The sequence below is a fragment of the Vipera berus genome (assembly GCF_964194415.1).
Source record: "Vipera berus genome assembly, chromosome: 2".
NCBI classification, from domain to species: Eukaryota; Metazoa; Chordata; class Lepidosauria; order Squamata; family Viperidae; genus Vipera; species Vipera berus.
Window position 1 is genome coordinate 279,483,768 of NC_138203.1, and position 71,182 is coordinate 279,554,949.

Genomic DNA, 71,182 nt, shown 5'->3' on the forward strand with positions numbered 1-71,182 from the left:
GAAAGAAAGAAAGAAAGAAAGAAAGAAAGAAAGAAAGAAAGAAAGAAAGAAAGAAAGAAAGAAAGAAAGAAAGAAAGAAAGAAAGAAAGAAAGAAAGAAAGAAAGAAAGCGGAGTCTGCCCATTGGCTGTGGCTGGAGGGTAAGACTCAAACTCAGAGCCCCCGCGGAAGCCCTGCCGGCTGTTCTCCGACGCCCGTCGACTCGCGGCCCTCCGCCTCCGCCGCCTCGTCGCGGGGGTTTCCCGGAGGGATCTTGGAGGTCCAGCGATTTCCCACCCCCCCCACACACACACACACGGGACAAACCGCCAGTCGCCCCTTAGCAGCCTCAGCTCCTCCTCCTCCTCCCCCTCCCTTCCCCTTCCCCTCCTCGTTCCTCCGCTGGGCGTCCGCCTCCCGGGTTCCTCTGCCCATGCGAAGAGTGCCCTGCTGTGCCCGGGCGGGGCTGCCTCCTGCTCCGGCCTCTGGGTGGAAACGGAAGCTCCGCGATGGCTTTTTTTTTGGGGGGGGAGCCAGGAGCGACAGGAATAACCTTAAACCAACCCCCCCCCCCCGGCTGGGTGTTTGCGGAGCCCGACTGGGGATGGAGAGGGAGGGGCTGGCCCGGGGTCCCTTCCCGGGGGAGGGAGCCTCCCTGCTCAGGGAGGGGGGATGGAGAAGCCGAGTCCCAAAACACCTTTACCCGCCCCCCCCTCCGTCCCCCCCCCATTGTGAATGCTCCAACACTGGAAGTTTTTAAGAAGAGACTGGACAGCCATTTGTCTGAAATGGTATAGGGTTTCCTGCCTTAGCAGGGGGGTGGACTAGATGACCTCCAAGGTCCCTTCCAACTTCTTCTTCTTCTTCTTCTTCTTCTTCTTCTTCTTCTTCTTCTTCTTCTTCTTCTTCTTCTTCTTCTTCTTCTTCTTCTTCTTATTATTATTATTATTATTATTATTATTATTATTATTATTATTATTATTATGGCTTCTGGAGAAGCCCCGTCAAAGGAAGCTTCTCTGCTGGTGTCTAAATCTTATCCTGGCTCTATCCGGTCCCTTCAGCTCCCCTCCAGGATCTCCCCCCCCAATCTCTCCCCAAGGGTCCTCCGGAGTGGTCAGGAGGGATGGAGAGAGACCGAGCAGGGAGATCCTCGCAGTACAAAGGGGTTACAGATCCCCCTCCCCGTGGGCGCTGTCACGTTTAAGCAAACGTAGTTTCCAAGTTTCTTCTCATCTGTCAACTTGTTCTTCCTCTCTTCTCCTCCTAACTCAAGTCAGACTTTCACCTTCCTTCCGGAATTCCTTCTGGTTCCTGCCTCATTAAAGCTTCTGCCCAAAACATTTCATCCCTTTTGGCTTACGGAACAAGGATAACTGCAAAACCACAGGCAATCCTCGACTTAAGTCTCATTCGGCGACCGTTCAAAGTTACATCGGCAACGAAGAAAGAGGCTTCTGACCGTTTTTTTCACAGTGAATCACATCATCCCCATGATCGTGTGGTCAAGTTTCGGATGCTTGCCAACTGGTTCGTACTGATGACCGTTGCTGTGTCCCTTTTGCGACCTCCCAACAAGCGAAGCCAATGGGCAAAGCTCCATTAGCAAATTTCTCACGTAGCAACATAAATTTTGGGCTCAGTTGTGGTCATAAGTGAAGGACTGTAGTGTTGTAGAAAAATGGTATTTACTTCAGGTTTAGGGCAAATCCCCCCCCCACAAACACAACGAACCATGGATTCAGTTAATGACTGCAGTATTTGCTTAACAACCGCCATGAAAAAAGTTGTAAAATTGGGTCCAGTTACCTGGAAACCCCAGTCTCTCGTCCACGGACAGCTGCAGTTTATGTCCATTTCCCAATGTTTATTGTGTCTTTGCTCCCAGATGCTGTTGCTAAGGGGGATCTGCCCAGATCCCTTCCGGCACCAATCTTCTCCACCGAGAGAGGCTCTGAGTAGCTGTAAGGATTTGGCCTTCTATCAATTCTCTGGAAAGCAATGAGGATGGAGATGTGGCTGAACTTTTTCCCAGACGTATTTATAAGGTCTGCCTCCCCTGTGAATTCTCTGCTGAGCAGGAAGAATTAGCTTCTCACAAGATTCTCACTGCAATCCAAGCCATCATCCAGCTTCTCCACCGTGTGCAACCTCTGATGGCTTGTTCTTCGAGAGAAGGTCTTTTCAATCTCTGGGTGTGCTGCCACCATGTGGCTGTTTTGGGAAATTATACATTATGCTAATGAGGTCAGCCAATCCCTCCCCCTTTGTGATGTATTTCCCCTTTTTCTGAGCTAACTTCCTCCTTGTTGGCTCCGTGCCTGATCTCCTCCATAACCAGAGACACGTGCTCCTCCATAACCAGCAGACAAACGTGCAGATGCTGTAATTACCGTCTTTTGACCTTAGGAATACCGACCAAATATCTCTTAACGCACCTCAACTGCTGTGGTCTACTCTGCATGCAAATAAAGGCATTTCTAGATGATAAAAGGTGTTTCCACGAGTTCTGCTATCTGGAAAGAGCTGTTAACAGTGATAGCATTCACTTATACAGACCAAGCGCAGAGGTCTTAACAAGAGGATCAATCACAACACATCAGCTTGATTCAGAATAGTCAAAAGACGGTAATTACAGCATCTGCACGTTTGTCTGCTGGTTATGGAGGAGCACGTGTCTCCGGTTATGGAGATCAGGCACGGAGCCAACAAGAAGGATGAAGTTAGCTCAGAAAAGGGGAAATACATCACAAAGGGGGAGGGATTGGCTGACCTCTTTAGCATAATGTATAATTTCCCAAAACAGCCACGTGGTGGCAGCACACTGGGCATTGACAGGATGCTTTCCCCCCACCAAAGCTCTGTATTGCCAAGACAAACCCCCCCCAACAAACACACCCACTGCTTCTCCAGGCGCAGATTCCAACACAGGTAGAAAAGCAGAGAAGGTTAGCATCCATTAATTAACCAGGATCGAAGTCTGTAAAAGGAAGGAGTTGTTGCAAAGAGATTTAAAGTTGCTTGCCTGTTTTTAGAAAGGAAAGAAAAAAATGCTACCTTAAAGGTGGATCGCGGCTAAATCAGGAAACAAAACCCAGAAGAATTCTAGAACTCCCTTTTATTGATGGAGGCTAGCTAGAGGAATATAAACCTAAGATCAGAATATTCAGATATTCCCTGTGACCTTCTAGGGAAGCGAAAATTGGACTCTGAAGAAGCAGGATAGGAAGAGGGTTGACAGGTCTTGAACTTTGGTGTTGGGGAAAACTCCTGAGATTATCATGGACAGCCAAGGAAACAGACAAATGGATCACACAAGAAACCAACCAGAATCCTCACTCCAGGCATAAACAGGCCAGGCTCAAACTGTCATCAATCAGAGATAGGCTGCAACAATGGTCGCTTTAAGGAGAAGGCTCTGATGCTGAGAAAGATGGAGGGAACGAGAAGAGGGCAACCAGGGGGCGGATCCAGGCAAAATGGCGATAGGGGAACCATTGGGGGACCTGAAGAATCCGGTTGGGGATAGAGATCATTTTGGAGAAGACTTATCATGCAGTTGCCAAGAGTCGACACAGACTTGATGGCACAGAATAACCAAAACCTTTGGCCCATTTCGTCATACAGGGGGTCCTTGACGTACGACCACAATAGAGCCCAAAATTTCTATTGCCAGGCAAGGGAGTAAAAAATTAGCTTTGCCCCGTTTTAGGACCTTTCTTGCCAAAGTTCTTAAGTGAATCACTGCACTTGTTACATGAATCTGGCTTCCCCCTTGACTTGGCTTGTCAGAAAGTCGCAAAAAGTGACTTTCTGACAAGCTTTTCACACTCTGCACACTTGTAAGGCGACTCCCCTGTGTGACTTCTGGTGTGCTTGCAAAGTGATGAAGTTCGGACAAAACATTTCACACACACCAGACATTTATATGTTTATTCTCCAGTGTGGGTTCGCTGATGTCTCACAAGAGTATTTTTTAGAGTAAAGCATTTACCGCACTCTGAGCATTTATGGGACTTCTCACCTGTATGGATTTGGCTGTGGTTTCTAAGGGTATATGAATGAGCAAATGTTCTCCCACAGTCTAAACATTTGTAGTTTCTTTCCCCTGTGTGAATTTTTACATGACTTCTAAGGTTTGATGTGGTAGAATAAAATTGTCCACATTCGAAGCATTGATATGGCTTCTCCCCTGTGTGGGTTTTATGATGTTTGCAAAGGTTTCCCTGTTGAGCAAAACATTTTCCACATTCGAAGCATTTGTATGGCTTCTCCCCTGTGTGGATTTTGTGATGTTTCCAAAGGTTTCCATGTTCAGCAAAACATTTCCCACATTCTAGGCATCTGTACGGCTTTTCCCCTGTGTGGATCCTCTGATGCCTTCCAAGGTTTTGTTTTAGGGTAAAACATTTCCCACACTCCCCACATTGGTATGGTTTTTCCCCTGTGTGGATTCTCTCATGAATCTGAAGCCCACTTTGTGTAAGGAAATCTTTCCCACATTCCCCACATTGATAGGGTTTCTCCCCTTTGAGCTCCTTCTGGTGCATCTGAAGCGTTGACAAAAACATAAATTGTCTCTTTTTTCCCCCTCTGTGCATTTTCTCATGACTCCGAAGAGCTGAACTCAGGATGAAACATTTCCCACACTCAAAACATTTGTAAGCTTTTATTCCTGCATGGATCTTCTCATGGGCCCAAAGACTTGCGTTCTGAGAAAAGCTCTTCCCACACTCCCAACACTTGTAAGGTTTCTCCCCTGTGTGAATTCTCTGATGGACTCTGAGGGTGGCTTTTTCACGGAAAAATTCCCCACATTCCAGACACTGATAAGGTTTCTCTCCAGTGTGGATTTTCTGATGTCTAAGAAGACTTGACTTTTGACCAAAGCATAAGTCACATTCCTCACATATATAGGGTTTTGATCTAGGGGGGCGTTGGAGATCTTTGGCGTCTTTTCCAGAAAAGGATTTCTCATCATTCAAACTTTGGCTGGATCCACTTCCCACATGGACCTTCCTGTGGGTCAAAAGGAGGGACCTGTGAGCAAAGGATTTCCCACACTCTGAGTATTCATGGGGTCTTTCGTGGTTTTCTGGAGTGCTGCCTGTGTCTGACGGGGGATCCAAGGGTTTCCCAGCCTCCATGCTTTCTGGCGCTTGCTGCCTTGGGACGAATTTCTACTAACTGTTGATAGTTGGCTTGCAAATAATTTTTTTTGTCACAATCTTTTATCTGCTGCTAGAAAGAAAAAGATATGGAGAATAATATTTCCTTTTGAGAAATCACAAAATCTTAGCCTTGGGAGGGACCATGTAGGTCTTCCAGTCCCACCCTCTGCCCGGGGATGGTCCCGCGTACACCTGAGACAAAATCTCCCACACCTCTAGGAGGGATGTCTTCAACTTCTGACCACAGTTGGGATTGGAATTTCGGTCGTTCAGTGAAGCAGTGGCTAGGTGACCACTTTGATCCACAACCGTAATCCCACACTCCTGGTTGCAATCCTGAAGTGACCTTGAGAGTTCTTAAGTAGAGGGAGGCTCAGACAATTGTTCTTGGGGTGTCTCAGGGGTGGGGGAGGCTCTGGAGACCAGGCACAGGCCACCAATGAGTTTGGGGGGGGCTACTGAAGTGGGATGGAAAGCTGCCACCCCCACTGGAAGCCTGGCACACCCCAATCAGCCCTGATTGACAGCAATGCTGCGACTGTGTCTTAAGTGGAGGCCTGGGCCATTTCAGCCATCTGCCACTGACCCCAGGACTGGACTTTGAGCCCAGTGTCACTGCTGATACTTAGAAATGCAGCTTCAAAGCCCAGACTGGAGGCCTTTGCAGCACTGCGCCATTCTCCAAGCCGCACGATCCATACCGTTTCCAAGCAAGGTGTCCCAAAGCATCTCTAAGCTTCTTCACGAGCCCCTCAACTCGCACATGCCCTGTGCCAGCACTCACATGGCCTCTCCTACCCACTTCAGGCAATCCCAGATTCCTTACCTGAGACTTTGTCTGCATAATAACTTGTGAAATTGCTCAACAACCAGGCGCACGAGAGCAGGATTGCCACGTTTGAGCAAAGCAGCTAAGTCACATCTCAATGACCGCTTCACGCAACGACCATGATTCCGGTCTGAATTGTAGTAAGTCCAGAATGAACTATAGGAATCAGGGAAAAATTAAGACATCACATACGAGAAGGAAAGAGACTTCAGGCTAGTGTAACCAAGCCACCCATTTCCGATTCCTTTTCTTCCTTCCTTCCTCCGATTTTGCACTTATGAGCTCCATCCCATCATGACTACTTGATCCTGACTTCCTCGTGAAATGTTTTGTGCATTTTATAAAATACTACATAAAGGGGGGAAAAAGGGATCAGGGAAACTACAGACCAATTGGGCTGACATCAGTAACTGGGAATATCCTGGAAAAGATAATCTAACAACGGATCTGAGAAAGCCTAGAAACAAACAAAGCTATCACTGGAAGCCAACATGGGTTTGTCAAAAACAGATCAGAAGAGAAAAAACTTATTACATTCTTTGACCAAGTGACAGGATTAGTGGAACAGCAATTTTACGTGGATCCCGTGTACCTGGACTTCAGTAAGGCGTGTGGCAAAGTAGACCACAGGCGACTTCTTGGCAAGATAGAAAAATGTGGCATAAATAGCATCACCCCCAGGTGGATCCATAACTGGCTAATGAAACACACTCAACGTGACTTCCTGTTTGGCAGCCATCGGGATAACTGGGAAAAGCCGGTGCTCGGCTTTCCAGCTCAGTTTTTCTTTGTCTGACGACCCTTAAAGGGTCGGAAAGTTGCCCTGGAGGGGCAATGAAGGAGGAGGGATACTTCAGGAGTTCAGATCAGGGGGCACCCGATCGGAGCGGACTGTAGGACCCTCTGGAAAAACGAAGAAAAAGGCTTGTTTTAAATCTATCAGTCATAGGCGGCTCTGACAGGAAGCAAAAAGGACCATAAATCAGCGAAATTTCAACTGCGTGCTGAAGCTGGGTGAGCAAGATTTTCTCTTTCCTTCTCCTTGAGGATTATAAATGTTGAGCCCCTGATGGGAGAGGGCTGGAAAGTACCAAGACCCCCAGAAGGTTTAAAAGCGGCGAGTAATTATAAAGGGGGGAAAGACTCTTTGTTAAAAATATCGGACATTGATAAATAAGCCAAGGAGGACACCTAGTGGCGAAAGAAGAACGAAATTTCTGATATACTGTTGTTGACTGAAGTTAACCTTGACAAAAGACACCTGCAAATGATAAGACTGCCTTGTTGTGAGATTGAGATTCAAAGCTACTTTTATTGAATTTGGCTAAATTGAAACAGACGTTGTTTTGGCTTTAGATTATAAGTTGTAAAATGACTTCATAAAATATTACTAGACTCATGAAGAAAACTTCTTCTGCACCTTCAGTAGGACAATCCAGTCCTACAACCCAGGGATCTATTGAAGCTATGTTGCAACATGAAAAGATACGCACTGCTCAAAGTGAAACACAGACCTCATTAAAATTTCTTCAAGATCTTCTGTTAAAGAATCAAGAGACTTTGGAGAGAAACCACCTAGAAATGCAGGGAAATCACAGAAGTACACAAAGTAAACTGGAGAAATTAAATGAAGAAAGTTTGGATATAAAGGGAAAATTTCAAACTCAGAATCAAATGAGAATAAAAAACCAACAGAAGATAAACAAAATTGAAGAAAAAACAGATGAGAATGATAAAAAGATAGAAACGTTACTACAAGAAAATGAAAAATTAGAGAATGCAATCAAGATCTTAAGAGATGGAAAAAGCGGAATATTATTTAAGATTTCAAAACATTCCTGAGGATAGAGAAGAAAACATAGCGGAGGTGATTATTGACATCCTGGAGGAGACTTTGAAGGCAGATCGAGGAGAAATTCAGCTTGAGTTAGATGACATATTTCACTTCAATTCAAGCTATGCAAGAAGAAATAAAGTGCCAAGAGAAGTACAGGCAGGGTTTACAAAGAAGACAACAAGAGATGAAGTACTACGGAAAGTTAGAGATGAACCAATACAATATAAAAATAAAGAAATTGTGACCTTAAAGCAGACACCTAAGAGAGCTAGAGATACACGAAGACAGTAACATTTTTTGACCACGAAATTGATTGCCAATGGCATAGATTTTAGATGGTTGATGCCGGAAGGTATCTTAATAAACTGGAGTCTAGTCTAGTCTATAGACTAGACTCAATGTGGAAAGCAGATGATTTTGAAGTGAAGAATAGGTCAATATTAGATGAAGGAGTGAAACTAAGTCAAGGGAAGAGTAAGGAGCAGAAACAAACAGAAGAGAGAACCCAAGGAACAACTGCACAAAGAGAAGAACAGAAAGAGGAAGATGACCAAAAGGGCGAGGATGAAAGACTTGCCAGAGAACAAAGGACTACTAGATCTACTAGACCGAAATATAAATAAATGGAAATGGATAAAGAAAATGGAATCTCCTCAGTAAACATAAATGGACTGAATTCCCCAATTAAAAGAAATAAGATCTTTAGGAAATTACGGAAACTGAATTTGGATATAATTTGTTTGCAAGAAACACACATAAAAGTACAGCATCATAAATTATTGGAATATCCAAAAATTGGAAAACTTTATTATGCATCAGCACAACAGGAAAAAAAGAGGAGTCGCTTTATATATTACAGAGACAATAGATTCTAAAATGGTATATTCAGATGAAGAAGGAAGAATTTTAATGGTGGAAATTTATCTGCATCAAAAGCAAATATTATTAGTGGCAATTTATGCACCGAATAATAATCAAGAAAAATTTTACAAACACTTACATAGAAAAATAATAGAAATGGAGTATCAAAATATTTGCCTACTCTGAGATTTCAATGCAATAATAGATAGAAAAATTGACTATACAAGTAACAAAACAGGGAAAAATGGAAGAGGAAGATTACCTAAGACATTTTTTGATATGGTGGAGGAAATTGGAATTCAAGATGTTTGGAGGGAAGTGAATCCACAAAAATTGCAATATACTTTTTTATTCAAATAGCCAGAAATCCTGGTCAAGGATTGATATGATTTGGATGACTGCCGATGTGAGAATGAATGTTCAGGACATTGAAATAGAAACAGGCATACGGGCAGATCATAATCCCTTGAAAATGACCTGGAAAGGAATACAAAAAGGGCCAAAATGGATTTTAAATTGTTCCATATTAAAAGAATTTATAGAGTTAACAAAAAAAGAAATGGAATTCTTCTTCAAAGAAAATAAAAAAGAAGATACTACAGCACAAAGTCTATGGGACACAGCTAAAGCGTATTTTAGAGGTATAGCTATAACGTATATGGCAAAGAAAAATAAACAGAGAAAACAGCAATATGTATTATTAAAAGAAGAATTTGGAAAGTTAGAATCAGAACTGCAAAGAAATCCACAAAAAAAGACTTTAAAAAGAGAAATGGACATAATAAAACATAAATTAAATTTGTTAAGACTCAGAAAAAGTGGCAGAGCAGATAAAAAGAACGAAGCAAATTTTTTTGAAAATGCCAACAAACCGGGAAGATGGCTAGCTTATAAACTTAAAAAACAGAAAGAGAAAAAAAGATACATAATTTACTTGATGGGAAAGGTTATTTACAATATAAAAATGAAGAAATGAAAAAGATCGTTAAAGAATTCTATAAGGAACTGTATGATAAGGAGGAGACTTCAAGAGAGAAAACTATAAAATACTTGGAAGAAAGTAATCTTCCAAAGATTTCAGAGACATTTAAAAATATGTTAGACGAAGGGGGTTACAATGATGGAAATAACAGAGGCCATAAAGAGACAAAAAAAAATGGGAAAAACTCCTGGTCCAGATGGACTTCCGGCAGAGTTATATAAGAATTTACAAGAGATATTAAGCGAACCGTTGAAAGATGTTTGTAATGGACTTTTATTAGAAGCTAAAATGCCAACGACATGGACTGAAGCAAAATATTACCTTAATACCAAAAGAAGATTCGGATTTGACCCAGATTAAGAACTATAGACCGATTTCATTGCTTAATGTGGATTATAAAAATTTTACTTCAATAATGGCGGAGAGATTAAAAAAATATTTGGTGAATTTATACACCTGGATCAAAATGGCTTTTTACCAAAGAGACAAATTAAAAATAACTTAAGAGTGATAATAGATGTATTGGAATACTATGAGCTACATCCAAATGGCATTAATATTTTCAGACGCTCAAAAGGCATTTGATAATCTTTCATGGCAATTTATGATTCATCAATTACAAACAATGGACTTTGGACAGAATTTTATAAATATGGTAAAAACAATATATAATAAACAAAAAGCCAAAGTGATTGTGAATGGAGAATGCACTGAGAGCTATCCCCTTTGTTATTCATTTTCACTTTGGAAGTTTTAAATCGAAATGTAAGACAAGATACAGAAATTAGAGGGTTGGGGATAAAGGGTGAAACATATCCCTGAGTCCTTCGGGAGAAGGGCGGTATAAAAATTTAATAAATAAATAAATAAATAAAAATAAGCTGCAAGCATTTGCTGATAATTTAGTATTTATTTTGGAAGAACCCTTGGAGATGATCCCAAAATTGTGGGGGAAAATACAACAATATGGAGAAATAGTGGGACTAAAAATAAATAAAGAAAAAACTAAGATAATAGTTAAGAATCTTACGGATAAGCAAAAAAACTGATTGTCAGAAGTAAACAGAGGTACAGAGAGTGAAAAAGGTAAAATATTTGGGTATATATTTATCAGCTAAGTGCTCAACAATAAAAGAAGATAATTATAGAAGGTTATTGAAACAAATACAGCTAGACTTGGAAAAGTGGAAGAATTTAAAACTGTCATTATTAGGAAGAATTGCTACAGTTAAAATTTTGAAGTTTGTATGGCAAGGAAAGAAAGCTACAATAAAGATGAAAACCTTGCAAGATACCAAGGAAAATGGAGGCTTTGGCCTACCTGAGTGGGTTTTGTATTATCAAGCATCTGTATTAACATGGGTGAAAGAATAGATAATGCTTACGAATAAAAGGTTGTTATATCTGGAGGGATATGACTTACAATTGGGTTGGGAAAAACAAAATCCATAAGTATTTTCAAAATCACTGTATTAGAAATGCTTTGATAACAGTATGGGGAAAAATTAAAACGAAAATATATGTAAAAATTCCAGGGTGGTTATCAGCGACTGAAGCTTTCTCACACAGAAATTTGTTAGATTTTGAAAAAACTTGGACATATAGAGATATTTTGAATACTGATGGGACATTAAAATCGAAACAAGAGCTGGAAAATCAGGGCATCAACATGTCATGGTGGGTACACTTACAAATACAAAATAGATATGAAAAAGATATGAAACTGTATGGATTTTATAAAGAACAAACTATATTTGAGATTATTAACTTCTGACGAGAAATTAATTAAGAAAATGTATAATTTTTTGTTAATTTTAGAGATGGAAAGTGAACAAACTAAAGAGACAATGATACGGTGGGCGAAAAACTTTGGTTATAATACAGAATTAGAAAAATGGCAAAAATTATGGGAGAGAAATTATAAATTGACAATGTCAACTGTGTATAAAGAAAATCTGTATAAAATGTTTTATAGATGGCACTTGCCTCCAGCAAGATTAGCAAAAGTGTTTAAAAATGTATCAGGTAAATGTTGGAAATGTAAACATAATTTAGGTATGTATTATCATATCTGGTGGACATGTGACAAAGGCCTATTGGAAAAAAATATATGCTTGGCTAGAAAAAATATTAGGAGAACATGTAGTATTTAATCCAGAATTTTTTTAATTAGGTATAGTACCAGAAAAGATTAATAAGCAAAACTTATATTTGGTTCTAAGGGACGCGGTGGCTCAGTGGGTTAGGACACTGAGCTTGTCGATCAGAAGGTCGGCAGTTTGGCGGGTTGAATCCCGAGTGCCGCGTAACAGAGTGAGCACCTGTTACTCGTCCTAGCTTCTGCCAACCTAGTTCAAAAGCACGTAAAAATGCAAGTAGAAAAATAGGGACCACTACGGTGGGAAGGTAACAGCGTTCCGTGCGCCTTTGGCGTCTAGTCATGCCGGCCACATGACCACGGAGACGTCCTCGGACAAGCGCTGGCTCTTCGGCTTTGAAATGGAGATGAGCACCGGCCTCTAGAGTCGGAAACGACTAGCACGCATGTGCGGGGGAACCTTTACCTTTTATATTTGGTTCTACATATTATAACCACAGCAAGAATAAGCTATGCGCACTGTTGGAAGAATGAACAAATACTTTCAGAGGAAGAAGTAATAAAAAAAATACTAGAATGCGCAGAGATGGACAGATTAACTATGAGGCTGAAAGACAAAGAAGAAACAGAATATTACCAAAGTTGGAATCTATTCTACAAATGGCTAGAGGAGAGAACCAAAGAGCAGGACTTGATTATGTATTAGCGTTTTATGAACCCAGATCACACGCTGTTTGAAAAACTAACATATGTATGCAGTGCTTTTTTTGTAAAAGAAAAAGGTGCCGGAACTCACACATGCCATACAACCTGCCTTGCCTACCCTACAAGGTTCCATTCAAAAAAGGTGCCGGAACTCCGTTCTGAGCGTTCTATGAGAAAAAAAGCCCTGTATGTATGTAGAGGGGAAAAATAAAAAAAAATATTTATTTTATTTATTTATTTAATTGGATTTGTATACTGCCCTTTCCCGAAGGAATAAATAAAAAGCTTATAACAAAAAAAAAGGAAAAAAAAGAAACACACTCAACGTAAAGTCCTTAACCGAACTAAGTTATGCCTTCACCCAGCACCATGGAAGCAAACCCATTTTCTCTGCATTACTGTTCTGTCAAATAAACATTTTTTTTTTAAAAAAAATGCTTATTCTCCAAACCAAGAGTTAACCAAGATTTGTTACTCACCTTTAAAGTTGCAGCTAACAGGTCTCTGGGTCACCTGTTCCCCCTCTGAGTCCAGGCCAGGGATGACCGTCACCACTGACCGGTTTCTCTCTCCACACCGATTGGCACTTTGTGCAGAAAGCTGCTTCTCCAACTGGGCCACGATTTCCAAATTCTCTATTACGGAGTCCCGGCCAAAGATTGGAGGGTCCCGATTCAAGAACACTTCTCCTCTGTGGAGCTCACAGCCACATCCTCACTGGGCTCCTGCAAAGAGAAGTGAGAAAGGCCCAGATTCCAAGAATAACGCTGAACATAATCTGGAGAATTATTGGAATTATTAGCTGAGGCTACAAAATAATGGAGATGGAGTCTTTGATTCAAGAAGATCTTGATGAGCCCAAATGGTAGAAACCAGCAAGGTGAAGTCCAACCGGGACCAAGGCAGAGTTGTGAGTAAGAAAACTCAAAGGGAGATGAGAGAGATCGAATGGGGCAGAACAAGTGTGGAAATTGCTGCACTTTCCTGCTCTTTTTAGAGGCTGGGAGGCCACAAAGATTCCGGGCAGGTGTTTCAAAAAATATTTTCAATTACGCAAGGCAGCCTTTTGGCCATCAGCTTGTTTTTATTACCTGCTCACAAGACCAGCCTGAAAACTTCCTTGGTCGTGCTTTGAAAAACAACATGTGATAAGGTAAAGGCCTATTGGGGGGGAAAAAAATACATGCTTGGCTAGAAAAAATATTAGGAGAACATGTAAGTATTTAATCCCGAATTTTTTTTAATTAGGTACAGTATCAGAAAAGATCAATAAGCAAAATTTATACTTGGTTTTACATATTGTAACTGCAGCAAGACTACGTTATGCGCAACGTTGGAAAAATGAACAAATACCGTCAGAAAAAGAGGTAATAAAGAAGATATTGGAATGCGCAGAGATGGACAGATTTAAACTATGAGACCTAAAGACGTGGTTATTCCAACAAGCGGGCCTGGACCGATCATGGTTTTTAAATTTGGTTCTTTATGGGTTCAAATTGTTCTTAGTTCTTATATTGTTTAATCCTCTTTTAATTTTTGTATTTGTATCTTTTTTAACTTTTTATTGTTGTGAGCCGCCCTGAGTCCTCAGGGAGAAGGGCGGCATATAAATTTAATAAACCTTTAATAAACCTTTAAAAGACAAAGAAGAAGCAGAATATTCCCAAAGCTGGAATTTATTCTTACAAATGGTTAGAAGAGAGAACCAAAGAATAGGACTTGATTTATGTATTAGCGTTTTATGAATCCAGATCGCAGGCTGTTGGAAAAACTAAACATTTGTGTGTAGAGGTGAAAAAATAATAATAAAAAAAACTTTATAAGAAGAAAAACAACCCCCCAAGAAGGGGCTGCCACATCACAGCCTCTTCTGGGTAAAACAAGAAAAATCATAAAGTTTAGAAATTCTCCTCAGCTTTTCAAAGCGGAAGCAAAGTAAATATTACCGAACAAAGGAAATTGGGTTTTTTTAGCCTTTTACAACTATGCTGAGCTCAAAGAAAGAGGCTCTTTTTTGTGGCTTAAAACGATTCCATTCAGTAAATTTAAACCTTTAAACCTTTGATTTCCCTCCAAAAACTCCCCTCGCTGTCGCAACGAGCTCAGCCCGTTTTAATGTTGTTGTTAGCTGCGAAGTCTACGGCGACCCTATGGACAACGTTCCTCCAGGCCAGGAGTAGACAACCGTGGCTCTTTCATGACTCGTGGACCTCAACTCCCAGAATTCCTCAGCCAGCCACGCTGAGGGGAAAGGGAGAGGTTTCCAAGCTGAGTCGTGCTGGCTCAGGAATTCTGGGAGTTGAAGTCCACGAGTCAAAAAAGAGCCAAGGTTGCCTACCCCTGGCCTAGGCCGCTTTATGACTCGTGGACTTCAACTCCCAGAATTCCTAAGCCAGCCACGCTGAGGGGAAAGGGAGAGGTTTCCAAGCTGAGCCATGCTGGCTCAGGAATTCTGGGAGTTGAAGTCCACGAGTCAAAAAAGAGCCAAGGTTGCCTACCCCTGGCCTAGGCTGCTTTATGACTCGTGGACTTCAACTCCCAGAATTCCTGAGCCGGCCACGCTGAGGGGAAAGGGAGAGGTTTCCAAGCTGAGCCATGCTGGCTCAGGAATTCTGGGAGTTGAAGTCCACGAGTCAAAAAAGAGCCAAGGTGGCCTACCCCTGGCCTAGGCCGCTTTATGACTCGTGGACTTCAACTCCCAGAATTCCTGAGCCAGCCATGCTGAGGGGAAAGGGAGAGGTTTCCAAGCTGAGCCATGCTGGCTCAGGAATTCTGGGAGTTGAAGTCCACGAGTCAAAAAAGAGCCAAGGTGGCCTACCCCCGGCCTAGGCTGCTTTATGACTCGTGGACTTCAACTCCCAGAATTCCTGAGCCGGCCACGCTGAGGGGAAAGGGAGAGGTTTCCAAGCTGAGCCATGCTGGCTCAGGAATTCTGGGAGTTGAAGTCCAGGAGTCATAAAAGAGCCAAGGTGGCCTACCCCTGGCCTAGGCCGCTTTATGACTCGTGGACTTCAACTCCCAGAATTCCTGAGCCAGCCATGCTGAGGGGAAAGGGAGAGGTTTCCCAGCTGAGCCATGCTGGCTCAGGAATTCTGGGAGTTGAAGTCCAGGAGTCATAAAAGAGCCAAGGTGGCCTACCCCTGGCCTAGGCCGCTTTATGACTCGTGGACTTCAACTCCCAGAATTCCTGAGCCAGACACGCTGAGGGGAAAGGGAGAGGTTTCCAAGCTGAGCCATGTTGGCTCAGGAATTCTGGGAGTTGAAGTCCACGAGTCATAAAAGAGCCAAGGTTGCCTACCCCTGGCCTAGGCCTTCCTGTCCTCTACCATCTTCTGGATTCCCTTTAAGCTCACGCCTCCTGCTTCAGAGACTCCATTCAGCCGCCTCCTTCTCTGTCGTCCCCTTCTTCTCTTGCCCTCAACCTTTCCCAGCATGAGGCTCTTCTCCAGCGAGTCCTTCCTTCTCAGACCGTTTTAGTACCGCCTTACAAATCTCAATAAATCTTTTAAAGCTCCGTTTTTGGAGCTGCTCTTGAGGAAAAGGGAAGCTGTTCAAACGGACCAGAGAGAGACCTTCTGAAAGCTCCTTCCCGGATCCACCCGGAGCCCCACCCGGAGCCTCGGCCGGGCGAGGAGAGGGCAGATCCAGCCCGGGGAGGGATCCCCCTTTGCCCCCCTGGAGGGAAGGGAAGGATCCGCTCCCTGCAGGTGACGCCAGAGCCGAATCTCCCCAAGGAAATCCCTGCAGGACGAAGAGGCGGATCCGCAGCTACCTTTCTGCTGGCGGGGAAAAGCTCTCCCGGTGGGAGGGGCGCCCCGAAGGCCGGAGGGAGGAGAGCAGCCAGGACTGCCCGGGATCGGGATCCAGAAGCCTCTCCCGAGGGATCCGGCGCCGATCCTCCCGGGGAGAAACGAGGCACCCGGAAGAAAATCCAGCGAGTGGGAGGGTCGAGGGGGGCGGGGCTTCTCTCCTCCTCTTAGGCTCCGCCTCCGCCTTGCAGCCCCGCCCCTTGGCCGCCCCCTCTCCTCCCCCTCCCTCCCGGGCTCCCCTCCGCGGCCGAGACGGGAGGGGAGGGGAAGCGGGGCAGGGTCCTCCGTGCAGCCGAGGTTGGGGGAGCGCCTGGGGGAGGAAGGGGAAGAAGCCCCGAGCGGATCCCTTCTGGATCCCGAAGATCTCCAACTCAAGCTGCGCAGGAGAGAACAGACGGGGGGGGGAAGGAGAGTCCACCCAGGGCCCCCCCTCTGCCTTCCCCTCCCTTCTGCCCGGAATCGGAGAGGCGCTGGGGATGCTGGGTCCCTGCTTCCCTCCCAAGGATAAAAACACTTGAGCCACTGCTGGGCTTCGGGGTCTCCCGTTTTACACAGTGACTTATAAACTGTTTGTAGGGCCCTGAGGAGACCCCTTCTTATTATTCTCTACCCCACCCTTCCCTTGACACTCAGTGTCGATTTGGGTCTCTTAAGGATATTTCAACTTTTGAATATATATTAAGCTTATGTGGACTGTTCACAAGCTCCAAACATTATCAAATGTAACCTTTAGATGCCTTAAGAGCAGCTCACCTGCCTGGAGGATGCAGAGTTGGTGGATCACAACTCCCATCAAATCCAGCAGGCAAGACGTTATGGGAGTAGAAACCCAGCCTAGGTCACATCTGGAGGATTCCATTGAGTGAATGCTAGCAAGCCTCCTTGTGGTGAGACAATCACTGGACCCACAACCCAAGAAACACAAGGTTAACCTGCTGTGTGTAGAATGACATTTTCTTTACTCTGCAGTCAGAAATATTTCTCTTTCTGAGATACAAAAACAATTAGGACCTTAGAGCAGCACCCGGGTTTAAGAAAGAAGCAGGAGTTAAGCAGGTCAGTCCAATGAGAGCCGGGAGACCCCTCTGGCCACCTTGCCCCAGCTGCTGCCTTCCAGATGTTTGGGATTTCAACTCAACATCTGCAGAACACCTTCTGGGGCATAACCACCCACAATCAATTGGTGGCTGCAACTGATCCTTCTTGTTCTGGCTGTTTGTGATCAATATCTGAGTGCTTTTGCAAGCTGTAGGCAGGTACCACTGGTTGGCAAGCAACCTTTGCATGACTGCTATTTGCAAACTTCTATGCTGGCTTCCCTGAAAAGTCAAAGGGGAAGCTGGCATGGAAGACTGCAAGTCGCTGGGTAGGTATCTTCCACTCACATCCCCTCCCTTGACCCCTCTGCACTCTGCACAGCCAGCCACTTGCGGAGTCCCAATTGCCTCCATCCTGACCCACGTGACCCTCGCTCCCCCACGTCCTTTCCCTGTCCTGTCACTCCTGCCACACCAGGCCTCTTGTGCACCCCTTGCTCTCGCACACCCACCCATGCCACACCACTTGCACACCCTTCCTCACCCTCTCCCATAGCCTGGGACACTCCTTGCTCCCTCTCACACAGGCCAGGAGATGCTTTGCTGCTGTGGACCTGGGACTCACAACTTCATGCCCGTTTCCCCACTGACTTTGTGGGGAGCCTGCAGGAAGTCGCCCCGTCAAATGACCGTGGGATTCAATTAACGACGGCAACCGGGACTGTAGGGATTGTCATCACTCTGCAGTGCAGTCAGGGGTTTATGACGGCATCGTTTAAGGATGGAAACTCCAGTCCCAAATGCTGCCGTAAGTGGAACACAGGCTGTGGCTTCTTTTCCTGTTAGCAAGCGTGAAGATCGAGCCAAAGAAAGAATCATGAAATCATTGAAGAAGAATGTTCCGTTTATCAAACACTGGCAAGAATTTTAAAATAACATTTTAAAATATTCTTAAGGGTTCCTGACCATCTGAGCTATTTCCATCCGATTTGACTTTCTTTGCTAGAAATACAGGAAAGTGGCAAGAACTTTGCTTTCAACGTTTTTTATTTTCAGCTAGACAATTTGTCACAAATGAAGGTGAATATACATTATATACATGTCCATATACGATAATGACCTAAAAGCCAGCCACCAACACACCCCAAAAGCCAAAAAGTTATGTAACCTCATTAAGGGCACTACACAACCGGATGGCTTGTAAGACCACTTGTGTGATCCTGCAGCCGTGGGATCCCAATTTTTCTTTTTTTGCTAGTTCCTGGCATATTGCCACTTTTTATCAAAACACACACATTTGGAAGAACGGCTTTATGTTTAGGACTACAGTGACTTACTTAATGACTAAAACCTGTCAGAAAATCAGCTCCGATATATATGGGTGCCTCGACTAACAACCGTAACAATTTATGACTGGAAATCTGTTCCCAATTGCGACTGTAATTTGAGACTAGCTGCACTGCAAAACATCATCTACTCCGCCCGTCACTTATAGCTCTTTTCTCTTGTGTAATAACTGTTAAGCTACTAACGCTGCTGCTTTGTGAGGCAAACATTTATGGTTTTCCTTGATTAAGGCTACTTGAGTAGGAAAAACATTTTCCCCACACCAAACAATAGTAGGATTTCCCTTCTGACACTGTGTGATGTTCCTGATTAACCTTAAGATGTGACTTTTGAAAAAGAAATATTTTTTTCCACGATAGACAGAAGACGTTTATCTCTGCAATGGACAATCTGATGCATTTTTAACTTTGATTTACAATGAAAAGGTTTCTTGCACTCTGCACATTCATAAGGCCACTATCCTGTGTGATTTCTGGTGTGCATGTGAAGTGTTGAAGGATGGGCAAAATACTTCCCACACTCCAGACATTTGTAGGGTTTCTCTCCAGTGTGCGTTCGCTGATGCTTCAAAAGAGTATCTTTCTGAGAAAAACATTTATCGCACTCTGAGCATTTATGGGGCCTCTCTCCTGTATGGATTTGGCTGTGACGTTTAAGGTAAGATGAAACAGCAAAGGCTCTCCCACAGTCTAAACATTTGAAGTTTTTTTCCTCTGTGTGAATTTTCACATGGCTTTTAAGGGCTGATGTGGTGCTATAAAATCTCCCACATACGTTGCATTGATGTGCCTTCTCCCCCGTGTGGGTTTTATGATGTGCCCAAAGTTCCCCACTTTGAGCAAAACATTTCCCACACTCCAGACATTTGTAGGGTTTCTCTCCAGTGTGGGTTCGCTGATGTGTCACAAGATTACCTTTCTGAGAAAAACATTTATCGCACTCTGAGCATTTAAAGGGCTTCTCTCCTGTGTGGATTCGGCTGTGCCTTCTGAGGGAACTTGCATCAGCAAATGTTCTCCCACAGTCTAAACATTTGTAGTTTTTTTCCCCTGTGTGAATTTTCACATGACTTTTAAGGGCAGATGAGGTACGATAGAATTGTTCACATTCATTGCATTGATGTGGCTTCTCCCCTGTGTGGATTTTGTGATGTGCCCAAAGGCCTCCCTTCTGTCCAAAACATTTCCCACATTCTAGGCATCTGTACGGCTTCTTTCCTGTGTGGACCGTGTGATGGCTTTCAAGGCTTTGTTTTTGGGTAAAGCATATCCCACACACCCCACATTTGAATGGCTTCTCCCCTGTGTGGATTCTTTCATGAATCTGAAGCTCACTTTGGTCAAGAAAACTTTTCCCACACTCCCCACATTGATAGGGTTTCTCCCCTTTGTGCCTCCTCTGGTGTCTCTGAAGTACAGAAGAATCCACAAATCGTCTCCCACATTCTTGGCATTCATAGGGTTTTTCTCCAGTGTGAATTCTCTGATGTTTCACTAGGTATGATTTCAAGGTAAAACATTTCCCGCATTCGAGGCACTTTTCATTTTTCTCCCCTATGTGTAATTTCCAATGACTCCGAAGGGATGAACTGTGGGAGAAACATTTTCCACACTCAAAGCATTTGTAAGATTTGATTCCTGCATGAATCTTCTCATGGGCCTGAAGATTTGCACTCTGAGAAAAGCTCCTCCCACATTCCAGACATTGATAAGGTTTCTCCCCGGTGTGAAGCCTCTCGTGGTTTCTGAGAGTGACTTTTTGACGGAAACATTTCCCACATTCCACACACTGATAGGGTTTCTCTCCACTGTGGATTTTCAGATGTCTAAGAAGCTGTGACTTTCGACCAAAGCATAAGCCACATTCCTCACATTTATGGGGTTTTTGTCTGGGGGGGCTTCTAAGATCTTTGGGGTTTTTTCCAGAGAAGGATTTCTCACCCTCCAAACCTTCACTGGATCCACTTCTCACATGGATCTTCCTGTGGGTCAAAAGGAGGGACTGCCGAGGAAAGAATTTCCAACACTCTGAGCATTCATGGGTTCTTTCCTGGTCTTCCAGAGTGCTGCTCGTGTCTGACGGGGGATCCGAGTTTTTCCCACCCTCCATCTTTTTGGGCAGCTGTTGCCTTGTGCTGATTTTCTCCTGTCTGTTGATAGTTGGCTTGCAGGTCACATTTATTTTCCTGCTGGTGGAACGAAAAAGAAGATGAGAATAGTATTTCCTTTTGAGAGTGGTAGAGAGTCACAAAATCTTAGACTTGAAAGGGACCATGAAGGTCTTCCAGTCCCACCCTCTGACCGGGACATGGGCACTCAGTACACCCGAGATGGAGCCCTCACAGCTCTAGGAAGCAAAACTCTTCTGCTGCTCATCGACTCTAACCTTGTTTCTTTTCCTAAGTCAAGGAGAAGAAGGTAGTCCTCATGACCACAATTGGGACTGGAATCTTGGTCATTCAATGAAGTAGCTACTAAGGGAGGTGAGAGGCCACCTGGCTCAAGGAGCTCAATGCCCACTCCTGATTGTGCCCATTAAGTGATCCTGAGGGATGCTAAGAGGAGGGCAGCCCTGGCAAAGGCTCTGGGGGTGCCCCAGGGTGGGGGGAGGTCCTGGGGACCTGGCACAGGCCAACTATGAGTTTGGGGCTGCTGAAGGGGGAGGCAAAGCTGTAGCCCCCGCCCCTTGAGGCCTGAACCACTTCAGCCTGGCCACACAAAGAAGCCCTAACTGTGTTCTGTACCAGCCTGCTACCGGCCTTGCAGAAAAGGCAACCCCTTTATAAACGGCAAGAGGCTGGAATACGTCTGCCAAATTTATTACAAAAACAAACAAAACACATACAAAGATACAGGAGCTTTGAAACACTATCGGAGCGGTTGCTTTCAGCAAACCAGCCCTCCCCAAACATTCCCTTTATAAAGAGTTCAGGGCGTGGCCTCTCTTTGCCTCCTTCCGAGAAGCCCCACAGCCTTCCTCTGCTTGCTCCTACTTGACTGCCTCCTGCGTCGGGCGTCCTTGAACAGGGCCAGCTGTGGGTCATCTTCATCCACACTGTCAGGCTCACACAGCTGGGTCTCCACCAGGTAGGAGGGGCCTGGCTGGGGGCTCTGCGGAGCCTCAAAGCCATCATCAGCAAGTTCTTCAACACCCCCCTCCTCCCCCTCATCTGAGTCATTCGACCCAACTGCCGAACCCACAGGCTGACCCTGAATCACAACAAACTGACCGCAGTACTGGGGCTAGAGCTGGGGGGGGAACTTCAGCCGCTTCAGCCAGCTGCACTGACCCCAGCCCCCAGCCCCACCACTGCCAGACTAATGGCCTTTGCAGCCTTGCGCCATTCTCCAAGCCGCATCTTCCATACCTTATCTAAGCAACGTCTCCCAAAGGATTTCTAATTTCTCCAGCATCCCCTCAGATTGAACGTGGCCTGGGCTGGGGCTCCGTGGCCTCCCCTCTGCCGCCCGAGACAAACCGATGTTTCTTCAGCAGGAAGTGCCACAGATGCCACTGGCAAGAAGGCAAGGGGATGGAGCAGGTAAGAGTTTGTCTATGGGGCCACACCTGGCTTATTCCACAACCCTTGGATGGGCACAAGACTGTCTGAATTGAGGTCATTCCTTTGCATTTCCTACCCGGATTGGAGAGAGGCCAACCGAAGCCCTGGATCACACTAGGGGGCTTGTGTGTTGTGCTTCTCTAAGCACAACCAGGCCCAACCAATACACTGTGTGTTTCTCTCTCTCTGTGTGTGTCTTTGTGTACTGGAAAGAGTACTTCAGTCAGAGCACCCGAAAAGAGACTCAACCCCAGAAGATCAGACAGGAATGGAGGAGGGGAAAATGGCTCAGATTTGGCATTTCATCCTTCTCCAGGCGCAACAGCCAAGCCGCTCGTAAAAGGACCTTTGCTGATCAGAGAAAATAAAGCTACAGAGAGCTTCCCCAAAGTGAAAAGAAATATAGTTGCGGGTAAGAGGTTTCTGGGTCACTCGTTACTGCTCTGAATCGAGGCCAGGTATGATCCTCACCGCTGACCGATTTGATCTCGACTGACCGACTGGTCCTTTGTGCAGGAAGCTGCTTCTCCAACCAGGCCTCGATTTCCAAATTCTCTAGAATGGAGTTTGTGGGTCCCGATCCAAGAACGCCCCTTTTTCCTCTGTGGAACTCATGGCCACATCTTCACTGCTCTCCTGCAAAGAGAAAGGAAAAAGGCTCAGATGCCGAGAGTAATGCTGAACATAACGTGTAAATGACCTGGAAGAGGGAGGAGAAAATAGGATCATTTCTTCACAATACAAAATAACGGATATAGAATCCTGATTCAAGAAGATCTTGATGAGCCAAAATGGAAAGAAACCAGCAAGATGAAATCCAACAGGGACCAAGGCAGAGTTGTGAGCAGGAAAAACTCAGTGGAAGATGAGAGAGATCAGGTGGGGCAGAGCCTGTGTGAAAAGGGCTGCCCTTCCTTACACTTTTTTTTTTAATCCCATTTATATCCCGCCCTTCTCCGAAGACTCAGGGCGGCTTACAATCTAAGAAGCACAAATCAATGTGCTTAGCAATAGCCTTCATTCTAGGTATATGCCTGCTTTATTAGGGCTTTCGCCCCCCCCCCAAGCGGCATTATTACAAAGTCAGCTTATTGCCCCCAACAATCTGGCTCCTCATTTTACCTACCTCGGAAGGATGGAAGACTGAGTCAACCTTGAGCCTGGTGGGACTCGAACCTGCACTAATTGCAGGCAGCTGGTGTTACTTAAGGAGGCATTAGCCCACTGCTCCACCAAGGCTCTTTGGAGTGTTGGAAGAAAAGTCTTCATTATGGTTCATCCAAACTGGGAATAAACATGGCAACTGCTTTGGGAAGAAGGTTGCAGTTTATTGGAAAGGAGAGCCAGACACAAAGATGGTTCCAGCAGAAAAAGAAGGACTGACCACATGTAGGAGTAGGGTTTTTTTATACCCTCTGGATCCTTTTGTTTAGAGTTGCTTCCTGTTCCTGTTTGAGGTTATTTCCTGTGTCATGAACTTTGAACCTGAGTCTGACAGTGCTCTTCTGGCATTGTGATGTTGATGGGTTAATCCTATTATGTCCAAAGGTCAAATCCTGCTTCCCTGGGCTGGGGTATGTAGATTTTAGGTGTCTTTGTCTTCTTAATGTTCTAGCTCAGGGGTAGGCAACCTCGGCTCTTTTATGACTCATGGACTTCAACTCCCAGAATTCCTGAGCCACTGGCTCAGGAATTCTGGGAGTTGAAGTCCATGAGTCATAAAAGAGCCGAGGTTGCCTACCCTGAGCTAGCTCCAACCTTCCTGATGGCCTACATTTACATATCTATAGAACTGGTTTTTCTGCTTGGGGAAAGGAGACCTGGGACTAAGAAATCTGGGCATGCTTTTCTGGTTCTTCAATATCTTTTAGGAAATATATTTTCCTGCCCTTTTAATATTTCCTTCTCTGGGGAGATGACTTCCCACAGGTGGATGCAAGGCCACAAAGATTCCAGGTCTCTGCAGCTGCCTCCGATAGGCATTTTGAAAGATATTTTAAAATTATGGAAGGCAGCCTTCTAACCACCCGCTTGTTCTATTACCTGCTTTACAAAGCCAGCCTCAAAACCTCCTTAAAACTTGTGCATTGTAAAACATGATGAGCAGGGGCTGCCTCATCACAGCCTCCTCAGGGCAAACAAAAAGGGGGAAAAATGCTTTTTAGGGATTCCACAGAGGTTTTTTTAAAAAAGAAGAAGCAAAGTAATCATTCGCCTAAAAACAAAGGGTTTCCTGGCTGGGTTTTTAAGCTGAGCACAAAAAAGAGGATCTCACCTGGGCTAAGACAACAGGAGATCAATTCACTCAATTTAAACTTGTTTTCTTTCCCCCAAACCCTCCGCTCCCCATTGCAACGAGGTCAGTTGGGTTAATACCACATGACAAATCTCAATACAGGTTTTGAAGCTCCGCTTACTCCATTTTTGCAACTGCACCTGCGAGGGTACGCATGCTCAGAGACTTCGTGTCTAACGGACCACAGAGAGACCTTCCGAAAGCAACTTCCCCCAAAGCTCCTTCCCGGATCCACCCGGAGCCTCGGCCGGGCGAGGAAGGGGCAGATCCAGCCCGGGGAGGGACCCCCCCCCTTTGCCCCCCCTGGAGGGAAGGGAAGGGATCCGCTCCCTGCAGGCGACGCCAGAGCCGAATTTCCCCAAGGAAAACCATGCAAGTCGAAGAGGCGGATCCGCAGCTACCTTTCTGCTTGCGGGGAAAAGCTCTCCTGGCGGGAGGGGCGCCCCAAAGGCCGGAGGGAGGAGAGCAGCCCGACCTGCCCGGAGCGGAATCCAGAAGCCTCTCCCGAGGGATTCAGCGCCGATCCCGCCAGGGCGAAGCGAAACCCGCGGAGGGAAGGGGAGGGGAAGCGGGGCAGGGTCCTCCGTGCAGCCGAGGTTGGGGGATCGCCTGGGGGGAGGAACGGCAAGCACTCCCTCCCTCTCCCTCCCTCCCTCACACTCTTTCAAACACACACACACACACACACACACACATTTTCTCTCTCTCTCTCCTTTCCTCTCCGTCTTTCTCACATACACGTTTTCAGTCTCCATCTCTCCCTCCCTCGTGCACACATTTTCTCTTTCATTTTTTCCCTCTCACACACTTCCCTCTTCCTCTCCCCCTCAAGCATTCTTTCTCCTTCCCTCTCCCCCACACACACTCTCTCCCTCCCTCAGTTTCACTTTTTCCCCCCCTCACACATACACTCTCCCTCCCTCACACTTTCTCTCTCCCTCACACATACAGCCTCCCTCACACTTTCTGTCTCCCTCACTCAGTTTCACTTTTTCTCTCCCTCACACATACACTCCCTCCCTCACACATACTCTCCCTCCCTCACTTTCTCTCTCCCTCACAGTTTCACTTTTTCCCTCACTCACACACTCTCCCTCCCTCACACTTTCTCCCTCCCTCAGTTTCACTTCTTCCCTCCCTCACACATACACTCTCCCTCCCTCACACTTTCTCTCTCCCTCCCTCATTCACTTTTTCCCTCACTCACACATACACTCTCCCTCCCTCAAACTTTCTCCCTCCCTCCGTTTCACTTTTTCCCTCCCTCACACATACTCTCCCTCCCTCTCCCCCACACTTTCTCCCTCCGTTTCACTTTTTCCCTCCCTCACACATACTCTCCCTCCCTCACACTTTCTCCCTCAGTTTCACTTTTTCCCTCCCTCACACATACACTCCCTCCCTCACACTCTCTCCCTCCCTCTCAAAAACATACTTTCTCTTTCTCTCTCTCTCCCTCACACTTTCTCTCCCTCTCTCCCTTGCACACTTTCTCTCTCCTTCTTTCCTTCCCTCACTCTCTCTCCAGCAGCAGGCAATCCTTTTCTGTGGGAAGGGGAGGGTCTCAGCCATACACACACAAACACTTTTCCTTTTGATCCCCTGGATTCTATGTTGATGCCTATCAATTGACAGGACAAACAGATGTTGTTTTTTTCAAAGGTGCAAAGGAAGACCCACAATTTGCCCGCCAAAAGATTCATTCTGAAAGCTGCCTGCATTTATGGCTTTCCTACAAGAGTAAAAATCTATGCCAGCCTTGCTAGTGAGGAAATGCAATTTCTCTCTCTCTCTCTCTCTCTCTCTCTCTCTCTCTCTCTCTCTCTCTCTCTCTCTCTCTCTCTCTCTCTCCCATTGTCTATCCACTGCAGGATGAAGGGCTTTTCTGTCAATTGTCTCTGGCTGGAGGGAGGGCCTGAAGGGGCGTGAGGAGCACGTGGGGCACAGGCAAAAAGTCCTGGGCCCTCACAGCCTGATTGAGGGCGCAAAGGGAGGGGCTGGCCCAGAGGGCCCTGGAGGGGGAGAGCTGTGTGGAGGAGGGGAAACAGAAGTCCAGTCTGCTTAGTGACCTCAAAGCCTTTACCTGTCCCACCCCCCCAGCACTCTCTGCTTTTCCTAACCTATAGATCCCTCCAGGTGTTTTTTTGTGTGTGGGGGGGTCTCCCCTACCTTCTCTTCCATGCAAGGATGGGCGCTGTCACATTTAGGCAAACATCTTGTCTTCATGTCCCTTCAACATTTCCTTCCTCAACTCTCCTCATAGCTCAGCTGGAATCTTACATTCCTTCTGGAATTCCTTCTTGTTCCTCGCTCAGAAAAGCCTCTGCACAAAACATTTCATCCCATGTCTCTTATAAAGCAAGAACAGGTGCAAAATATTTCAGTCTCGACTTTACTGGGGAGGGGGTCGAGGGGGGGGCAGGAGGGATAGGCAGTGGGGGGGATCTACTAGGTCCGAAGAGGCTGGAAGCTGCCATGATGCTTTGGGGCTTCGCTGCCCAAAAGTCAGAGGGGGACCTTAAACTATGATTCCCTTTTAGCCCAGGAAGTTAGCTAAGCCCTCTCTTAGCATTATCCACCACTGTGGTGAACAATGCAGGAAAAATGCACCCCGGAAAAATTAACAACAGGCTGTAGGGTAGTGGAAATGCTTTTATTAAGGCTGCACAATGGACTAATTTTTTTTAAAAAAATCAGGATTTTAAGATAAAACTTTTCCTATGCTACGATTTCTAAGGCTCCTCTCTGTGGCGACTCACAAATATACGAGACCAATTATCTCAATTCAAGGAACAGATTTTCCACACACCAAGATCTGATGCCGTTTGTCACCCGGAAAGAGTGTCCAATAGTCTGCGCACCTGGAGGGTTTCCCTGGCGGGCATTTATACCTCCAGACCCAGGTAGACATTCCAAAAAAGCATTTCCCACACACCAAATGCACAATTTCTTTTTCTTGTGGATTCTTTGGGGCCTACAGAGGTCTCAATGAGGTCAGTATTTAACAGTATTCCAAGCATTTCAACAATGATCGCCTTTTTGTGAATCCTCCAGGATTTATCCAGGTTTCATTAGAATAGTCCTGGAGTATGATGTCACTGAACAACTGTTGAAAATTAGAACAAGCCTTAATGGCCCATGAAAAAATTCTGGCTATCTTAAAATGGTGTTCCTGTTCCCCCAAGGTTTCGTGGCTAAATTGTGGGTGCTTGGGAACTGGCTGGCTTTTTTTTTAATCCCATTTATATCCCGCCCTTCTCCGAAGACTCAGGGCGGCTTACAATCTAAGCACAAATCAAATGTGCTTAGCAATAGCCTTCATTCTATGTATATGCCTGCTTATTAGGGCTTTCGCCCCCCCCCCCAAGCGGCATTATTACAAAGTCAACTTATTGCCCCCAACAATCTGGGTCCTCATTTTACCTACCTCGGAAGGATGTCAGGCTGAGTCAACCTTGAGCCTGGTGGGATGCGAACCTGCACTAATTGCAGGCAGCTGGTATTACTTAAGGAGGCATTAGCCCACTGCTCCACCAAGGCTCAATAATAACTAGTTGCATTATCTTGCAAACATGGGATCATAATTTGCAATGTCTTTTGCTAATTTCTGCCATTTCTTTTGTAGTTTTTAGTGAAAATAAAACCAGATTTGGAAGAATGGCTTTTATACTTATCACTGCAGTGATTTGATTAATGAGCACAAAAATATCATAAAATCAGGTCTCGTCATATGGGTGCCTTCAGTTCTGAGTGTAGCAAATGCTTTCCCAATTGTGTTTATAAATCGAGGACTCTATAATACATTAACTAGACTCCCCAATATTGGTAAATATTTTGTCTTGTGTAATGACTCTGGTAAGTTACTACGACTGCTGCTGCTTTGTCAGCAAAACTCACTCCAGCATTTATGCACTTTTGCTTGATTATTATAATTAAGGTTACGTGACTAGGGAAAACATTTTCCCTACACCAAACAACTGTAAGCAGGGCTTTTTTTCTCATAGAACGCTCAGAACGGAGTTCCGGCACCTTTTTTGGTAGGTTGTATGACATGTTTGAGTTCCGGCACCTTTTTTTTTACAAAAAAAGCACTGACTAAGGTTTCCCTTCTGTGACTGTGTGAAGTTCCTGGTGAATGGTAAGATGTGACTTTGGAAAAAGATGTTTCCCTCATTCTTTATGACTCAAGGGTTTTATCTCTGCTATGGACTTTCTGATGTATTTTTAGCTGTGATGTACAATGAAAAGTTTTCTCACACACTGCACACTTTTAAGGCCACTCCCCGGTGTGATTTTTGGTGTGCATGTGAAGAGCTGATGATTGAGCAAAACATTTCCCACACTCCAGACATTTATAAGTTTTTTTATCCAGTGTGGGTTCGCTGATGTCTCACAAGGGTATTTTTTTGAGAAAAACATTTATCACACTCCGAGCATTTATGCGGCTTCTCTCCTGTATGAATCCGGCTGTGATTTCTGAGGAGAGATGACCGAGCAAATGCTTTCCCACAGTCTAAACATTTGTGGTTTTTTTCCCCTCTGTGAATTTTCACATGATTTCTAAGGGCTGATATGGTACGATAAAATTTTCCACATTCTATGCATTGATATGGCCTCTCCCTTGTGTGGGTTTTATGATGTGTCCAAAGGTATCCCTTTTGAACAAAACATTTCCCACATTCTAGGCATCTGTACGGCTTCTCTCCTGTATGGACCCTGTGATGGCTACCAAGGCTTTGTTTTTGGGTAAAGCATTTCCCACACTCCCCACATTTGAATGGTTTCTCCCCCGTGTGGATTCTCTCATGATCCTGATGCTCCCCTGGCGAAATAAAACTTTTCCCACATTCCCCACATTGATAGGGTTTCTCTCCTTTGTGCCTCTTCTGGTGTCTCCGAAGTCCAGAAGAATACACAAATCGTTTCCCACATTCTGGGCATTCATAGGGTCTCTCTCCAGTGTGAAGTCTCTGATGTTGCACCAGGTTTGATTTCCAGGTAAAACATTTCCCGCATTCGAGGCACTTTTCATTTTTCTGCCCCCTGTGTGTTTTCTCATGACTCCAAAGAGCCGAGTTCTGGGTAAAACATTTTCCACACTCAAAGCATTTGTAAGATTTGATTCCTGCATGCATCTTCTCATGGCGCCAAAGATTTGCGTCCCGGGAAAAGCTCTTCCCACATTCCCAACACTTGTAAGGTTTCTCCCCTGTGTGAATCCTCTCGTGGTCTCTGAGAGTGGTTTTTCGACAGAAACATTTCCCACATTCCAGACACTGATAAGGTTTCTCTCCAGTGTGGATTTTCTGATGTCTAAGAAGGTGTGACTTTCGACCGAAACATAAGTCACATTCCTCACATTTATGCGGTTTTAGTCTGGAGGGGCTTCGAAGATCTTTGGCGTCTTTTCCAGAGAAGGATTTCTCACCCTCCAAACCTTCACTGGATCCGTTTCCCACATGGACCTTCCTGTGGGTCAAAAGGAGGGACTGGTGAGCAAAGGATTTCCCACACTCTGAGCATTCATGGGTTTTTTCGTGGTTTTCCAGAGTGCCGTTTGTATCTGATGGGGGATCTAAGAGTTTCCCAGGCTCCATGTTTACTGGTGACTGCTGCCTTGGGATGAATTTCTCCTGTCTGTTGATAGTTGGCTTGCAGGTGAATCTTTGTCAGAATATATTATCCACTGTGAGAAAGTAAAAGAAATGGAGAATAATATTTTCTTTTGAGAAAGGTAGAGAATCACACAATCTGAGTTTTTGGGATGGAGCAAAATGGTCTTCCAGTGCAAACCGCCCCCCCCTCCCATCCAGACCCTCAGAACTCCCTCGACAAAATCTCCAGTGAGGGAGTCCCCACATCTCTAGGAGGGAAACTCTTCTGTTGTGGTGGTCATTAAGTGATTCTGCGGGTTGTAAGTGGAGGGAGACCCAACCAAGAACTGCCTGAAGGGGGGCTGTGGGGACTCTGGAAGCCACACACGTATTGGGAGTGCTGCAGTGCGGAGCAAAGCCTCAACCACCCTATCTGAGCCCTGCGACAGGGACAGAAATACCGGGGTGGTGCCTTAAATGGAGGCCTGGGGCCTTCAGCCATTTCAGGCATGTGCCACTGACTCCAGGCCTGGGCCTCAGCAGTGACCAGGCCTTAATCTGCCCACTCGTGGCCTTTGCAGGCTTGGGCCATTCTCCCAGCCGCGTGGTCCATACATGTTTCTAAGCAACGTGTCCCAAAGCACCTCAAAGCTTCTCCAGGACCCCTTCAGGTCAAACGTGGTCTCTGCTGGGACTCTTGATGGCTTCCCCTGTCCCGTCCCCCTCCCTCCACCCGAGACAAGCCCGTGGTTTTTACCTGGGACTTCATCCACTTAATGGCCAGTGAAATCACTTAGCAACCGCAACGGTGAGTGCAGAATTTCAGTCCTTGAGCAAAGCGGTCATGTGATACCTCACATAATGACCACTTTGATAAAACAAGCGAGGTTCCAATCCCCAATTGTAGTCATACGTCGAGGACTACCTACAGGCAATGCAAAAGATTCAGGCATCGCATAAGCAAAAGACGAGCAAAGAGAGTTGAGGTCAGTGTGTAAGCAACCCATTTTTTTATCCCCTTTTCTTGCTTTTTCTGCTTTTCCCACTTATGAGCTCCACCCCATCACGGCTAACTGATCCTGGCTTCCTTGAGATAAATTTCCTCTCCCTGCATGGATTCGTTTGACAGCTCAGTCTCTTCCTCTTGAAAAGATCACGTGACTTCCCTTCATGCTATTTATTTAATTGTTGTTTACTTTTCTTTTTTTTTTGACAGCGTCTCACCCAGGGGCTACTCTGGGGGACTTATAATAGTGAAAACGGAGAAATGAATAGAAATAGTAGAAATACAGTTGCAAGAAAAAGTCACATCAATAGAAAAACACAGTCTGCTTAAAATAATACTACACAAACATTAGCTGTTGTCATGCTTTAATTGAACAGAAGATGGAAACATTCCCAGTGCAGGGTGGAAAAAGTATGTGAACCCCTAGCCTAATGACTTCTCCAAGAGCTAATTGGAGCCAGGAGTGAGCCAACCTTGACTCCAATCAGTGTGATGATATTGGATGTGTTGCTGACAGCCGTCCTGCCCTTTAAAAACACACACCTGTTTGGGTTTACTGGTCTCAAGAAGCACTGTCTGATGTGAACCATGCCTCACAGAAAAGAGCTCTCAGAAGACCTACGATCAAGAATTGTTGACTTGCATGAAGCTGGAAAAGGTTACAAAAGTATCTCCAAAAGCCTTGATGTTCATGTGTCCATGGTAAGACAGACTGTCTACAAATGGAGAAAGTTTAGCACTGTTGCTACTCTCCCTAGGCGTGGTCGTCCTGTAAAAATGACTGCAAGAGCACAGCGCGTAATGCTTAATGAGGTAAAGAAGAATCCTAGAGTGTCAGCTAAAGACCTACAGAAATCTCTGGCACATGAAAACATTTTTGTTGACACATCTACAATAAGGAAAACATTAAACAAGAATGGAGTACATGGGAGGACACCACAGAGGAAGGCTTTGCTGTCCAAAAAAAATATTGCAGCACGTTTGAAGTTTGCAAAAGAGCACCTGGATGTTCCACAGCACTACTGGCAAAATATACTGTGGACAGATGAAACCAAAATTGAGTTGTTTGGGAAAAACACGCAACACTATGTGTGGAGAAAAAAAGGCACAGCACAGCAACATCAAAACCTCATCCCCACTGTAAAACATGGTGGAGGGAGCATCATGGTTTGAGGCTGCTTTGCTGCCTCAGGGCCTGGACGGATTGTTGTCATTGATGGGAAAATGAATTCCAGTGATTATAAGGACATTTTGCAGGAAAACGTACGACCATCTGTCTGCCAACTGAAGCTCCGCAGAGGATGGGTGATGCAACAGGACAATGACCCAAAGCATACAAGTAATTCAACAAAACAATGGCTTCAACAGAACAGAATACGCCTTCTGGAGTGGCCCAGTCAGAGTCCTGACCTCAACCCGATTGAAATGCTGTAGCATGACCTTAAGAGAGCGATTCACACCAGATATCCCAAGAATATTGCTACACAGAAACAATTTTGTGAAGAGGAGTGGTCCAAAATTACTCCAGATCGTTGTGCAGGTCTGATCTGCAACTACAGGAAATGTTTGGTTGAGGTTATTGCTGCCAAAGGAGGGTCAACCAGTTATTAAGTCCAAAGGTTCACATACTTTTTCCACCCTGCACTGTGAATGTTTCCATCTTATGTTCAATTAAAACATGACAACAGCTAATGTTTGTGTAGTATTATTTTAAGCAGACTGTGTTTTTCTATTGTTGTGACTTACATGATGTTTAGAGCGCATTTTATGGCCAATTCATGCAAAACTCCACGTAATCCCAAAGGGTTCACATACTTTTTCTTGCAACTGTAGTAGTAGTAGTAGTAGTAGTAGTAATAATAATAATAATAATAATAATAATAATAATAATAATAATAATAATAAAGCTGATACCATTGTAAAGTGGTATTAATACTTCACGTGATTTTGATTCTATCCCTCTGTTAATGCAGCCCAGCACTGCATTGGCTTTTTTGGCAGCTGCAGCACATGGCTGGCTCAGTGTAAACATAATACTATCAAAGTAATGAAAGGATAAACAACGGGAGAAACAATGAAGGTGCAGTAATGTCAAATAAAAAACAGACTGGGAGGGGGAGCAGCGAGTGCAAAGGGGGCAAACGTGGGGTTTGTTCCCAGTCCAATAGCCACCTTCAGTGTGGTACCCCACAACATTCACTTTGAGGTTAGCCCAATACTCTCCATGCCAACCCCGGTCTCCTCTCTACCTGCTCCACAGGTGTCCTTTGGTGGGAAATGGCACACCTGCCTTTAGCAAGAAGGGAAGGGGAGGGCTCCTGGCTTCCCCTCCCCAAGAGTTTCCCTCTGGGGTCACATCTGGCTTTTTCCACGGATTAATCCTTTTTCCGTGGATTAGCACAAGGCACAGGACAGTCTGAAATGAGGCCATCCCTGTGTGTTTCCTACCCGGATGAGAGAGAGAGTAGCCGGCCTATTCCCTGGACCACCCCAGGTAGCTTGTCTGATGCTCTGAGCACAACCAGGCCCCACCAAAATTCTCTCTGTGTGTTTGTGTAGTAAAGGTAAAGGTTCCCCCGCACATGTGTGCTAGTCGTTTTCGACTCTAGGGCCAGTGCTCATCTCCGTTTCAAAGCTGAAGAGCCAGCGCTTGTCCGAGGACGTCTCCGTGGTCATGTGGCCGGCATGACTAGATGCCAAAGGCGCACGGAACGCTGTTACCTTCCCACCGTAGTGGTCCCTATTTTTCTACTTGCATTTTTACGTGCTTTCGAACTGCTAGGTTGGCAGAAGCTGGGACGAGTAACAGGCGCTCACTCTGTTATGCGGCACTCGGGATTTGACCCGCCAAACTGCCGACCTTCTGATCGACAAGCTCAGCATCCTAACCCACTGAGCCACCGCGTCCCTAGTAAGATTAAAATAATTAACGTGCTTATTCTCCAAAGCAAGATTTAATCAAGACTTGTTTACTCACCTTTAAAGTTACAGCTAAGAGGTCTCTGGGTCACTGAGTCAAGGCCAGGAATGACCGTGGCCACTGACCGGTTTCATCTAGCCTGACCGATTGGCCCTTTGTGCAGGAAGCTGCTTTTCCATCCAGACCACGATTTCCAAATTCTCTAGAATGGAGTCCCTGCCAAAAATTTGTGGCTCTCGATCCAAGAACGCCCCTTCTCCTCTGCGGAGCTCTTGGCCACATCCTCACTTGCCTCCTGCAAAGAGAAAGGAAAAAGGCTCAGATGCCGAGAGTAATGCTGAAGATAATCTGTAAATGACTTTGAAGGTGGGAGGAGAAAATAGGATTATGTGTTGAGGATACAAAATAATGGAGATGGAATCCTGATTCAAGAAGATAAGCCAAAACCAGCAAGATGAAGTCGAACAATCAATACTTGTCAGTAGGAAAACTCAGTGGAAGAAGAAAGAGATCAGATGGGGCAGAGCACGTGTGAAAAAGGCTGCTCTTTTTTTACGACTTTTGGAGGCCGCAAGGCCACAAGAATTCCAGCCATCTTGGGACCCAATGCTACTTTGGATAAGCATTTTAAAATTATGCAAGGCAACCTTCTCGCCATCAGCTTATTCTACAACCTGCTCCAAAAAAAAAACAAAAAAAAAAAACCAGCCTCAAAATGTCCCTAGAATTTGTGCTTTCTAAAACATCCACCAAAAAAGGGGCTGCCACATCACAGCCTCTTCTGGGTAAAACAAGGAAAATATAAAGCTTAGAAATTCTAGCCAGCTTTTTGAAGAAGAAGCAAAACAAGCATTAGCATCGAAACAAAGGATTTTATTTTTCGCCTTTGATACTGAGCTCAAAGAAAGAGGATCTCTTGGGTGGGGGGGCGTTTTAAGAAAACATGAGCTCAATTCAAATCGTTTAAACCTTTTCTCTCCCCCAAACCGGCCCCTCCCCATTGCAATGAAGTCTGTCGGAGCATGTACAGACTTTTTTTTTCCTCCGCTGAGATAACCCAGGAGTAAATACAGTAAAACAGTGGTCTATGTTAAATGGTGGTTTATATTACACTACCCACATTCTACAACACACACCAGGAACAGTATACATACACGTGGGTAATACAGCAATCTCCAGACACTCCAGCAAAGCCTTCCCTTTTATTCTCAGGCTCTTAAAGGGCTACAGCAGGGGTAGGCAACCTCGGCTCTTTTATGACTCATGGACTTCAACTCCCAGAATTCCTGAGTCAGCTATAGCTGACTCAGGAATTCTGGGAGTTGAAGTCCATGAGTCATAAAAGAGCCGAGGTTGCCTACCCCTGGGCTACAGGCACAGACCCTGCTGAGTCAGTCCTATCATTGCATCATTACATAAGCCAGGGGTCTTCAAACTTGCCCCTTTCATGACTTGTGGACTTCAACTCCCAGAATTCCTCAGCCAGGCACGCTGGCTGAGGAATTCTGGGAGTTGAAGTCCACAAGTCATAAAAGGGCCAAGTTTGAAGACCCATGACATAAGCTCTTTAGCTATTAAATTATTAACTTTATTACAAATTCCACATTGCGTATCTCGTTTGTTTTTTTTCAACTGCACTTGCGGGACATGCATGCTCTGGAGACTTCCTGCTCTGACGGACCAGAGAGAGACCTTCCGACAGCAACTGCAGCAAAGCTCCTCCCAGGATCCACCCGGAGCCCCACCCGGAGCCTCGGCCGGGCGAGGAGGGGGGCAGATCCAGCCCGGGGAGGGATCCCCCTTTGCCCCCCTGGAGGGAAGGGAAGGGATCCGCTCCCTGCAGGCGACGCCAGAGCCGAATCTCCCCAAGGAAATCCCTGCAGGACGAAGAGGGGGATCCCCAGCTACCTTTCTGCTTGCGGGGAAAAGCTCTCCCGGCGGGAGGGGCGCCCCGAAGGCCGGAGGGAGGAGAGCAGCCAGGACTGCCCGGATCGGGATCCAGAAGCCTCTCCCGAGGGATCCGGCGCTGATCCACCCAGGCAGGGCGAAGCGAGGGAAGCGGAAATCCAGCGACCGGGAGGTTCGAGGCGGGGGCGGAGCTTCTGCTCTCCTCTCGGGCTCCGCCTTCCGCCCCGCCCTTTTTGCGGTCTCAGCTCCTCCCCCTCCCTCCGCTGGGCGTTTGTGTCCAGAGTTCCTCTGCCCACGTGCAGAGTGTCGCTCTCTGCCCGCTGGAAGCGGGGCTCCCCTTCCTGCTGCGGTGTCTTGTGTGTGTGTTGTAAGAGGCCAGACAGAGAGACAGACCTTTTTTTTTTAAAGGCTTCTCTGTTCAGGAATTCCGTTCAGGATGCCAGTCGGTCCCAGCAATCCGTTGCTACTTTTTTTCTGTACCTGCTCAAAGACTCTCTTGGTGTAGTTCAGGGGTAGGCAAGCTCGGCTTTTTTTATGACTCAAGGACTACAACTCCCAGAATTCCTGAGTCAACTGACTCAGGAATTCTGGGATTTGTAGTCCACGAGTCATAAAAGAGCCGAGCTTGCCTACCCCTGGTGTAGTTCCTTCCCAATGAATGGTAAATATTCAGTGCTTTTTTTTTGTAAAAGAAAAAGGTGCCGGAACTCACACATGTCATACAACCTGCCTTGCCTACCCTACAAGGTTCCATCCAAAAAAGGTGCTGGAACTCACACATGTCATACAACCCGCCTTGCCTACCCTACAAGGTTCCATCCAAAAAAGGTGCCGGAACTCACACATGTCATACAACCTGCCAGTGGCGTGGCGTGGGTTGTCAGCACCCGGGGCAAGGCAAGTAATTTGCGCCCCCTAACCCGCACGCCTGGCACACACCCCCTCCACAGTGGGCGGCGACCCGGCGGCTTGGATCGGATTCGCACAGCCAGCACTGCAGTGAGAGTGAGTGAGCAAGGCAGGGGCAGAGAGCTGCGAGTGCGAGCGCGCCCCCCCAGATGTTGCGCCCGGTGCGGCCGGCCCCCCCTGCACCCCCCACGCTACGCCACTGCAACCTGCCTTGCCTACCCTACAAGGTTCCATCCAAAAAAGGTGCCGGAACTCACACGTGTCATACAACCCGCCTTGCCTACCCTACAAGGTTCCATCCAAAAAAGGTGCCGGAACTCACACGTGTCATACAACCCGCCTTGCCTACCCTACAAGGTTCCATCCAAAAAAGGTGCCGGAACTCACACATGTCATACAACCCGCCTTGCCTACCCTACAAGGTTCCATCCAAAAAAGGTGCTGGAACTCACACGTGTCATACAACCCGCCTTGCCTACCCTACAAGGTTCCATCCAAAAAAGGTGCCGGAACTCACACGTGTCATACAACCCGCCTTGCCTACCCTACAAGGTTCCATCCAAAAAAGGTGCCGGAACTCACACGTCATACAACCCGCCTTGCCTACCCTACAAGGTTCCATCCAAAAAAGGTGCCAGAACTCACACATGTCATACAACCCGCCTTGCCTACCCTACAAGGTTCCATCCAAAAAAGGTGCCGGAACTCACACATGTCATACAACCCGCCTTGCCTACCCTACAAGGTTCCATCCCAAAAAGGTGCCGGAACTCCGTTCTGAGCGTTCTAGGAGAAAAAAAGCCCTGTAAATATTTATTTTAAGGCCCGGGAGTTTTGAACCCTTCTATCTTCACATCTTGCAGCGAGCTATGATAGCAGCCGGTGCAGAGTTTACATGATGGCCCTCCATCCTGATAATTTAAATTGGGTGGGGGTCTATGAGGACCGTGAGCATGCATGGGCTTTCTGCAGAGGCTCAGACTCTTTGGGTTGCCCAAGCCCCAGAGCCCCAGAGGAGACAGGAAAGAAGAGAGCTTGGGGGTAACAGCCTAGGTCTCATGCTTGTTCTCCCTAGGGCAGACATGTCAAACACAAGGCCCGGGGGCCAGATCTGGCCCACGAAGTGGTTTCATGCAGCCCGCGAAGCCATCCTGGAAACAGTGAGGGAACGGCCCCCACTGCCTTGGCCCTGGCCCAGAGACCCTCCTTCTGCCAGAGACCCTCAGATCTGTCCCACTCCTGCCCAGGCCCCCATAGGCACCCTTGATGCGAACCATGTAGAGCTGGCCACGCCCACCCAGTAGGCCATACGCACTTTAGCCACGCCCACCCAGTAGGCCACACCTACCCGGCCCCCTGAGGGCAACCGCAATGCTGATGCGGCCCTCAATGAAATTGAGTTTGACACCCCTGCCCTAGGGGCAATACAAAAACAATGGAGAAACCAACCAGCTTGAAAATACCAAGCCACTGCAGAGTGGAAATGATTTTACTTTTTATTTTCAATTTCTTTATATTGCACCTTTAATAATAATAATAATAATAATAATAATAATAATAATAATAATAATAATAATAATAATAATAATAATAATAGTAATAATAACAATAACAATAACAATAATAATAATAATAATAATAATAATAATAATAATAATAATAATAATAATATAACAATAATAAACCTTTATTGTCAAAGTACAACATGTGTACATTGAGATTAGCTGAGCCTCCCCCCCGTACTCTCCCCCCAACACACAGTGACAACAAACCCTCCATCCCACCACACCATGTGAACCAACTACACCACACACCGGCCTCCCAAGTCAATTCTGCATAAGATTATGTCCCGTTTAAAAGCCTAACAGCCCAAGGATAAAAGCTATTTTTCAGCCTGTTGGTACGGCTGGCTATATTCCTATATCTTCTACCGGATGGTAGGAGAGTAAAGAGGGTGTGAGTCCAGGGTGTGAGTCATCCCTGAGAATCTTCCTCACTCTTCCAAGGCAACGAGCCCTGGCGATGTCATCCAGTGGTGTCAGGGAACAGCCCACAATGTCTTGTGCTGTGCTCTCTGTAATACTTTCCTGTCCGCGGCTGTCAGACCAGCATACCAAACCACAATACCATACGAGAGGACGCTCTCTATAGTAGACCGGTAAAAGAGGGTCATTAGCCGTTGTTCTACCCTGTTCTTCCGCAAGACCCTAAGAAAGTGAAGCCTCTGTTATTAGTTTTAGGGGGAAAAATGAAGACACAGAAGATGTCTCTTTTCCTCAGAAGAACCCTGCGAAGTAGGTGAGGCTGAGAGAGTAATAAGGTTACTCAGCTGTTTTTTTTGTGGCCAAGGCTAGCCTTGAACTCCTGGTCTACTTTCTAGCCCACTGCCTTGACCACTAGGCCAAACTGGTTTTTCTCTTTGCACATAGGGGGTATGCATTGGGAGTGGCCTTTTCAGATGTGTGGACAACAACTCTCAGAATTTATGCTGGCTGGGGAATTCTGGGAGTTGAAATCCATACATGTTAAAAGTTGTAAAGCTTGAGAAACACTGATAAAGATGTACATAGGTATACACCAGTGTCCATGTAGCCACGTGGGTGTGTTTAAGGAGTGTGCATGTTAATGAAAGTCATCAGGCCTTCAAGGAGAAGGAGAAATGTAAGGATCCAAATACATATTTAAGACCAGAACATGTTCGAGATCAGTGTGGCTGGCAAGTGCCCTTACTCACTTGCAAGAAGCAGCTGAAGAAGGAAAGGGAGACAAACCATTATAAAAATGATAATTAACCCAGATCCTGACCCATACGATTTGCCATCTAGCCGGACCAGGAATGTGGCCCACTGGTTGCAGTGGACGGATAAATGTTTTGCCAAATAGGGAAATAAGTCAATTGGAGAGTGAGTTGGTTGGTGTCTAAATCTGATAATAAATAAATAAAAAGGTGGCCCTCAACTTCTGCCCGTTATTGATCTGGGTCATGGCTTTTGTGAGTGAAGTCCGTCATAACTTCAAACGGTTGCAGGCTGATGACTGCCTGTGCTGAACTTCCACGGCCCCATAAGACCTGACCAGCATCAGGGTACCAGGCGCCTTTGGGGATCCAGGGGTCCGGATCAAGGTGTTCACAGGGGCCCCCACCCTCTGGTTGGAAGGGGAGGGAAGATGCCAGGAGCCCCCTGAAGCAGCCAATAGGAGTCGGGCAGATCCCAGCTTCTGGGCACATCGGCAATTATGTCATAAAGGATGTTTCTATGAGATCAAGAGGGAAAAGGCCACTTTCACACTGAGCCAGGAAATTATGCTGTGTTGCGCTGGGGATGAGATGCCATGTCACGGAGGACGGAGGAGAAGAGAATTAACACCACAGTTCAGGGCAACCAAGGAGTTAAGGTAGGTCTCGTTTACTGACGCTAAGGAATCCCACAAAAGATTGAATGAAATTTAGACTATTTGAAGTTTCTCTATTTCTCTATGGAAAATAGGGTAATTGGTTCCAGACAGACGTAAATTGGAAAGAAAAAATATTGAATATAATATGGTATATGAATAATAATGAAACATCAGTAACGAATAACAAGAATATCCTTAAAAGAATTTAAATGTATAGTTAAAAAGACTTAAGGAATCTACTTGAGGCTATTAAGAAAGACTGGGGTTGTTTTCTCCCTTTATTTAGATTTTTCTCCATTTCTCCTTTTGGGGAAATGTAATATTCTGCCTCTTTTTAATGTTAAGAATAAAGAATATTTTAATTTGAGGAGGGGGGCCTTCCTACACTACATCTTGACTTCTTTAATCCCCGCCCCAGTCTGTACCCTGTAAATAGTCCTCTTGATTATTTCAACAATAATTTTATTAAGGATTATATTCACAGATCAAACAAACTTAATCCAAGTGTGTACAGTATATCAGTGAATACACCGTGTGTGCATTTACATATGAAAAAGACAATGTGGAAAAAAAGAAAATAAATGCCTCCAAAAAAGAGACTAAGAAAATGAAATTTTCTCTTTTCATCCTCAGCCAGAATATTGTTGTGATTCAGGGTCAGCCTGTGGGTTCGGCAGTTGGGTCGGACGAGGAGGAGGGGGGTGTTGAAGACCTTGCTGAGGGGGTTGAAGATCTTGCTGATGATAGCCCTCAGCCAGGCCCCTCCCACTTGGTCACCATGGAGACCCAGCTGTGTGAGCCTGACAGTGTGGATGAAGATGACCCACAGCTGGCCCTGTTCAAGGACGCCCGACGCAGGAGGCAGTCAAGTAGGAGTAAACAGAGGAAGGCTATGGGGCTTCTCGGAAGGAGGCAGAGAGAAGCCACGCCCTGAACTCTTTATAAAGGGAATGTGTGGGGAGGGCTGGTTTGCTGAAAGCAACCGCTCAGATAGTGTTTCAAAGCTCCTGTATCTTGGTTCGTGTCTTGTTTGTTTTTTTAGTAATAAATTTGGCAGACGTAATTCCAGCCTCTTGCCGTTTGTAAAGGGGTTGCCTTTTCTGCAGGGCCGGTAGCAGGCTGGTACAGAACAAATATACTCAACATCAACACTTTACAACCGGACGCATCTCCGTTCCACCCTTCTCCCCCGTTTTCTCCTCTCCAACTCTCCATTTCTCCACATTGATCAACAAAGGCTGAATAAGAATTAACAAAAATATCTGGGTGCCTTGAATTATGATTGTAGCAATTTATGACCAAAAATCCATTCCTAATTGTGGTCATAAGTTGAGGACTATCTGTACTCTGCAAAATATTACACATTCTCTCCACAGTTATGACTTTTTTGTGTAATCATTCTGGTCAGGTACTCATGCCGTCTCACACTCCCAATGTTTACGCCCTTTTGCTTCACTGTGTGCTCTGTGACGGAATTGAGGTTAATTGACTAGGAAAAACATTTTTCGCACACCAAAAATGGTAGGTTTTCCCTTCTGTCACTGTGTAAAATTCCTGGCAAATTGCAAGGTGTGACTTTTGAAAAAAAGTTTTTCCTATATTGTTCATGACTGAAGAGATTTATCTCTGCTATGGACTTTCTATTTTATCTATGATTTACAATGAAAAGTTTTCTCACACTCTGCACACTTGTAAGGCCTCTTCCCTGTGTGACTTCTGGTGTCCCTGTGAAATGATGGAAGGTTGGGCAAAACCTTTCCCACACTCCAGGCATTTGTATGGTTTTTCTCCGGTGTGGATTCGCTGATGCTTCAAAAGCGTATTTTTTTGAGAAAAATATTTATCACACTCTGAGCATTTATAGGGCGTCTCCCCTGTGTGGATTCGGCTGTGGCTTCTGAGGGAACATGCATGAGCAAATGTTCTCCCACAGTCTAAACATTTGTAGCTTTTTTCCCCTGTGTGAATTTTCACATGACTTCTAAGGGCGAACGAGGTATGATAAAATTGTCCACATTCATTGCATTGATGTGGCTTCTCCCCTGTGTGGGTTTTATGATGTGCCCAAAGGCCTCCCTTCTGTCCAAAACATTTTCCACATTCTAGGCATTTGTAGGGCTTCTCTCCGGTGTGGACCCTCTGATGGATTCCAAGGTGTTGATTTCGGGAAAAGCATTTCCCACACTCCCCACATTTGAATGGCTTCTCCCCTGTGTGAATTCTCTGATGAACCTGAAGTTGGGTTGGCGAAATAAAACTTTTCCCACATTCCATACATTTATAGGGTAGCTCTCCTTTGTGCCATTTCTGGTGTGTCTGAAGTTCAGAAGAACACATAAATCGCCTCTCACATTCTGGGCATTCAAAGGGTCTGTCTCCAGTGTGACGTCTCTGATGTCGCATCAGGTGTGATTTCCTGGAAAAACATTTCCCACATTCGAGGCACTTTTCATTTTTCTCCCCTCTGTGTGTTTTCTCATGAGTCCGAAGACCTGAACTCTGGGTGAAAGATTTTCCACACTCAAAGCATTTGTAAGGTTTTATTCCTGCATGGATCTTCTCATGGGCCCAAAGACTTGAATTCCAAGAAAAGCTCTTCCCACATTGCCAACACTTGTAAGGTTTCTCTCCTGTGTGAATTCTCTCGTGGTTTCTGACATGGGCTTTTTCACGGAAAAATTTCCCACATTCCAGACATTGATATTTTTTCTCTCCAGTGTGGATTTTCTGATGTGTAAGAAGACTTGACTTTTGACCAAAGCATATGTCACATTCCAGACATTTATAGGGCTTTAGTCTGAAGGGGCTTCTGGGATCTTGGGTGTCTTTTCCAGAGAAGGATTTCTCATCCTCCAAACCTTGACTGGATCCACTTTCCATATGGACTTTCTTGTGGGTAAAAAGCAGTGATCTGCGAGGAAAGGATTTCCCACACTCTGAGCATTCATGGGGTTTTTTGGTGTGGTTTTCCGAAGTGCTGCTTGTGTCTGACGGGAGATCCAAGAGTTTCCCAGGCTCCATGCTTTCTGCGGCCGCTGCCTTGTACTGATTTTCTACTATGTGCTGATGGTTGTTTTGCAGGTGAATCTTTGGTCTCAGTTGTTTTCCTGCCGATGAAACAACAACAACAACAACAAGATGAGAACAAACAAAAAGATGAGAACAGTATTTCCTATCGAGAAAAATCACAAAATCGTTGGGGGCAAGATGCCGACATCTGCAAACTGCTCAGAGAGTGCCGTAAAAAACAATGTTTCTAAGTCTTAAGTGCTGTTGCTGTTGCTAATAACAACCACAACAGAGGACACCAAGGTCCCCACACCAGCTCTGGCCAAAGAGCCCCTTATTGTATCAAGTTCCCTTCATCCTGTGCGCTCCCACAGGGAGGGCCTTCTCAGGGTGCCGCCAGTAAGATTGCCGGCGGGTAACACCCAGGGGGAGGGCCTTCTCTGTGGGTGCGCCTGCCCTCTGGAACCAGCTGCCCGCGGAGCTTAGGACTGCCCCTGACTTTCGTTCATTCCGCCGGGACCTGAAGACCTGGCTCTTTGAGCTTTCCGGCCCAGGCTGAGAATTTTAATTGGGGTTTTTATTTTTAGGGATTTGATTTAATCGTTTAAAATTGTTTTTAACTTTTGTATCGATTTTTGTTTTAAATAGCCTGTAAACCGCCCTGAGTCCTTCGGGAAAGGGCGGTATATAAATCCAATAAAATAAATAAATATTGTCTCAGTGCATGGAGCTTCTCATCCCTCCATCAGTTGAGAGGGAACCTCATCCATTCCTGGGCTGGACTGTGGCTGTCAATCAAAGAAGGGATTTCCTAGGAAGCATTAAGGTTTTCTGCAGCCTTCCTCCACCACCTCCCTATCCAACCCTTAGAGAGGAGGCTGGGAAAGGGCTTGGACCGTCGGTCAATAAAGGCAGCTTCTCTGCTGTGGACCTCTTGCCTGCGTTTCATCTCCCACGGTGGGAACCAACCACTCAGGGACACTTCAAAGTCCCAGCAATCTACAGCTGCCTTTTTTGGGAGCTGCTGGAAGACTTGGTTGGTGTTCCCTCTTAACTGGGTGGTAAATATTTTTTTTATTTTATTTTTTAATATTTTATTGATTTTTAAGAATGACAATGACATGGGTCCGGGTTACCTCAGGGACCACCTGCTGCCGGCATCGACTCCCCTCCGCCCTGTGCGTTCCCACAGAGAGGGCCTCCTCAGGGTGCCGCCAGTCAGGGAATGTCGACTGGTGGCCCCCAGGGGGAGGGCCTTCTCTGTGGGGGCTCCGGCTTTATGGAATCAATTGCCGGTGGAGCTCCGGATGGCACCAGACCTTCGAACTTTCCGTCGGGGCCTGAAGACCCATCTGTTCGAATTAGCTGGTCTGGCCTGATGGGGGATTATGGGCTTTTAATTGTTTTTAATCTGTACTTCTGTTTTAATTGGGCATGGATTTAATTCTTTTTAATTTTTGTATAGTGTTTCTTATGTATGCCCTGTGAACCGCCCTGAGTCCCACCAAGGAGAAGGGCGGTATATAAATCAAATAAACTATAACTATAACTATAACAATCTTTAGTGCTTAGTAAACATGTTGTCTGGGCTCATATATTGAACATCCAATATTTTTTCCCTGACCCTCCTTTCTTTCCCATATTTTTTCCATTTTCCCCTCATTACGCAGTTACAATTTTTAGTACTATTGGTGTACACAAAGTTAGATATAAACATCTTCATCATATTTTACTGTCATGCAGATAACAATATCGATTCATAAATCAATATCCTGTTTTTCTCGCTCTTGTTAAGGTTTGATTTCCCATCAATGTTTGAAATCTTTGTCACTTATGATTTTCTCAATATTAATTACATTTATATAGCTAAAAGTTTTGTTCATACCCATCCTCCTATTTTCATATTTCCCATTATCAAAAAAGAAAAATTGCTATTTTAATTCTAAATCATATCTTTCATTATAAAAGTCTAATTGTATCTAAGGGTCATCCGTTCTTTTAATCTTATTCAAACAATTATTTAAACATATAATGCCCCCTCTAAAAGGTCAAATCTTCTGTTTTTTAAATCAAACTCTTTCTTCTTTCTTTCTTTCTTTCTTTCTTTCTTTCTTTCTTTCTTTCTTTCTTTCTTTCTTTCTTTCTTTCCTTTTCTTCGTTTCTTTGTCAAATAGCTTTCCACACCAGGGTAATTAAATCACCAAGGTATTTTCTTTCTATTTTTGTGAAAGTTGCTTGACATGGGGAAGTCAATTTATGTAGGATATTTTGCGGGAGAATTCCTTCCATTTGTATTCCTTAAGCAACTCCCAGTTTCCTTCTCCCTCAATTTCTCTTTTCATTCCTTGTCTCCCAAGTTGTGACATTTCCCCTAAGAAGCTCTATATTCCATTTTTAAAAATCTTCTTCCTTGCCATCAGATGTATTTTGCAGACCTAAGGGGTAAAGGGTATTTTACATTTTCATACTTATGGCTAGGTCTTGCAGTATTTTGTTTGTATATGGTCATTTATATTTCCCTTCTTTTATCTATTCTGTCCCTCTGATTCCATTTCCTCTGCTTCATCTTCTGATTTCTGGTTTGTGTGTTCATAGTTTGTAGTCGTTACCTGGGAGCTTTCTAGTCATAAATTTAATTTGGAGATTTGCTCATTTATATTATCTAAATTGTTTTTAGTCTCACTATGGTTTCTTTTTATGTCTTCTTTGTATACAACAATTGTTTGGTGGATTAGTTGTAGCATGGAGTGTATTTCCTTCTGAAAGATCCTTGTTTTTTTCTTGAGGCATCCTTCCTGGAGATCCTCTAGTATCACCAGTGCCAGTAACAGTAGATTAAAGTTTCATCTTGTTTTCTGGTCTTTGTGTGTAGTCTTTACAATCTAATAGGTTCCAGAGTATATATAGGTCCAGTCCTGAAAGCAATATTTTACAGGGATCCCTTGTCTCAGGTATCCAAAAATTATCAGTCAGCAAGACTGCAATCCACAATGTTCAAAGTGTTCAAAATGTTCAACCTCCCTCAAAACAGCTCAAAGGTCAGGCCCAGCCAGGCAGAGTCCAAAGATAAATTTTCCTTCTCTCCCACTAGCTCTTGAGATTAAAAGGCCAAGCTCAGTAGGTTTTTATAGTCTTAAGAAGGTCAGGCTGATAAGTATGCCAAAATATTTTCCTTTATTGCCAGCTGTTCTCCTAAGCTAGGAGGCACCAAGCAGCCAGAAAGCAAGCAGTGGTGCTGTACACAAACCCACCACTAGATGTCAATCAAAGTTCATTTTCCACTCTTACGACAAAGGATTGATTTCTTATATTTCACCTCAGAGTTTTGTTTTTTTCCCCAAAGAGAAAATTCTCAAATTTATCAAAAATGTAGCTTTATGTTACTTCCACTTCAATATTGCATATTTCTGTCCCCCATAAAATTAAAATGCTGCTTCTCTTCACATTTGGAGGTTTTTAGCTTCTTGGGAGCCTTTCCCAGGAAATTCAGTTGAAAAATAGTAAAGAAAGGATCAAAATTCTCACCCAGATGCAAACATGCGGTTTACAAAGTACTAATTGGTGCTTTTCTTCTTCAGTTGTCTTTCCCCTGCTGGTTTGGATGATAAACAAGGTACTCCTCCCCTTCATTGCCTCTTTGGGGTGATTTTAGACCCTTTTTAGGGCTCCCAGCAGGGCAAAATCAGGCGCGGTATGCATAGCCCGGCCTTCCTGCGTCTGTTCCATCATGATGCAAAACTGGAAGCCTGGATGGTAAATATTTTATTTTAACTCTTGGGAATTTTTAAATCTGATATCTTCAGGACTCAGAGTGGTCTGTAACAGTCACTGGTGTAGTGTTTATGTGGCCCTCCATTATGAGCACTTTAAAGTTAACTACACACCAGCCTCACACCCTGATTGGATTTTGGGTTGCATGAAATGCAACCTGGTATCAATTAACTATTCATCTCAAACTGATTACATAATTCAAAGTCGTACTTCCTGTCACCTCTGTGTCCTATGATGTGGTTCAATTAATCAAGAGTCTGTCAGACACATGTAGGTAGCCACCAATGATCCGCCTTTAAGAGCAGGGCACCAGGACATTTTTCCTAAAGTACATTCAAAAGCTGCCTCTTTCAGTTCAACCCTGGAAGTCAGAAATGTCCATTTAGAGAAGATGGGAGTCAAAATAATAAAGATGGCAGCTTTTTTAAAAGGCATCCCATACACAGCTAAAAAGAAGCAGGACTTGGGACTGCACAGTATTGGACAATTTGACTGCCATCTTGAGGTTTCTCCCCTGTGTGAATTCTCTCGTGGTCTCTGAGGGTGGCTTTTTCACAGAAAAATTTCCCACATTCCAGACATTGGTAGGGTTTCTCTCCAGTGTGGATTTTCAGATGTCTAAGAAGGTGTGACTTTTGACCAAAGCATAAGTCACATTCCTCACATTTATAGGGTTTTGTTCTGGGGGGTATCGGAGATCTTTGGGGTCTTTTCCAGAAAAAGATTTCTCACCTTCCAAACCTTGACTGGATCCACTTTCCATACGGACCTTCCTGTGGGTCAAAAGGGGGCACCAGTGAGCAAAGGATAATAATAATAACTTTGTCACTTTGAATGTAAACCAATCGGCATACATCAAAATGAAATTTCATTGCATACAGCTTCATTCATGGGGGTTTTGTGGCTTTTTTGGAGAGATGCTTGTGTCTGACGGGATCCAAAGGTTTCCCACACTCCATGCTTTTTGGCACTTGCTGCCTTGGGCTGAATTTGTACTATCTATTAATAATTGGCTTGCAGATAAAAAAATTTTTGTCACAATCTTTTATCTGCTGTTAGAAAGAAAAAGATATGGAAAATAATATTTCCTTTTGATAAATCACAAAATATTAGCCTTGGCAGGGACCATGTAGGTTTTCCAGTCCCACCCTCTGCCCGGGGTTGATCCCGGGTACACCTGAAACAAAATATCCAGTGATGGAGCCCCCACATCTCTAGGAGGAACATCCTCAACTTATGACCACAGTTGGGACTGAAATTTCGGTTGTTCAGTGAAGCAGTGGTTAGGCGGCAACTTTGATCCACAACCGTAATCCCACACTCCTGGTTGCAATCCTGAAGTGACCTTGAGAGTTCCTAAGTGGAGGGAGGCTCAGACAATTGTTCTTGGGGTGTCTCAGGGGTGGGGGAGGCTCTGGAGACCAGGCACAGGCCACCAATGAGTTTGGGGGGGGCTACTGAAGTGGGATGTAAAGCTGCTGCCCCCCCCCCCGAAGCCTAAGCCACCCTAGCACAGCCTTGGTGGAGCAGTGGGCTAATGCCTCCTTAAGTAACACCAGCTGCCTGCAGTTAGTGCAGGTTCGCATCCCACCAGGCTCAAGGTTGACTCAGCCTTCCATCCTTCCGAGGTAGGTAAAATGAGGACCCAATTGTTGAGGGCAATAAGCTGACTTTGTAATAATGCCGCTTAGGGTGTGTGTGAAAGCCCTAATAAGCAGGCATATACATAGAATGAAGGCTACTGCTAAGCTTGTAAGCCGCCCTGAGTCTTCGGAGAAGGGCAGGATATAAATGGAATTTTTTTAAAAAATGTGAAGCAGCCCTGATTGACAGCAATGCTGGAACTGTGTCTTAAGTGGAGGCCTGGGGCCCTGGGTCATTTCGGCCATCTGCTACTGACCCCAGGACTGGACTTTCAGCCCAGTGTCACTGCTTCCACTTAGAAATGAAGCTTCAAAGCCCAGATCGGAGGTCTTTGCAGCCTTGTGCCATTCTCCAAGCCGCATGATCCATACCGTTTCCAAGCAAGGTGTCCCAAAGCATCTCTAAGCTTCTTCAGGAGTCCCTCAACTCGCACATGCCCTGTGCCAGCACTCACATGGCCTCTCCTGCCCACTTCAAACAAACCCAGATTCCTCACCCGTTACTTTGTCTGCTTAATAACTTGTTCAACATAATTAAATTGTTCAACAACCAGGCCCACAAGAGCAGGACTGCAATATTTGAGAAGTGCAGCCAAGTCACATCTCAATGACCGCTTCACGCAACGACCAAGATTCCGGTCCAAACTGTGGTCAGTCAGTCCAGAATGAACTATAGGAATCAGGAAAAAAATAAGGCATCACATAAGGGAAGGAAAGAGAATTGAGGCTAGTGTAACCAAGCCACCCATTTCTAATTCCTTGTCTTCCTTCCTTCCTCCGATTTTGCACTTAGGAGCTCCATCCCATCACGACTACTTGATCCTGACTTCCTCGTGAAATGTTTTGTGCATTTTATAAAATACTACATAAAGGGGGAAAAAAGGGATCAAGGAAACTACAGACCAATCAGCCTGACATCAGTAACTGGGAATAACCTGGAAAAGATAATCTAACAATGGATTTGAGAAAGCCTAGAAACAAACAAAGCAATCACTAGAAGCCAACATGGGTTTGTCAAAAACAGATCAGGGGAGAAAAAAATTATTACATTCTTTGACCAAGTGACAGAATTAGGGAAACAGCAAAACGACGTGGATACCGTGTACCTGGACTTCAGTAAGGCGTGTGACAATGTAGACCACAGCCGACTTCTTGGCAAGATAGAAAAATGTGGGATAAACAGCATCACCCCCAGATGGATTCATAACTGGCTGATGAAACACACTCAACGTAAAGTCCTTAACTGAACTAAGTTATGCCTTCACCCAGCACCTTGGGAGCAGAACCCAGTTTCACTGCATAACTCTTTTGTCAAATAAAATTTTAAAAACATATGCTTATTCTCCAAACCACGATTTGTTTACTCACCTTTAAAGCTGCAGCTAAGAGGTCTCTGGGTCACCTATTCCCCTTCTTGAGTCCAGACAAGGGATGACCCTCACTGCTGACCAGTTTGATTTCTCCTTAATGGACTGGCCCTTTGTGCAAGAAGCTACTTCTCCAACTGGGCCACAATTTCCAAATTCTCTAGAATGGAGTCTGAGCCAAAGGTTTGTGGGTCCCGATCCAAGAACGCCCCCTCCTTGGCAGAGCTCAAGGCCACATCTTCACTGGTTGTGTAGGAAAAACTCAGTGGAAGATGAAATAGATCAGGTGGGGCAGAGCATGTGTGAAAAGGGCTTCTCTTAAGTTTTCTGGAGGATGCAAAGTCACAAAGATTCCAGGTCTCTGCAGATGCCTCCAATAGGCATTTTGAAAAATATTTAAAATTATGGAAGGCAGCCTTCTAGCCATCAGCTTGTTCTATTACCTGCTTTACAAGACCAGCCTCAAAACCTCCTTAAAACTTGTGCTTTGTAAAACATCCACCACAAGGGGCTGCCTCATCACAGCTTCCTCAGGGCAAAAAAAAAGGTAAAAAATGCTTTTTAGGGATTCCACAGAGTTTTTTCTTTCAAGAAGAAGCAAAGTAATCATTCGCATAAAAACAAAGGGTTTCCTGGCTGGGCTTTTAAGCTGAGCACGAAAAAGAGGATCTCACCTGGGCTAAGACAACAGGAGATCAATTCATTCAATTTAAACTTGTTTTCTTTCCACCCCCAAACCCTCCCCTCCCCATTGCAATGAGGTCAGTTGGGTTAATACCACACTACAAATCTCAATACAAGTTTTAAAGCTCCATTTTTTGCAACTGCACCTGCGAGGATGTGCATGCCCGGAGACTTCCTGCTCTGACGGACCGCAGAGAGACCTTCTGAAAGGAACTTCCCAAAAGCTCCTTCCCGGATCCACCCGGAGCCCCGCGGAGAGCCTTGGCCGGGCGAGGAGGGGGCAGATCCAGCCCGGGGAGGGATCCCCCTTTGCCCCCCAGGAGGGAAAGGGAGGGAAACGCTCCCTGCAGGCGACGCCAGAGCCGAATCTCCCCAAGGAAATCCCTGCAGGACGAAGAGGCGGATCCCCAGCTACCTTTCTCCTGGCGGGGAAAAGATCTCCTGGCGGGAGGGGCGCCCCGAAGGCCGGAGGGAGGAGAGCAGCCAGGACTGCCCGGATCGGGATCCAGAAGCCTCTCCCGAAGGATCCAGCGCCGATCCTCCCGAGGAGAAGCGGGACGGCAGGAAGGAAGCGGAGATCCAGCGAGTGGGAGGGTCGAGGGGGGCGGGGCTTCTCTCTTCCTCTCAGGCTCCGCCTCCGCCTTGCAGCCCCGCCCCTTGGCCGCCCCCCTCTCCTCCCCCTCCCTCCCTCCACTCAATGTCGATTTGGGCCTCTTAAGGATATTTCAACTTTTGAATATATATTAAGCATAATTGGACTGTTCACAAGCTCCAAACATTATCAAATGTAACCTTTAGATGTCTTAAGAGCAGCTCACCTGCCTGGAGGCTGCAGAGTTATAATAATAAGTAAGTTGGAAGGGACCTTGGAGGTCATCTAGTCCAACCCCCCCCTGCTCAGGCAGGAAACCCTATCCCATTTCAGGCAAATGGCTGTCCAGTCTCCTCTTAAAAACTTCCAGTGTTGGAGCATTCACCACTTCTGGAGGCAGGTTGTTCCACTGGTTAGTTGTTCTGTCAGGAAGTTTCTCCTTAGTTCTAGGTTGCTTCTCTCCCTGAGGAGTTGCTCGATCACAACTCCCATCAGGTCCAGCTGCCAAGACGTTATGGGAGTAGAATCCCAGCCTAACTCACATCTGGAGGATTCCATTTAGTGAATGCTAGCAAGCAAGCAAGTTTTTAAGAAGAGACTAGACAGCCATTTGCCTGAAATGGTATAGGGTTTCCTGCCTGAGCAGGGGGTTGGAATAGATGACCTCCATGGTCCCTTCCAACTTCTTCATTATTATTATTATTATTATTATTATTATTATTATTATTATTATTATTATTATTATTATTATTATTATTATTATTATTATGCCTCCTTGTGGCGAGACAATCACTGCACCCACAACCCAAGAGACTCTGCAGTCTGAAATATTTCTCTTTCTCAGATACAAAAACAATTAGGAGCATTTAGAGCAGCACCCGGGTTTAAGGAAGAGGCGGAAGGGAAAGCAGGTCAGCCCAGTGAGAGCCAGGAGACCCCCTCTGGCCACCTTGCCCCAGCTGCTGCCTTCCATATGTTTGGGACTTCGACTCCCTGAACTTCTTCAGAACACCAGATTGGGAAAGGCCCATCTGGGGCATACCCACCCAGAATCAATTGGTGGCTGCAACGGATCCTTGTTGTTCCGGCCGTTTGTGATCCAATATCTGAGTGCTTTTGCAAGCTTTGGGTGCAGGCTTTCCTGCCTGAGCAGGGGGTTGGACTAGATGACCTCCAAGGTCCCTTCCAACTTACTTATTATAATAACTCTGCAGACTCCAGGCAGGTGAGCTGCTCTTAAGACATTTAAAGGTTACATTTGATAATGTTTGGAGCTTGTGAACAGTCTGTTCTCTCCTGGGCTCCTGCGCAGCTGGAGTTGGAGATCTTCGGGATCCAGAAGGGATCCGCTCGGGGCTTCTTCCCGTTCCTCCCCCCAGGCGATCCCCCAACCTCGACTGCACGGAGGACCCTGCGCCGCTTCCCCTCCCCTCCCGTCTCGGCCGCGGAGGAGACCCCGGGAGGGAGGGAGGGAGGGGGAGGAGAGGGGGCGGCCAAGGGGCGGGGCTGCAAGGCGGAGGCGGAGCCTGAGAGGAAGAGAGAAGCCCCGCCCCCGCCTCTCCGCTCCCACTCGCTGGATCTCCGCTTCCTTCCGGCTGTCTCCCTCCTCCCTGGAAGGATCGGCGCTGGATCCCCCGAGAGGCCCTTCTGGGTGTTACTTCGGGCAGGTCGGGCTGCTCTCCTCCCTCCGGCCTTCGGGGCGCCCCTCCCGCCAGGAGATCTTTTCCCCGCAAGCAGAAAGGTAGCTGCGGATCCGCCTCTTCGTCCTGCAGGGATTTCCTTGGGGAGATTCGGCTCTGGCGTCGCCTGCAGGGAGCGGATCCCTCCCTTCCCTCCAGGTGGGCAAAGGGGGATCCCTCCCCGGGCTGGATCTGCCCCCTCCTCGCCCGGCCGAGGCTCCCCGCGGGGATCCGGGTGGATCCGGGACTGAGCTTTTGGGAAGTTGCTTTCAGAAGGTCTCTCTGCGGTCCGTCAGAGCACGCATAACCCGCCGTTGCAGAAAATGGAATAAACGGAGTATTGTAATGTGGTATTAACACAGACTGACCTCATTGCGATGGGGTGGGGAGGATTTGGGGAAAAGAAAAGGTTTAAATTAACTGAATGTAGTTCATGTTTTCTTCACAACCCTCCCCCCCCAAGGGATCCTCTTTCTTTGAGCTCAATGTAAAAAGCAAAAAAATAAAATCATTTGTATGGTTATGCTTAACTTTCCTTCCACCTTAAAAAAGGGACGTGGTGGTTCAGTGGGTTAGGATGCTGAGCTTGTCGATCAGAAGGTCAGCAGTTTTGGCAGGTCGTATTGCAAAAATGGAGTAAACGGAGCTTTAAAACCTGTATTGAGGTTTGCAGTGTGGTATTAACCCAACTGACCTCGTTGCAATGGGGAGGGGAGGGTTTGGGGGAAAGAAAAAAAGTTTAAATTAAGTGAATTGATCTCATGTTGTCTTAGCCCAGGTGAGATCCTCTTTTTTGTGCTCAGCTTAAAAGCCCAGCCAGGAAACCCTTTGTTTTTATGCGAATGATTACTTTGCTTCTTCTTTTAAAAAAAACTCTGTGGAATCCCTAAAAAGCATTTTTTACCTTTTTTTTTGCCCTGAGGAGGCTGTGATGAGGCAGCCCCTTCTCGGTGGATGTTTTACAAAGCACAAGTTTTAAGGAAGTTTTGAGGCTGACCTTGTAAAGCAGGTAATAGAACAAGCTGATGGCTAGAAGGCTGCCTTCCATAATTTTAAATATTTTTCAAAATGCCTATTGGAGGCAGCTGCAGAGACCTGGAATCTTTGTGGCTTTGCATCCTCCAAAAAGCTTAAGAAAGAGCAGCCCTCTTTACACATGCTCTGCCGCACCTGATCTCTCTCATCTTCCACTGAGTTTTTCCTACTCACAACTCTGCCTTGGTCCCTGTTGGACTTCATCTTGCTGGTTTCTCTCCGTTTTGGCTTATCAATATCTTCCTGAATAATGATTCTATCTCCATTATTTTGGACTGTGAAGAAATAATCCTATTTTCTCCTCCCTCTTCCGGGTCACTTACAGATTATGTTCAGCATTACTCTTGGCATCTGAGCCTTTTTCCTTTCTCTTTGCAGGAGAGCAGTGAAGATGTGGCCATGAGTTCCGCAGAGGAGAAGGGGCGTTCTTGGATCGGGACCCACAAACTCCATTCTAGAGAATTTGGAAATCGAGGCCTGGTTGGAGAAGCAGCTTCCTGCACAAAGGACCAGTCGGTCAGTCGAGATCAAATCGGTCAGCGGTGAGGGTCATACCTGGCCTTGATTCAGAGCACTAACGAGTGACCCAGAAACCTCTTACCCGCAACTATATTTCTTTTCACTTTGGGGAAGCTCTCTGTAGCTTTAATTTCTCTGATCAGCAAAGGTCCTTTTGGAAGCGGCTTGGCTGTTGCGCCTGCGGAAGGATGAAATGCCAAATCTGAGCCATTTTCCCATCCTCCTTTCCTGTCTGATTTTCTGGGGTTGAGTCACTTTTCTGGTGCTCTGACTGAAGTCCTCTTTCCAATACACACACACACACACACACACACAGTGTTTTGGTTGGACCTGGTTGTGCTTAGACAAGTACAACAGACAAGTTGCCTAGTGTGATCCAGGGATTCAGTTGGCCTCTCTCCCATCCAGGTAGGAAATGCAAAGGAATGACCTCAATTCAGACAGTCCTGTGCCTTGTGCCAATCCAAGGGTTGTGGAATTAGCCAGGTGTGAACTTGGGTGTACCGAGTGCCCATGTCCTGGTCAGAGGGTGGGACTCAGGTGACTTTTGCCCCTTTTTATGACCTTTCTAGGGACGCGGTGGCTCAGTGGGTTAGGACACTGAGCTTGTCGATCAGAAGGTCGGCGGTTTAGCGGGTCGAATCCCGAGTGCCGCGTAACAGAGTGAGCGCCTGTTACTCGTCCCAGCTTCTGCCCACCTAGTAGTTCTAAAGCACGTAAAAATACAAGTAGAAAAATAGGGACCACTACGGTGGGAAGGTAACAGCGTTCCGTGCACCTTTGGCGTCTAGTCATGCCGGCCACATGACCACGGAGATGTCCTCGGACAAGCACTGGCTCTTCGGCTTTGAAACGGAGATGAGCACCGGCCCCTAGAGTCGGAAACAACTAGCACGCATGTGTGGGGGAACCTTTACCTATGACCTTTCTTGCTACACTTGTTAGTGAATCATCTAATCACCGCAGTTCTCAAGTTACTAACATGGGAAGTTCAGGGGGCCCTGAAGAAGCTGACGGATGCTTTGGGACACGTTGCTTAGCAACTATTTATTTATTTATAATGAGACTTGTATGTTGCCCTATCTCCCAAAGGACTCAGAGCGGCTAACAACAATAAAATACAATAAATACAAATATTAAAAAAGAATTAAATTATATTGAAGTCCCACTAAAACCAATAAAAACATTTAAAATCATAATTAAAACCCCATTATCATCAGTCCAGCTCGGCCTGTTGGAAAAGATATGTCTTAAGGTCACGACAAAAGGACCGAAGGTCTGGGGCCATCCGGAGCTCCCGGGGGAGCTGATTCCACCAAGCAGGTGCCCCCACAGAGAAGGCCCTCCCCCTGGGGGTCGCCAGCCGACATTGTCTGGCCAACGGCACCCTGAGGAGGCCCTCTCTGTGCGAGCATACAGGGCGATGGGAAATCGATCCTGGCCGCAGACGGTCCTGCAAATATCCCAGGCCTAAGCCATGTAGAGCTTTATAGGTAAGGACCAGCACCTTGAATCTCACTCGGAGGGCAACCGGTAACCAATGCAGCTCGCTCAGGAGGGGTATAATATTGGAGAATCGGGATGCTCCCATCACAACCCGCGCAGCCGCATTCTGCAGCAGCTGAAGCCTCCGGGTGGTCTTCAAGGGCAGCCCCATGTAGAGAGCATTGCAGTAATCTACACGGGAGGTGACGAGCGCATGAGTGACCGTACGTAAAGCATCTCGGTTCAGATAGGGTCGCAACTGGCGCATCAGGCGAACCTGTGCAAATGCCCCCCTGGCCACGACTCCAACGTGGTCTTCTAAACTGAGTCGTGCATCCAGGAGGACGCCTAAGTTGCGCGCCCTATCAACGGGAGGCAACACCTCTCTCCCCATAACCAAAGATGGAAGATCTTGAACTACATGAGATGCCGATACATAAAGCCACTCGGTCTTGGCCGGGTTGACCTGGAGCCTGTTTTTTCCCATCCAGATTCGTACCGCTTCCAGGCACCGGGACATCATGTCGAGGGCATCACTGGGTTGGTTCGGGGTGGAGATGAAAAGCTGGGTATCATCAGCATATTGATGATACCTCACCCCGAAGCCACGGATGATCTCGCCCAGTGGCTTCATATAGATGTTGAACAGGAGGGGAGAGAGGACCGACCCCTGGGGCAATATGGAACATGCGGCTTGGAGAATGGCACAAGGCTGCAAAGGCCCCCACTTTGGGGATTAAGGCCTCATTTCTCAGTGGCAGGGGAGACACTGGGCTGAAGTCCAGTCCAGGGGTCAGTGGCAGATGGCTGAAACTTTTGGAAGACTCCAGGCCTCCATTTAAGACACAATCCCAGTATTGTTGTCAATCCGGCCTGCTTTTCATGGCTGTGCTGGTATAGCTCAGGCTTCCAGGGGTGGCTGCAGCTTTGTATCCCACTCCAGGAACCCTCCAACTCATGGGTGGCCTATGCCTGGCCTCCACGACCTCCCCCACCACCATTGCCTGGTCCTCCTCCTCACCTAACCACTGCTTCACTGAACAACTGAAATTTCAGTCCCGACTGTGGTCGTAAGTTGAGGACATCTCTCCTACAGATGTAGGGCCTCCATCACTGTCTCAGGTGTACCAAGGACCCTACCCTGGGCAGAGGGTGGGACTGGAAGACCTTCAAGGTCCCTTCCAAGGCTGAGATTTTGTGATCCTCTACTATTCTCAAAAGGAAATATTATTCTCGATTTCTTTTTCATTCTAACAGCAGATAAGCGATCGTAACCAAAGATTTATCTGCAATTCAAGACATAATAGAAAATCAAGCCAAGGCAGCAGTCACCAGTAAGCATGGAGCCTGGGAAACTCTTGGATCCCCCGTCAGACACAATCAGCACTCCGGAAAACCACAAAAAACCCCATGAATGCTCAGAGTGTGGGAAATCCTTTCCTCGCAGATCACTGCTTTTTACCCACAAGAAAGTCCATATGGGAAGTGGATCCAGTCAAGGTTTGGAAGGTGAGAAATCCTCTGGGACAGACACCAAAGGTCTCAGAAACTCCCCCAGACTAAAACCCTATAGATGTATAACATGCGGCTTATGCTTTGGTCAAAAGTCAAGTCTTCTTACACATCAGAAAATCCACACTGGAGAGAAACCCTATGAGTGCCTCAAATGTGGGAAATGTTTCCGTCAAAAAGGCACTCTCAGAAATCACGAGAGGCTTCACACTGGGGAGAAACCTTACAAGTGTTGGGAATGTGGGAAGAGCTTTTCTCAGAACGCAAATCTTAGGGTCCATGAGAGGATTCATGCAGGAATAAAATCGTACAAATGCTTTGAGTGTGGAAAATGTTTTACCCAGAACTCTGCTCTTTGGACTCATGAGAAAACACACAGGGGGCAGAAAAATGAAAAGTGCCTCGAATGCGGGAAATGTTTTACTTTGAAATCAAGCCTGGTGAAACATCAGAGAATTCACACTGGAGAGAGACCCTATGAATGCCCGGAATGTGGGAAACGATTTGGGTATTCTTCTGGACTTCGGAGACACCAGAAGAGGCACGAAGGAGAGAAACCCTATCAATGTGGGGAGTGTGGGAAAAGTTTTGGTTTCCTAGGAGAGCTTCAGATTCATCAGAGAATCCACACAGGGGAAAAACCATACAAATGTGGGGATTGTGGGAAATGTTTTTCACAAAAACAACACCTTGTAAGGCATCAGAGGCTCCACACAGGAGAGAAGCCATACAGATGCATAGAATGCGGAAAATGTTTTACTCAAAAGGGGGACCTTTTGGCACATCATAAAACACACACAGGGGAGAAGCCACATCAATGCAATGAATGTGGACAATTCTATCGTACCTCATCTGCCCTTAAAAGTCATGTGAAAATTCACACAGGGGAAAAAAACTATAAATGTTTAGACTGTGGGAGAACATTTGCTGATGCAAGTTCCCTCAGAAGCCACAGCCGAATCCACACAGGAGAGAAGCCCTTTAAATGCTCAGAGTGCGATAAATGTTTTTCTCGGAAAGATACTCTTGTGATACATCAGCGAACCCACACTGGAGAGAAACCACACAAATGTCTAGTGTGTGGGAAATGCTTTTCCCACAAACAACACCTTGGAATCCATCAGAGGGTCCACACAGGACACAAAATTCACACAGGGGAAAAAAACTTCAAATGTTTAGACTGCGGGACAGCTATTTCATCTCACCTCAAACGTCACAGCCGAATCCACACAGGAGAGAAGTCCCATAAATGCTCAGAGTGTGATAAATGTTTTTCTCGGAAAGATACGCTTGTGAAGCATCAGCGAACCCACACTGGAGAGAAACCCTACAAATGTCTGGAGTGTGGGAAATGTTTTGCCCATCCTTCAACACTGCATGCACACCAGAAATCACACAGGATAGTGGCCTTATAAGTGCGTAGAGTGCGAGAAACCTTTTCACTGTAAATCAGAGTTAAAGATGCATCAGAATGTCCATTGCAGAGATAAACCTCTTCTGTCTGTTGTGGGGAAAAAACTGATTTTTTTTTTCAGAAGTCACATCTTAAGGTTAATCAGGAACATCATAGTGTCAGAAGGGAAATCCTACTATTGTTTGGTGTGAGGAAAATGTGGACACGTATATAATGTATATTCACCTTCATTCGTGACAAATTTGTCTAGTTGAAAATAAACGTTGAAAGCAAAGTTCTTGCCACTTTCCTGTATTTCTAGCAAAGAAAGTCAAATTGGATGGAAATAGCTCAGATGCTCAGGAACTCTTAAGAATATTGAAAAATGTTATTTTAAAATTATTGCCTGTGTTTGATAAATGGAACATTCTTCTTCAATGATTTCATTATTCTTCCTTTGGCTCGATCTTCACGCTTGCTAACAGGAAAAGAAGCCACAGCCTGTGTTCCACTTACGGCAGCATTTGGGACTGGAGTTTCCATCCTTAAACGATGCCGTCATAAACCCCTGACTGCACTGCAGAGTGATGACAATCCCTACAGTCCCAGTTGCCGTCGTTAATTGAATCCCACGGTCATTTGACGGGGTGACTTCCTGCAGGCTTCCCACAAAGTCAGTGGGGAAACGGACAGGAAGTTGTGAGTCCCAGGTCCACAGAAGCAAAGCATCTCCTGGCCTGTGTGAGAGGGAGCAAGGAGTGTCCCAGGCTATGGGAGAGGGTGAGGAAGGGTGTGCAAGCGGCGTGGCATGGGTGTGTGTGTGAGAGAGCAAGGGGAGCACAAGAGGTGTGGCATGGCAGCTGGAGAGGAGTGATAGGACAGGGAGAGGACGTGGGGGAGCGAGGGTCACGTGGGTCAGGATGGAAGCAATTGGGACTCCACAAGTGGCTGGCACAGCATGAGTGCAGAGGGGTCAAGGGAGGGGATGTGAGTGGAAGATACTTACCCAGCGACTTGCAGTCTTCCATGCCAGCTTCCCCTTTTGTCTTTTCAGAGAAGCCGGCATAGAAGTTTGCAAATGGCAGTCATGCGAAGGTGGGCGCTTGCCAACCAGTTGTAACTGCCTACAGCAGACATGTCAAACACAAGGCCAGCGGGCCACAAACGGCCCGCCATATGATTGAATCTGGCCCGCACAACTCTCCTGGAAATTATAAAGGTCCAGCCCCCACCACCTTGGCGCTGGCCCGGCTGAGCACTTGCTCAGTAGGAGGCAAGTGAACGTGGGCTGGTGGAGCCCAGCAACATTTGCAGCTCATGAGCCCCTGGACAGCTCATTGGCCAAAGCTGTCTCCTGCAGCTCCCAGGCAGTCTCCTCCCAGTTCCAAAAAAAAGTGGGACTAAAAGAATTCAATCAATTCAAACTGCTCACACAAAAAACCTCTCGAAGTTTGAATTGATTGGTTGAACAAACTTCTTTGGTTTGTGGGACTGCCCACAAACTTCTTTGCTTCTTTGGACTGCACGTGGAGTCAGCGGAGGAAGAAACACGAGGACCGGAAAGGTGAGTGGGACCTTTCTCTACTTGCTGTGCGGGTGGGGGCGGACAGTATAATAATAATAATAATAATAATAATAATAATAATAATAATAATAATAATAATAATAATAATAATAATAATAATAATAATAATAATATAAAGTTGGAAGGGACCTTGGAGGTCATCTAGTCCAACCCCCTGCTCAGTCAGGAAACCTTATACCATTGGCTCCGGTTGGCGAGGAGGACGCCCGTGGGTCTGCTCGGGCGGCGGCGATGGCGGCGACGGCGTGGGCGTCGTCTCCGGCGCTGGTTGCGGTGGTCTTCGGGCCCTGCTTGGTGCCGGCCTGCGCTCGGCGGCGGCAGCGGCAGCACGCGTTCGGCGGCGACGGCGAAGATGGTGTGTTCTGGCCGTTTTCGGCGGCCAACAGCTGGTGGGACGTTTCTGGGGCCTGCTTTCGGACTGCTTTCGGCGGCACCGGCGTTTCTGGGACTGTGTGGCCCGTTCGCGGTGGCCGGTGGCTGGCTTTGGCGCTTTTTGGGCTTTTGGCCCTCTCGCCGGCGGTGGGGTCCCCATGTTGCCCTAGGTCGCCTCGGGCCGCTTTCAGCGGCGGTGTTGCCCTCGGGCCGTTTCGGCGGTGGAGAGGGCGATTGTCAGTCATCTTGGCGGCGACGGCGTCTTCAGGCCATTTAGCGGCGGAGAAGACGACCGCGGGTCATCATAATGGTGCAAAGATGACGTGGTTCCTGCACCGCTTTTGGACTGCTTTTGCAGCGACGACGGCGACTTTGGACCATCTTCACTATCCTGGCCTGCCTACCCTTTTTGCCTCGGACATATGGACATATATACTTATCATCTTCCTGCCTACCCCCCCCCCCTCTCCCCTTGGATTTTGGACACACCTGGGTATCGGCCACGGTGGGAGAGTGGCTTGACTTTTCCATTTGCAGCCCCATAGAGGTGGGAGCTCTATGGGGTTTGCCTACCCAGAGGATATCTGGTCCACCTCCAGGAACAGAGTTGCAACCCGTCGTGAGAGGGCGGGGGGCGGCCTGTCTCTGGGGGCACCCAACTGAGTGGCAGTGAAGTTGGGTGGGGACCCAGATATCTGTCTTCATGTTTCGATCCTCCCATGGACATAAGTAATGGGATGCCTATCCTGGACTTGCTAGACTCATGCGACAATACACCAGCACGGACTTGTACGCCCTCAGGGGTGCCCCCCTCTCCTGGGTGCGACCCGCCTCCTTAAACACTCCTAACCTCGATGACGGGCCCGAGTTTTGGGACCCTGAGAGATGGCTGGGCAGGGGCAGGGGCCGTCAACACAAATTTAATAGAAGGCCTCTGATTACTTTTTTATCGAAATTTTTTATGGGGTTAGGGAGAGGGGTGGGAGATAGGGGTTGTCTGGCTATGGGGGGTGGCCAATCAACCATGGCTCAGGCCAGACTTGGGTCCGACCGCTCGGGGGGAGAACGGGGTATGGTTGTCTCCGGGGCTCATGAGCGGGTCGTGGGATTACCGATTCCCACGACGGGGAATGGCAGCAGGTGGATAGACAGAGGGCCGTATCGTTACCGGGAGGGCCGTCTCCGCTATTTGCAAGCGGTGAGGTGCTCCGACCCTCTGCCTCTTCCTCGAGGTTCCGGGAGCGAGGATGTGCAGCCTCCTGAGCTCCGGCTGGTGTACTTGAATGCCAGGTCCGTGGTTAACAAAGCTCCCCTTGTTAGGGATTTAGTTGAGGGTGAGCACGCGGACCTGGCTTGCATCACGGAGACTTGGTTGGGCCCAGAGGGTGGGGTCCCTTTGGTTGACCTCTGCCCACCAGGCTTCCGGGTGCTACATCGGCCACGAGCTCATGGTAGGGGTGGGGGTGTGGCGGTGACTATGAGGGAGACCTTATGTCCGCGGGAGACCACCGTTCCTCAGATAGTCGGGTGTGAGTCTCTCTTTGTGAGATTTGGTTCTGAGGCGCAGTTGGGCTTGCTGCTGGTGTACATTTCGCCTAGTCGCGCAGCGGCAGCCCTGCCCGAGCTGCTCGATATCCTCTCAGGGTTGGTGGTTGAGTTTTCCAAACTTATTGTTTTGGGAGACTTCAATCTACCATCCCTGGGAGGTTCATCTGAGCTAGCTCGGGAGTTCATGGCTTCCATGACAGCCATGGACCTGACGCAAGTAATTTCTGAACCAACTCATGAGGGAGGCCACACCCTTGACCTGATTTTTTTATCTGGACGGTGGTTGGATGATCTTGGTGGGGGCTCTCCATTTATTATGCCCCTGTCATGGACCGATCATCACCTCCTGCGGCTGGTCTTCCGTTTTGCCACCCCCCGCCGTGGGGGTACGGAGCCAATTAGATGGTACCGCCCCAGACGCTTAATGGATCCTGATAGATTCCAAGCGGCGCTGGGGTCCCCACCTGCCTCCATTGCTCACAACTCAGCGGATGCCTTAGTGGAAGCCTGGGAAAGGGCAGCCACTGAGGCACTTGACCGGGTTGTACCCTTGCGGCCCCTGACCCGGTGCAGATCCCAGCGAGCTCCATGGTTCTCCGCGGAGCTCCGGGAGATGAAGCGTCGGAAACGGGGCCTAGAGAGCTGCTGGAGGTCTGGCCGATCCGAACCCAACCGGTTGCGGTTAAGAACCCATATTAGGTCTTATCTCGCAGCGATGAGGGAGGCGAGGTGTAATTACTTCTCCACCCTCATCGCATCCGCAGATAATCGCCCGGCCGCCCTGTTTAGGGTGACTCGCTCCCTTCTTAATCAGGAGGTGAGGGAGGATCCCTTGCAGGGTCGTGCCGAGGAGTTTGGTCAACATCTGTCGGATAAAATCGCTCGGATTCGGACCGGTTTGGACTCCAGCTGGGCAGAGTCTGACGATCAGGACACGGGCGGTCTTGTCAATGTTATCTGGGAGGAGTTTGATTCTGTGACCCCTGATGAAGTGGACAGGATTATGGGGAGGCTGAGCTCCACCACATGTTTATTGGACCCGTGCCCTTCCTGGCTGGTTTATGCAGCTAGGGAGAGGACACGAGGCTGGCTCCAGGCGGTCATATCTGCTTCTTTGAGTGAGGGTTATTTCCCCACCGTCTTGAAGGAGGCGGTGGTGAGACCTCTCCTCAAGAAGCCTGCCTTGGACCCAGCTGTATTGAACAACTTTCGTCCAGTCTCCAACCTTCGCTTTCTTGCGAAGGTTGTTGAGGGTGTGGTGGCGCATCAGCTCCCTCTGGTCCTGGATGAAGCGGATTATTTGGACCCCTACCAATCGGGTTTCAGGCCCGGGTACAGCACGGAGACGGCATTGGTCGCTCTGGTGAATGATCTCTGGAGGGCTCGGGATAGGGGATATTCCTCTGTCCTAGTCCTATTAGACCTCTCGGCGGCTTTCGATACCATCGACCATGGTATCTTGCTGCGGCGTCTCAGGGGATTGGGAGTGGGAGGCACAGTTCTTCAGTGGTTCTCCTCCTATCTCCTGGGACGCTCGCAGTCGGTGTTGGCAGGGGGGCAGAGATCGGCCCCTAGGTCTCTCGTTTGTGGAGTTCCTCAGGGGTCGGTTCTCTCGCCTCTCCTGTTCAACATCTACATGAAACCGCTGGGTGAGATCATTCGTGGATTTGGAGTTGGGTATCATCAATATGCTGATGATACCCAACTTTTCATTTCGACCCCAAACCACCCCAGTGATGCCCTCGCTGTGATGTCCCGTTGCCTGGAGGCGGTACGGGTCTGGATGGGGAGGAACAGACTTCAACTCAACCCTGACAAGACTGAGTGGCTGTACATTCCGGCATCCCGGGACATTCAAAATGTTCCATCGCTTTCTATGGGGGGTGAGCTCTTACCCCCCGTGGATAGGGCTCGCAACTTGGGAGTCCTCCTAGATTCACGACTTACCCTGGAAGACCATATAGTAGCCGTGACTAGGGGGGCTTTCGCCCAGGTTCGCCTGGTGCGCCAGTTGCGGCCCTATCTGGACCGGGATGCCCTGTGTACGGTCACTCATGCGCTCGTGACCTCTCGCCTAGACTACTGTAATGCTCTCTACATGGGGCTTCCCTTGAAGACCACTCGGAGGCTCCAACTGGTACAGAATGCGGCCGCGAGAGTTGTCTTGGGAGTTTCCCGGTACTCCCATGTTACACCTTTGCTCCGCGAGCTGCATTGGTTACCAGTTGTCTTCCGGGTGAGGTTCAAGGTCTTGGTTATGATCTTTAAGTCCTTACATGGCATGGGTCCGAGATACCTTGAGGACCACCTGCTGCCGGCGTCAACTCCCCTCCGCCCTGTGCGTGCCCACAGAGAGGGCCTCCTCAGGGTGCCTCCAGTCAGGGAATGTCGACTGGTGGCCCCCAGGGGGAGGGCCTTCTCTGTGGGTGCCCCGGCACTATGGAACCAACTGCCGGTTGAGCTCCGGATGGCATCGGACCTCCGATCCTTCCGTCGCGGGTTGAAGACCCACTTGTTCGAGTTAGCTGGTCTGGCCTGAAGGGGAATATGGGTTTTCTAATTGGTTTTATTATTTTACTATTGCTGTATTTTAATTGGGCATGGTTTAATTCTCTTTTAATTTTTGTATACCTATTTATATATGCCCTGTGAACCGCCCTGATTCCCTAGGGAGAAGGGCGGTATAGAAATCCAATAAATGAAATGAAATGAAATGAAATTTCAGGCAAATGGCTGTCCAGTCTCTTCTTAAAAACTTCCAGTGTTGGAGCATTCACCACTTCTGGAGGCAGGTTGTTCCACTGGTTAATTGTTCTAACTGTCAGGAAGTTTCTCCTTAGTTCTAGGTTGCTTCTCTCCTTGACGAGTTTCCATCCGTTGCTTCTTGTCCTGCTTTCAGGCGCTTTGGAGAATAGCTTGACTCCCTCTTCTTTGTGGCAGCCCCTGAGATATTGGAACACTGCTATCATGTCACCCCTCACCCTTCTCTTCATTAAACTACACATACCCAATTCCAGCAACCGTTCCCTATATGTTTTAGCCTCCAGTCCTCCAAACATCTTTGTTGCTCTTCTCTGTACCCTTTCTAGAGTCTCAACATCTTTTTTACATCATGGTGACCAAAACAGGATGCAGTATTCCAGGTGTGGCCTTACCAAGGCATTGTAAGGTGGTATTAGTACTTCACTTGATCTTGATTCTATCCCTCTGTTAATGCAGCCTAGCACTGTGTTGGCTTTTTTGGCAGCTGCAGCACACTGCTGGCTCATATTGAAGTGATTGTCCACTAAGACTCCGAGATCCCTCTCACAGTTACTACTATTGAGCAAGGTACCACCTATACTATACCTATGCATTTGATTTTTCCTGCCTAAATGTAGAACCTTACTTTTTTCACCATTGAATTTCATTTCATTTCATCTCTGGATTCCCCAGGCCTGCCTCTTCCCTGCCCGGCAGGTCTCCCCTTGCCCTGCTCCGCCACCCCTTTTCACTCACCGCGGAGCGCTGGGGTCTCCTCAGAGCTGCTGAGCATCACCTGGCCCAGAAACGCAGGGAAGTTGTGTCCGAGTCCAGCCAGGCTGCCACCCTCCGTGGCTCACACCGGACGCGGAGGAGGCGGGAGGGAGTGAGGCGGGACACGGGGGGGGGAGGACTTGAGACGGCACCATGAGGCGAAGCATCAGGACAAGTACAAAAACTTGAACATGGAGCAGAAAAGCACAGAAGGTGGAAGACTCGAAAAAGAGCCCGATGTCACGGCAGCATATGTGCAGAAAAGCAAAATCACAAAGTGAAGCTGCTGTAAAAGCTAGTTTTATAGTGGCAGAAAAGATAGCCAAATCAGAACGGCCATTTGCAGAGGGGGAGTTTTTGAAGCACTGCATGATTAAAGTGCGCGAAGTCATGTGTCTGGACCAAAAGCAAGCTTTTTCGAACATAAGCCTAAGCAGAAATACTGTTGTTGATCGGATATGTGAGCTTGCCACTGATTTGCAAGGGCAATTGGTTGAAAACCAGGGCTCGCAACTTGGGCGTCCTCCTGGATTCGCGGCTCAGTTTTGAAGACCATATAGGAGCCGTGACCAGGGGGGGCCTTTGCCCAGGTTCGCCTGGTGTGCCAGTTGCGGCCCTACCTGGACTGAGATGCCCTGCGCACAGTCACTCATGCGCTCGTGACCTCCCGATTGGACTACTGCAACGCTCTCTACATGGGGCTGCCCTTGAGGACCACTCGGAGGCTTCAGCTGGTGCAGAATGCAGCCGCGCGGGTTGTGATGGGGGCTTCCCGATACTCCCATGTAACACCTCTACTCTGCGAGCTGCATTGGCTTCCGGTTGCCCTCCGGGTGAGATTCAAGGTGCTGGTGATGACCTATAAAGCCCTAAATGGCTTGGGTCCGGGATATCTGAGGGAACACCTGCTGCCGGCATCAAGCTCCCTTCGTCCTGTGTGCTCCCACAGGAAGGGCCTTCTCAGGGTGCCGCCGGTAAAAGATTGCCGGCAGGTAACACCCAGGGGGAGGGCCTTCTCTGTGGGTGCGCCTGCCCTTTGGAACCAGCTGCCCGTAGAGCTTAGGACTGCCCCTGACCTTCGCTCATTCCGCCGGGACCTGAAGACCTGGCTCTTTGAGCTTTCCAGCCAGGACTGAGAATTTTAATTGTAATTTTACTTTAATGGGGTTTTAATTGGAGTTTAACAGGGGTTTTATTTTATTCAAGGACTAAATTTAATTATTTTAATTGTTCTCAACTTTTGTCATTTGTATTGTTATTTTAAATACCTTGTGAACCGCCCTGAGTCCTACGGGAGAAGGGCGGTATATAAGTCCAATAAACATAAACATAAACAAACATAAACAAAAGAGAAAAGAATGTATTGCTTATTCCCTTGCTGTGGATGAGAGCACTGACGTCTCTGACACAGCACAGCTGACAATCTTCATCCGTGGAGTGGACTCAGGTTTATGTATTACGGAGGAGCTTCTGGATATAAAATCACTGCATGGCACTACCACGGGGAAGGACATATTTGAAGCTTTATTTATTTATTTATATTTATTTATTTAATTAATCAATTTATGGGACCTATATGCCACCCTATCTCCCGAAGGACTCAGGGCGGCTAACAACAATAAAACACAATAATACAAATGTTCAAAAAAGATTAAACTAACAAGGCACCAATGATAAAATATAATAAATATAATAAAGTATCCAAAAGCATACATGACATGAAACTACCCTGGGACAAACTTATAGGACTCACAACAGATGGAGCACCTTCAATGTGCGGGGGGAAAAGAGTGAATTCGTAGGAAGGATGCGAGACAAAATGGAGAGTGAGAATTGCACAGGTGAGCTGACAGCATATCACTGCATTATACATCAAGAAACACTATGTGGCAAAGCCCTGAAAATGGACCATGTGATGCACACTGTAACAAAGACAGTTAACTTTATAAGAGCCAAAGGTTTAAATCGTCGTCAATTTAAGACTTTTCTTGAAGAAATAAATTCTGAACTTGGTGATCTCCCTTATCACACAGAGGTGCGATGGCTGAGTCGAGGGAAAGTGCTCAATAGATTTTTTTGAATTACGCATGGAAATTTGTCAGTTTATTTAAAGCAAAGGAAAAGACTGCACGGAATTGAAGGATGAAAAGTGGCCGTGTGAATTAGCATTTCTATGTGACATTACTAATTATCTCAGTGCACTAAACCTACAGCTTCAGGGACGGGACCGTGTGATCACAGACACGTACGATGCCGTGAAAGCTTTTCAAGTAAAGCTGCGACTGTGGAAGACTCACATGCAGCAAGGAAACTTGAGTCACTTTCCCTGTTGCCAAACAATAAAAAACCAGGTCTCCACCACTGCCTTCTCAAATGCTGAGTTTGCTGATAAACTGAGCACACTTCAAATGGAGTTTACATGTCGCTTTGTTGATTTTAAAAAACAGAAATTCAGGTTTCGACTGCTCAGCAATCCATTTTCAGTCGAAGTGGACAGCGCTCCTGTAGATATCCAGATGGAGCTGATAGAATTCCAATATAATAGCACACTGAAGGGAAAGTACGATTCTGTAGGATCCGCACAGTCCACCAGGTTCATCCCTGAAACAATGCCCCAACTCCGCCTACAAGCTGCTTGAATGCTCTCCATGTTTGGGAGTACATACCTCTGTGAGCAACTTTTCTCCGTCATGAGGGTGAACAAAAGAGCACACAGAAGTCAGCTCACGGATGCACACCTCCACTCTATCCTGAGAGTATCCACCATTCAAAACCTATCCCCAAACATGGATGAACTTGTAGCCAAGAAAAGATGCCAAACATCCAGTTCGGACAAAATGGCATGAGAACTAAAAAGCTTGTTTTTTTCTTTGTTTTAAGTGTGTTTTTGCAGATTTATTTGAAATAAATAATTTATTTGTTCGTATTTGAAATTTTACTCCTTTTTGCCCCACTCTTAGACATAATACACTTCTGAATTAATTGTTCTGTACCAGCCTACTACCGGCCCTGCAGAAAAGGCAGGGACAACCCCTTTACAAAAAGGCAAGAGGCTGGAACTAAGCCTGCCAAATTTATTGACACAAAACAGAGCAAACAGAGCAAAACAAAAACACGAACCATGAAACAGGAGCTATTCAAACGGTTGCTGTTATGTATGCAGGCAGCTGCATAGCAACAGCCACCAGGGGGCGTTGGCCTGAACGGTTTTGGCGGGAAACCCAGTTTCGGCGGGAAACCTAGGGCCAACCCCATTGGCTGTCCGCTCACCTGGCTAGGTATTTAAGGAGGCCAGGTAACCCTCATCCCTCAGTACGCTACCCCCCTCCAATAAAGAGCTGAACACGTACTCCGGCTGGCGTCTCTTCCTTGCGTCGGACCCACTACACAATAGAGGCAACGAAGGTGGGATCGCTGCCGACAAGGAGCTGAAGTCACTGGGGGAGCGCTCCGCGAGCCGAAGGGAAAGGCATTTTCCTTCCTTCTTCCCCCCCACAACCGCCAGCTGACCGAACCACGCCGGTCGCCGCATCTGCGACTCGAGACCCGAACCAACACCGCGATGGCAAAAGCCGGACAACCCCGCGAATTCGACACCCGCCAACCCGAGACATGGGCCCGTTACCTGGCTCACGTCAAACTGTACATGCGGTTCAATCAGATCTCGGAGGACGGCGCGAAGGCGGCAGCACTGCTCTGCATCGGGGGGCCAGCACTCCTGGAGATCGCAGCGAACCTGTTTGCCCCGGAGGCCATAAACACCGTCGCGTACCGGGACCTCGTGGCCAAGCTCAACGCCCATTTCAGGCCCCGGCATTCCAAAGTGGCCGCAAGGTCACAATTCAAAAAAAGAGACCAGCGCCCTGATGAGTCCGGCGCCGAGTTCCTCGCCGCCCTACGAGAAGCCGCCGTCGACTGCAAGTTTTCGAACTTGGAGGAGCGGCTACGGGACCGGTTGATTTGTGGCCTACGAGACAGGTGGCTGCAAGAAAGCCTGTTAGAGAGAGAGGAGGTTTCGCTCTAGGAAGCCGAAGACGCCATCCTGGCCCACGAAGCGGCCTGTGGGGCCGTCCAAGCAGTCCAGGAGACCCGGGCCGGCAGCCAGGCAGCCACCAACAGGTCGCCACAGCCGAGGACGAGCTGAACATCGCCCTCCTCCAGCAGAAGCCGACCCGCGACCAGCGAGCCAGACGCCCAGACAACCCCAGGCCTTCCGGAAACACCACCAACCCACAGAAGTGCGCAGGGTGTGGTGGGAACCACGTGTGCAGCCTCTGTAAGTTCCGGTCGGCCACGTGTCGGGCCTGCAAAAAAACAGGCCACATAGCCGCGGTCTGTCATAGCTGCCGCCCCCGAGAGGAGATCCACGAGCTGCAACCGGAGGAATCGCCGTTCGAAGGTGCTGGGGCCCCGACCAAAACGCGAATTGGCTATGTTGAGAGCCGGCGGGCCATTAACCACACGAGTAGCCGCCGGCTGCTCAAACCCAAAATTAGACTAACAATCCGTTTGCAAGGCGTCCCTTACAGCATGGAGCTTGACTCCGGATCAGCGGTCTCGATCATTTCGGACGAGACCCTTAACTACATAAATAGCCGGAGCAAGCAGCGGATTAAATTACGGCCTACAAATTTAAACCTGACCGATTTTCAGAACTCGCCGGTCAAGGTAAAGGGGGAGGCTACCGTCTCGGTGGGGTTTAAGGGTCACGAAGAGCACCTGGAGGTTGTAGTGGTAGAGGGCCGGAGGGCCAGCCTGGTCGGCCTAGACTGGTTCGAGGCCCTGGGAATCACAGTCTCTGGGATCCACCGGATCCAGGGGGACTCCATCGAGGCCGTCTGCAAGGAGTTCGCAGACGTCTTCGACGGGATGCTAGGCAGGTACACAGGTCCCCCCATTTCGTTCAAGCTTAACTCGAACGTTCCCCCCGTTAGGGTCAGGCCGCGGCGAGCCCCCTTCGCGCTCAAACACAAAATAGAGTGCGAACTAGAGAAGCTGGTGGCCCAGGGAATCTTAGAGCCCGTCGATGGGGGGCAGTGGGAAACCCCAATCATCACCCCCCTCAAATCCAACGGGGAAATTAGGATCTGTGCCGACTACAAGTGTTCGGTGAACCGCGCCCTAAACCCGCACGCTTACCCGGTCCCCAAGGTCAGCCACGTTCTCGCTTCCCTCCAAGGTGGCGCCATCTTTGCAAGGCTCAATCTTGCACAGGCGTACCAGCAAC

The 71,182-nt window shown here is 46.9% G+C and overlaps 2 protein-coding genes across 8 annotated transcripts; both read right to left on the reverse strand.

The window, feature by feature from the left end:
• Window positions 1-3,883: 3,883 nt before the first annotated feature.
• LOC308661222 (uncharacterized protein) lies at window positions 3,884-36,117 on the reverse strand. Of its 6 annotated transcripts, none has more exons than XM_081316121.1 (4): window positions 35,941-36,113; window positions 34,090-34,327; window positions 5,976-6,134; window positions 3,884-5,219 (listed from the first exon to the last, which is right to left on the reverse strand). In XM_081316121.1, exon 4 carries the CDS (start codon window positions 5,123-5,125, stop codon window positions 3,911-3,913), a length of 1,215 nt encoding a protein of 404 aa, XP_081172247.1. In that variant the 5' UTR covers window positions 5,126-5,219; window positions 5,976-6,134; window positions 34,090-34,327; window positions 35,941-36,113; the 3' UTR covers window positions 3,884-3,910. The 6 variants fall into 6 exon arrangements, 5 of the variants coding, with proteins under 5 accessions (XP_081172247.1, XP_081172245.1, XP_081172246.1 ...); XM_081316119.1 differs by lacking the exons at window positions 34,090-34,327; window positions 35,941-36,113 and adding exons at window positions 12,941-13,186; window positions 16,234-16,319; XM_081316120.1 differs by lacking the exons at window positions 34,090-34,327; window positions 35,941-36,113 and adding an exon at window positions 12,941-14,702 and having other exon boundaries at window positions 3,884-5,216.
• A 5,802-nt stretch (window positions 36,118-41,919) lies between these two features.
• LOC308661202 (uncharacterized protein) lies at window positions 41,920-51,087 on the reverse strand (the record flags this gene model as incomplete). Of its 2 annotated transcripts, XM_081316067.1 has the most annotated exons (4): window positions 50,866-51,087; window positions 49,166-49,338; window positions 47,758-47,798; window positions 41,920-43,352 (listed from the first exon to the last, which is right to left on the reverse strand). In XM_081316067.1, the coding sequence occupies exons 2-4, from the start codon at window positions 49,198-49,200 to the stop codon at window positions 41,920-41,922; spliced, it is 1,509 nt and encodes a 502-aa protein (XP_081172193.1). In that variant the 5' UTR covers window positions 49,201-49,338; window positions 50,866-51,087. The 2 variants fall into 2 exon arrangements, with proteins under 2 accessions (XP_081172193.1, XP_081172194.1); XM_081316068.1 differs by lacking the exons at window positions 49,166-49,338; window positions 50,866-51,087 and adding an exon at window positions 50,037-50,081.
• Between the last annotated feature and the right edge of the window lie 20,095 nt (window positions 51,088-71,182).

What these genes read in the sequence shown, in the direction of transcription:
- LOC308661222 (XM_081316117.1), bottom strand. Translation starts at nt 30,109, where the DNA reads ATGGAGCCTGGGAAACTCTTAGATCCCCCATCAGATACAAACGGCACT.